General features: G+C 42.4%; 2 protein-coding genes across 2 annotated transcripts in view; both read left to right on the forward strand.

The window, feature by feature from the left end:
- The window catches only part of sap30l (sap30-like), a 15,389-nt gene extending 4,319 nt beyond the window's left edge, over positions 1-11,070 (forward strand). Inside the window, exons 2-4 of the mRNA XM_077225061.1 lie at positions 2,155-2,277; positions 8,285-8,383; positions 10,483-11,070. Of these exons, the coding sequence (XP_077081176.1) occupies positions 2,155-2,277; positions 8,285-8,383; positions 10,483-10,611 (351 nt within the window). The 3' untranslated portion in view covers positions 10,612-11,070. The remainder of the gene's footprint in view (positions 1-2,154; positions 2,278-8,284; positions 8,384-10,482) is intronic.
- A 14,184-nt stretch (positions 11,071-25,254) lies between these two features.
- larp1 (La ribonucleoprotein 1, translational regulator) lies at positions 25,255-60,602 on the forward strand. The gene is made up of 19 exons (XM_077224777.1): positions 25,255-25,820; positions 32,957-33,018; positions 34,766-34,831; positions 35,643-35,790; positions 36,155-36,289; positions 37,642-37,788; positions 39,076-39,238; positions 40,791-40,935; positions 42,192-42,366; positions 45,442-45,599; positions 48,413-48,781; positions 50,115-50,238; positions 51,428-51,633; positions 52,324-52,430; positions 52,535-52,692; positions 53,842-53,986; positions 56,505-56,614; positions 56,695-56,822; positions 58,615-60,602. The coding sequence occupies exons 1-19, from the start codon at positions 25,553-25,555 to the stop codon at positions 58,918-58,920; spliced, it is 3,120 nt and encodes a 1,039-aa protein (XP_077080892.1). The 5' UTR covers positions 25,255-25,552; the 3' UTR covers positions 58,921-60,602.
- The last annotated feature ends 860 nt before the right edge of the window (positions 60,603-61,462 follow it).

The raw sequence follows: 61,462 nt of genomic DNA on the forward strand, positions 1-61,462 counted from the left end.
TAACAACAGAGTAAACAGAGGTTTAGTAAATTAAAACAGACAACAAACTATTATTTCTTAAATAATGTTTAAATAAACTTTTATTATTGTTGTTGTTATAACTTTAAGTTGACTATTCTATTGTTCAATAGTAATTAATACATTTCAGTCATTATTTCAACTTTTATTTGGACAGGTTGTATTAAACTCCTATGAGTTTCAGTCAGAGTATTTGACGATGATTCTTGTAAATAAAATAATGAAATGCTCATTACGTTCTCTCTGTACGGTTACAACCCTCGCTGCCACTGACCCGGATTAACATTGGTTTCAGAATAAAACATGATAATATGAACTTTTAACGTTCAGTATAAATATGTTGTAGTTCTACTACACTATTATTCGCTAACATGCGTTATTTGTCCAATATAGTGCATTACGTTTCTTTTTAAATAAAATCACTGGTAAAAGTCACTGAGCCGCTTCGGTCAAACACTGAAACACTGAGCCGCTTCACTCAAACACTGAGCCGTTTCTGTCAAACACTCAAACACTGAGCCGCTTCGGTCAAACACTGAGCCGCTTCACTCAAACACTGAGCCGCTTCACTCAAACACTGAGCCGTTTCACTCAAACACTGAGCCGTTTCACTCAAACACTGAGCCGTTTCACTCAAACACTGAGCCGTTTCTGTCAAACACTGAAACACTGAGCCGCTTCGGTCAAACACTGAAACACTGAGCCGCTTCTGTCAAACACTCAAACACTGAGCCGCTTCACTCAAACACTGAGCCGTTTCTGTCAAACACTCAAACACTGAGCCGCTTCGGTCAAACACTGAAACACTGAGCCGCTTCACTCAAACACTGAAACACTGAGCCGCTTCGGTCAAACACTCAAACACTGAGCCGCTTCTGTCAAACACTCAAACACTGAGCCGCTTCGGTCAAACACTGAAACGCTTCGGTCAAACACTCAAACACTGAGCCGCTTCGGTCAAACACTGAAACGCTTCGGTCAAACACTGAAACGCTTCGGTCAAACACTCAAACACTGAGCCGCTTCGGTCAAACACTCAAACACTGAGCCGCTTCGGTCAAACACTGAAACGCTTCGGTCAAACACTGAAACACTGAGCCGCTTCGGTCAAACACTGAAACACTGAGCCGCTTCTGTCAAACACTCAAACACTGAGCCGCTTCGGTCAAACACTGAAACACTGAGCCGCTTCGGTCAAACACTGAAACACTGAGCCGCTTCTGTCAAACACTCAAACACTGAGCCGCTTCACTCAAACACTGAGCCGTTTCTGTCAAACACTCAAAACACCGAAACACTGAGCCGTTTTTTTCAAACACTGAAACACTGAGCCGTTTCTGTCAAACACTGAGCCGTTTCTGTCAAACACTGAGCCGTTTCTGTCAAACACTGAGCCGTTTCTGTCAAACACTGAGCCGTTTCTGTCAAACACTGAGCCGTTTCTGTCAAACACTGAGCCGTTTCTGTCAAACACTGAGCCGTTTCTGTCAAACACTGAGCCGTTTCTGTCAAACACTGAGCCGTTTCTGTCAAACACTGAGCCGTTTCTGTCAAACACTGAGCCGTTTCTGTCAAACACTGAGCCGTTTCTGTCAAACACTGAGCCGTTTCTGTCAAACACTGAGCCGCTTCTGTCAAACACTGAGCCGCTTCACTCAAACACTCAAACACTGAGCCGCTTCACTCAAACACTGAGCCGTTTCTGTCAAACACTCAAAACACCGAAACACTGAGCCGTTTTTGTCAAACACTGAAACACTGAGCCGTTTCTGTCAGACACTGAGCCGTTTTTCAACCACTTTTGTGCTTGTTTATTTGAGTATCGATACTTTCAATACCCACACCAGTAATGTTACTTATTGATACGCCACGCCTGGGTAATAATGCTACTAAACCCTGAACCCAACCTTATATTTCATGATCTGCCGTTCACTTCCAGGCGTCTTCATGATGCTCTTTAAATATAATATAGTTTTCTAAACTGCATTTTCAGTCTGTAAATGCAAACACTGACAGCCATGAACAAATGCAACCACTCACACACTTCCAGAGTGTGTGTTAAATGTCGTTTCATAATATGTGCTTGAGTCCAGTTTCCTGCATATTAAAGAGACCTAAACCTTGTTTTCCGTGTAGGTTCGGCATTTGTACATCTGTGACTTCCACAAGAACTTCATCCAGAGCGTTCGCAACAAACGCAAGAGGAAGACCAGCGATGACGGCGGAGAGTCACCTGATCATGATGTCGAAGTCCCCGAGGTAATATACCAGTGTTTCTGAACTCCTGAAACGCCTCAGTGTAGTCTTGAGTTTCTTCCGGGAACGAACACGTCACAATATTCCTCATTATTGGAATTTTGTGACGTGGCCTGGTTGAGTTAGTTAGTAGTGTGTTAAACTGGCGGTTATGGTAAGGGGCGGGACATTTCCCAAACACACTCGAAGCGCTCGACCAATCACAACACACTGATCCAGCCGACCAATCAGAGCACAGTGTGCTTTTCAGAAGGAGGAGCTTCATAGAGACAGGAAGTAAACAGAGCGTTACTGACAGACTGGGAAAAGAGGAGCCGCAACAATGGAGAATATGAGGAAAATAATCAACATTCAAGCAGGAAAACCTGTTCTAGTAGAGCCTGAAACAACAGCAAGACTTCAGTGTAAAAGGGCACAATATGGCCTCTTTAAAATCCTCTGTCCTTTCAGGGCTTTTTAGGTCTAGCGGCACACACTGCAAACGCATCATTCGTCTCGACTAAAAATGTAGATTTTTACACGGAGATTAGTGGGTTTATAATGAAATCTGTTGACTTTAGCAATCTTTGTTGCATTATATGTCAATGGTGTCAGTTCAAAAATGGGAAAAAGCACTTGTGTAATTTTCACCAAGTTTACATGCCTGTAACTCCAGAAGTATTAAACATATCTTAATATCCTTTTAGATTCTGGTTCTTAACAAACTTTTACTTTTGGTATCTTCATTTTAAAGGTCCTATATGGTTCAATCCCAGAGATATGGAAATCTTAATGCGGCTCCATGTGTAAATTGGTAAATTATATACACATTTTCAGTGGTCAAAACCAAATGTGGGTGACATTAGTGTTGTCAAAAGTACCAACTTCGGTACTGAAATTAAAAAAATGCGCTGTTGAGCGGAATCGTAAACGCCTCTGATTGGCCGTTGTGTTCACACGCTCATCATATATGTCTGTGATTGGCTACAAGGATCAGCGCTTCAAAAACATGTTGTAAATGTACATCAATGACGCTCTTCAGCGAGCGCTTACACAGACGCAATTACACAAATTGTTGAATTTGACCCATTTTCAGTGATCGAAAAACTTAAATGTAGGTAACTTTTTAAACCGCTGATAGTTATTGTTTAAAGTAGAATGTCTGAAGAACAAATAACACTGAATCTAGAAATGTATCTGGTTTCCCTCTATCAGAAGAAATGAATGCAAAACACTTCTCTGAGTGCCAAAAACAACACATTTTCTGAAGTTTACGTGTCTTAAAGTTTAATTCAAGAAGTGTTAAAGATATCTTAATGTCATTTTAGATTCTTGTTTTTATAAAACTTTTATTTGGGGATCTTCGTTCAATCTCATTGATATAGGGATGTCAATGCGGTTACATGTAGTTATGATACTGCAACTTCAGAAGCTGTTAAAACAAACAATCCTTTCTTTCAAATTCCCCTGAAACTGATTCAAATATAGATTCTTATAAATACACTTTTGAGGTCAAGTTAATGTGCCTCAACTTGACCATTTCCGTGTATTTTTGGCATCCAGAGGTGTGTTGTATAGAATTGTTTTGATAGAGGGAAACAAGATGCATTTTAAACATTGTGTTTAAAGAATAAAGTGTGCAATGTGACTCACATTTGGTTTTTGGCCAATGAAAATGTGTACTAATTTACTCATGGAGCCGCATTAAGATCTCCATATCTCTGGGATTAAACCATATAGGGCCTTTAAAATGAAGATACTAAAAGAAATGTTTGTTAAAAACCACAATCTAAAGGATATTGAGATAACTGTATTACTTGAGTTACAGGCATGCAAACTTGGGGAAAATAACACTGTGCTTTTCCCCATTTTTAAACTCACTGTTGGCATAATGAAACAAAGATAGACAGTCAACAGATAGTTCACTAATAGACCTGCCAAACTCTGTCTAAAAATATAATAATGATTCTGTAATTTTTGACCCTCTTCTACAAAACGAACAACAGGCACGAAAACAACTACATGTTCAGTAATGAAACCGAAACTAAACACTGTTAAAATGGAGGAAACAGAAGAGAATGTCAAAGGGTCCACATAACAGACATAAACTGGATAATAAGCTCGTTAGGCTATTTTTATATGTATAACAGTTAGTTCCTATCCTCGAATCTCACTTTACGAGAGGCTTTCTGCTGATGTCACCAGCATCGGCATTGCTCGTCTCTGCGTGTTCTGGCCAGGCTGTCACTCAGTCCAGTTACACCACTAGGTGGCGGTGAGGGACTGTCTTTGAGTTATTAAACCGTTCATTCAATGAAAATGACAAAAAATGCAGATTCATTCAAAGATTGACGTAATGAAACCAGGTGTTTAATATTTACTTTTAACTTTGAGCTCATCTTTTCAAAAGCTCAGCTGAGCAGCAATGCGTCGCGTGGCTAACGCTGAAGCTCGTGGCTAACGCTGAAGCTCGTGGCTAACGCTGAAGCTCGTGGCTAACGCTGAAGCTCGTGGCTAACGCTGAAGCTCGTGGCTAACGCTGAAGCTCGTGGCTAACGCAGAAGCTCGTGGCTAACGCTGAAGCTCGTGGCTAACGCAGAAGCTCGTGGCTAACGCTGAAGCTCGTGGCTAACGCAGAAGCTCGTGGCTAACGCAGAAGCTCGTGGCTAACGCAGAAGCTCGTGGGTAACGCAGAAGCTCGTGGTTAACGCAGAAGCTCGTGGCTAACGCTGAAGCTCGTGGCTAACGCAGAAGCTCGTGGCTAACGCAGAAGCTCGTGGCTAACGCTGAAGCTCGTGGCTAACGCAGAAGCTCGTGGCTAACGCTGAAGCTCGTGGCTAACGCTGAAGCTCGTGGCTAACGCTGAAGCTCGTGGCTAACGCTGAAGCTCGTGGCTAACGCAGAAGCTCGTGGCTAACGCAGAAGCTCGTGGCTAACGCAGAAGCTCGTGGCTAACGCAGAAGCTCGTGGCGAACGCAGAAGCTCGTGGCTAACGCTGAAGCTCGTGGCTAACGCTGAAGCTCGTGGCTAACGCAGAAGCTCGTGGCTAACGCAGAAGCTCGTGGCTAACGCAGAAGCTCGTGGCTAACGCAGAAGCTCGTGGCTAACGCTGAAGCTCGTGGCTAACGCTGAAGCTCGTGGCTAACGCAGAAGCTCGTGGCTAACGCAGAAGCTCGTGGCTAACGCTGAAGCTCGTGGCTAACGCTGAAGCTCGTGGCTAACGCTGAAGCTCGTGGCTAACGCTGAAGCTCGTGGCTAACGCAGAAGCTCGTGGCTAAAGCTAAGGCTGATGCGTCACCTCATAGAGACCAATGGCATTGATTCATTGTATTGACCAAATACTGGTCAGTAATGGTTTCCTCTCCAGTAGGGCTGTGCGATAAAGGTAAACAATATATCACGAGATAATGTTTCATATCGTTCAGTATCGGTAATTATTGACTTTTTTTAATAACCTTTTTTTTTTTTTTTAGACAAGTAGAAAAGTTTGAATTTAAATCACTGTTTTTTATTATTTATCCACATTATTAAGGCAAAAATAAAATGTAAACAAAAATACATTCTTTGTCTTATATTAAGATAAAAAAGTAAGTGCTTAAGAAACTCTTATTCTAATATAAAATGTTACTAAATGAGTGCAGTGTAAAAGTGTAAACTTTGAGGCAGATCAACATCTGTGATAAGTACGAGTGTAACGGTTCACAAAACAACGGTTCGATACGACACACTGGTGTCACGGCTCGGTGCGTTTTTGTTACAGCAAAAAGAAAGAAATACCAGAGAATTTTCCTTGATTTAAAAAAATATATATATTTATTAAAAGAGAATTGAAACTTTTAGTTTTATGAATGGGGGTAATCTTTGAAGGATGAACAAATAATGTTTTTGACATCACTTTAAATATGATGATATTTGAGTTTTGAAGTGCTGGAAAAAGATGTGTGATGTAGTTGAAAGCATTTTACTATTCCTGCCAATCTTCCATGGTTACAGTGAGTGTTACTACAGTAAATCATGGTGAATGTTGCTGATCCGTGGACTTAAAGCTGTAACTAGCTCATTCATGGATCATGTTTCTCCTGTTTCCACGTCAGCGCTGTTTGATCCGTTAATAACGGAGAAGTGTTAATGATTCTCACTGGATCTCCTAGCGCTGTGTAACAGTGTCGCTGGATCAGGATCGGCTCGCGCTGCACTGATGTTGACGGTCCGAACTGATAAACGATCCGTGAAACGCAAAATAATGAGTAGCGCAGTTTAGTTCCGCTTTCATTGCGTTTGCCATGTGATGTTGTGATGGTCGCGCCAGCTATTCGCGCATTTTAATGAAAATAACTAGCGCTATATCGAACATTTTTTATAGCGTTACAGGCAATGGTGAACAGTCCATAAATACGATAGCGTTTCGTCGCCTAGCCCTACTCTCCAGTCTCCACAGAGGATTCTGGGTCATAAGCCATAGAATTATGATTTACTTCTTAAAAGTTCAATTTTATATTGTTATTGCTGAACGCATAGACTCTTTCAGTAATCTTTCAGACCTAATCTTCATTCACAGACGCATTGGGCGGGTTTAGTCCCGCTGGCCGACTCGACATGTTGAATCTGTGAGCTACGAGGGTTAATTCAGTGGCCTGGGTTAGCTGAGCCTGTCAGCCCACATGATTCCATCATGTGATAACTGTTTAACAGGAGCATCGCTAGTGAAAAGGCTTGTCTTTTCGTCCAATTCTCAAATAGTGATTTGCTTTATATAAAATATTTCTGTACCCACTGGCACGGGAAGCATGGGCGAGCCCTGATGCAGCAGAGGCTGCTGGGATTGCTACAGTGATGTGTGTGTGTGTGTGACTATAACTGCACTGATGTGTGTGTGTGTGTGTGTGTGTGTGTGACTGTAACTGCACTGATGTGTGTGTGTGTGTGTGTGTGACTATAACTGCACTGATGTGTGTGTGTGTGTGTGTGAGACTGTAACTGTGTGTGTGTGTGTGTGTGTGTGTGTGTGTGTGTGTGTGTGTGTGTGTGTGTGTGTGTGTGTGTGTGTGTGTGTGTGTGTGTGTGACTGTAACTGCACTGATGTGTGTGTGACTGTAACTGCACTGATGTGTGTGTGTGTGACTGTAACTGCACTGATGTGTGTGTGTGTGTGACTGTAACTGCACTGATGTGTGTGTGTGTGTGTGTGTGTGTGTGTGTGTGTGTGTGTGTGTGTGTGTGTGTGTGTGTGTGTGTGTGTGTGACTGTAACTGCACTGATGTGTGTGTGTGTGTGTGTGTGTGACTGTAACTGCACTGATGTGTGTGTGTGTGTGTGTGTGTGACTGTAACTGCACTGATGTGTGTGTGTGTGTGTGTGACTGTAACTGCACTGATGTGTGTGTGTGTGACTGTAACTGCACTGATGTGTGTGTGTGACTGTAACTGCACTGATGTGTGTGTGTGTGTGTGTGTGTGTGTGTGTGTGTGTGTGTGTGTGTGTGTGTGTGTGTGTGTGTGTGTGTGTGTGTGTGTGTGTGTGTGACTGTAACTGCACTGATGTGTGTGTGTGACTGTAACTGCACTGATGTGTGTGTGTGACTGTAACTGCACTGATGTGTGTGTGTGACTGTAACTGCACTTGTGTGTGTGTGTGTGTGTGTGTGTGTGTGTGACTGTAACTGCACTGATGTGTGTGTGTGACTGTAACTGCACTGATGTGTGTGTGTGACTGTAACTGCACTGATGTGTGTGTGTGTGTGACTGTAACTGCACTGATGTGTGTGTGTGTGACTGTAACTGCACTGATGTGTGTGTGTGACTGTAACTGCACTGATGTGTGTGTGTGACTGTAACTGCACTGATGTGTGTGTGTGACTGTAACTGCACTGATGTGTGTGTGTGACCTGTAACTGCACTGATGTGTGTGTGTGACTGTAACTGCACTGATGTGTGTGTGTGACTGTAACTGCACTGATGTGTGTGTGTGACCTGTAACTGCACTGATGTGTGTGTGTGACTGTAACTGCACTGATGTGTGTGTTCTGGGTCAGGTGGATCTGTTCCAGCTGCAGGTCAACACACTGAGACGCTACAAGAGGCACTACAAAATCCAGACCAGACCTGGACTCAACAAAGCCCAGCTAGCAGAGGTACTGACCCAAACTCGATATAATCAATTTCAAAAACTAACACAAATCTACATTTCATACACCCCCCCCATTGCACATCCGGTTTATTAGCAACATTCACAGACTTTCAGCTGTTTACAATGAACAAATCAAACAAAAGTGATGTGAAACAGCTCAACACAACAAATGTCTCAAGTGGTTTCCACGAATAGAACTGAAAACGCAACTTTTAATGACTTCCTCAGTCTGAAAATGTTTCACCCCTTCATGGCAAGCATCTTTAGCTCTGCGTAGAGAACACTTTTGCTGCAAGTGAGATGTCGGCTATAATCAGACAGCAGCTCTGAGGGATCCGAGCCGTTCCTCATGAGCAATGGCCTCCCGTTCAGGAATACTCTTGGGTTTGCAACCGTCGCCTTCAAATCCCACCACAGATTGCCTCTGGGTTAAGGTCATGTGACTGTGCTGCCACTAACCCTAACCCTAAAATAAAATACTTTATTTTACTAATTTAAGACTGCTATTATGAGGACACTCGACAAAACGGACAGTTTGGCATAATGTGTGTGTTATGGTTTGTTCAAACTCGAAAGAGAACTCGATACTGACACGTTTGTGTGTGTGTACTTTAGAGGAACGAGTGCGTGCCACCTTCCACTTCTGATAGTCTGAGGAGCCACTCGTATTGCTACTACTCTCCGGCGCCGCCATCTTTGTTTTAGGTCTGACGAATCGACGCGCATACGTCGACGCGTTGTCCCAGCCCTAGTCAGTAGTGGTGTAGTCCTGGAGTTCTTGCATGTTTAGTACGAGCTTTACTGTGACCTCAGTGTCTGTGGCCACCAGATCTTCTGCAGTCACTCCAGGGTTTCTCTGATTCTGCTTTTCAGAAATCTGGTTCCAGACGTTGATATCTGCCTTTTTCTGCCCGTCCAGGTGTATCCACTGTTCCTTTAACTTCAAACTCGCCAACTATGCTTCCAGAGGTGTCTCGAGGAACATTTAGTGCCTTCTATCTTTTTGTATCCTGTTCCTTGTGAAGGGCGATAATATCTTCTTTTAACTTTTTGCATCATTCTTTTGATTTAGCCATATTTCTAACTTGCAGTCAAACCTCGCTAGTTCAGATATTTCATGTGTTCTAGCTCAAGCACACCTGGTGCAGCTAATGAAGCCCTTGATTAATTAGACAACACCCATTCTGCAGATTTGGGCTGTTGTGAGGGATTATATTCAGGGGGGTGAATAATTTTGAAACTGCAGAAGTCATTTTCAGTTTAATTTGGAGAAACCACTTGAAAATTTTGTTGTGTTGAGCGATTTCAATTACTTTAGTCTGATTTTTTCATTGCAAACAGCTGAAAGTCGGTGAATTTTGCCAATAAACCTGATTTGCAAAGTTTGGGACCGGTAAGATTTGTAATGTTTTTGAAAAGTCTCTTCTGCTCACCAAGGCTGCATTTATTTGATTAAAAATACAAAAAAAAAATTTGTTAAATATGACAATGTAAACCAGCTGTTTTCTATGTGAATATATAGTAAAGTGTAATTTATTCCTGTGATCAAAGCTGAATTTTCAGCATCATTACTCCAGTCTTCAGTGTCACATGATCCTTCAGAAATCACTATAATATGATGATTTGATGCTCAAGAAACATTTATGATTATCATCAATGTTGGAAATAGTTGTGTACCATTTTGTTTCAGGATTTTTTGATGAATAGAAAGTTCAGAAGAACAGCATTTATTTGAAATGGAATCTTTACACAATATTACTGTTGTATTTTTAATCAAATAAATGCAGCCTCGGTGAGCAGAAGAGACTTTTCAAAAACATAGATCTTCCCGATCCGAAACGCTCGAACGGCAGTGAAATTAAATCCACACAAGTCTAATCTACAGCTATAATTGTTTTACAGTGTATCTGCTTTCTCAAAACACTTCATAACTAGTGGAGTGAGCATAATAATGCAATTTCAGTGAAGTATTGTATAAGATTTCCTTGGCGACAGGAATACCCTTCATATCTGTCAGCCAATGAGAATCCAGCATTCAGCAGTGTACGCAGAATTCACTATATGCTTGTGTTAGTAATATTTGTGTGTTTTTTTCTTCTCCAGACTGTGAGCCGTCACTTCCGGAATATTCCAGTCAACGAGAAGGAAACGCTCACATACTTTATTTATATGGTGAAGAGCAGTAAAAGCCGGCTGGACCAGAAGTCAGAAGGAAGCAAACAAGTGGAATAAGATCTGGGATACACACGCGTGTCTCGACTCGTGCTAGCTGGCTTTACATCCCTGTTTGAATGCTTTCTGTACATGTGTCCAACATCAGGTGACGTGTGGGAGTCACTGCAGATCATGATGATGATGATGATGATGATGGGAAACTGCTTCAACTTCTGTGCCAAACACCAATAAAACCACCGCTGTTTGAGTGACGAACATCACAGAGAGGACCTGAATGAAACCATGAGAGACACTGAATGACTGCTAATGCCAAACCTCCCGAAGAGCCGGTGTCCTTCACATTGCCGTAGAGGGCGTTTCTGTTTCTGTTCTGTTGCTTTTGGCTCCGTGTCTCTGCTTTTATATGACTGCTGTATATCTGCTCTATATTGCATTTTTTGTAGATTGTAATGTTAGTTTTCTTCCTTTCTTTGTTTGAAATAAGCGGAGTAAATACAGTTCTTGTGGCACTACTAATATTTTTGTTTATTATTTTTAAATGCATTCCACCTGTGGCATCTCACATGATCGTGTGTGTATTAATGCTGTCAAACCGATTAATCGCGATTTATCAAATCTAACATAAAAGTTTGTTTATATTAAGTGTATGTATTTATATATTTTTTATACACGTATGTGTGTGTATATACACTTGCACACACGTTATATAAACAAACTTTTATGTTAGATGTGATTATTGTTTGACGACACTAATATATTAATACATATACATATATATATATATATATATATATATACACACACACACATACATATATACAGCATGTCCAGAGGTAAATTGTAATTTCAATCATTGGGGAATATGAGTGATTCACATTTCAAATAAATATGAACATAAATGAGTTGTTTATGGGTCAGTGACATAAGAAGTAAAAACATCACAAATGAACACCTTTTCACCTGACTGAACATACAGTGAGCGATGTCTGAGAAACAGACCAAACGCCACAACACACTTGAAGCCAATCAGCAGTAGGGGGCGTGTCCTGTCATGATGGGGAGGAGAGAGAGTAAGCCGACCAGCAGTAGGGGGCGTATCCTGTCATGATGGGGAGGAGAGTGAGCCAATCAGCAGTAGGGGGTGTATCCACTCATGATGGGGAGGAGAGTGAGCCAATCAGCAGTAGGGGGTGTATCCACTCATGATGGGGAGGAGAGTGAGCCAATCAGCAGTGGGGGGTGTATCCACTCATGATGGGGAGGAGAGTGAGCCAATCAGCAGTGGGGGGTGTATCCACTCATGATGGGGAGGAGAGTGAGCCAATCAGCAGTGGGGGGTGTATCCACTCATGATGGGAAGGAGAGTGAGCCAATCAGCAGTAGGGGGTGTATCCACTCATGATGGGGAGGAGAGTGAGCCAATCAGCAGTAGGGGGTGTATCCACTCATGATGGGGAGGAGAGTGAGCCAATCAGCAGTGGGGGGTGTATCCACTCATGATGGGGAGGAGAGTGAGCCAATCAGCAGTGGGGGGTGTATCCACTCATGATGGGGAGGAGAGTGAGCCAATCAGCAGTAGGGGGTGTATCCACTCATGATGGGGAGGAGAGTGAGCCAATCAGCAGTAGGGGGTGTATCCACTCATGATGGGGAGGAGAGTGAGCCAATCAGCAGTAGGGGGTGTATCCACTCATGATGGGGAGGAGAGTGAGCCAATCAGCAGTAGGGGGTGTATCCACTCATGATGGGGAGGAGAGTGAGCCAATCAGCAGTAGGGGGTGTATCCACTCATGATGGGGAGGAGAGTGAGCCAATCAGCAGTAGGGGGTGTATCCACTCATGATGGGGAGGAGAGTGAGCCAATCAGCAGTGGGGGGTGTATCCACTCATGATGGGGAGGAGAGTGAGCCAATCAGCAGTGGGGGGTGTATCCACTCATGATGGGGAGGAGAGTGAGCCAATCAGCAGTAGGGGGTGTATCCACTCATGATGGGGAGGAGAGTGAGCCAATCAGCAGTAGGGGGTGTATCCACTCATGATGGGGAGGAGAGTGAGCCAATCAGCAGTAGGGGGTGTATCCACTCATGATGGGGAGGAGAGTGAGCCAATCAGCAGTAGGGGGGGTATCCACTCATGATGGGGAGGAGAGTGAGCCAATCAGCAGTGGGGGGTGTATCCACTCATGATGGGGAGGAGAGTGAGCCAATCAGCAGTAGGGGGTGTATCCACTCATGATGGGGAGGAGAGTGAGCCAATCAGCAGTAGGGGGTGTATCCACTCATGATGGGGAGGAGAGTGAGCCAATCAGCAGTAGGGGCTGTATCCACTCATGATGGGGAGGAGAGTGAGCCAATCAGCAGTAGGGGGTGTATCCACTCATGATGGGGAGGAGAGTGAGCCAATCAGCAGTAGGGGGTGTATCCACTCATGATGGGGAGGAGAGTGAGCCAATCAGCAGTAGGGGGTGTATCCACTCATGATGGGGAGGAGAGTGAGCCAATCAGCAGTAGGGGGTGTATCCACTCATGATGGGGAGGAGAGTGAGCCAATCAACAGTAGGGTGCGTGCCCTCGTGATTGGGGAGGAGAGAGTGACGATAGGCTGATTTATTCTGTGCAGTCGATCTGATGACGACACAACTGTTCCACAATTGGGCGAATCCACCACATGACAACGATCACGCGTGTTTCGTGTTTATTCTCACGCCTTCAGTTCCACTAAAGCGCACAAATGTTTTTTCTAACAGTAAAATCTCTTTTCATGTAGTCGCGATGTTATGTTGTGTCATATTTATAAAAATAAAACTGATAAAAAAACGTAGACCCCACTTCATTGATAGTATAGGCTTATGTTGAATTTTATTCTTGAACAAACAGATGCTGTATTAAGCGGTACTAAAGTATTAAATGAAAAGTCTGTATTTGGCAATTATTGCATTTATTTCACTTCAGCTCAAAATCAAATCCCTTTAAATCATTTTATAGGGCCCTAAATATGTAATGTTGTTAAACATTTAATAAATTGTTAAAATATTTAGACATGCTTTTTGATAACTACAATTATGGAGTCCAGAATAAAACGGAATCCAGAAAAATTTAAACGGGAAAAACGTACTCGGTTACTATCGTAACCTCGGTTCCCTGAGAGTAGGGAACGAGTATTGCGTAGCTATACTCAGTGGGCAAACTCTTTTCCTCAGATTATTGAAGCTTTTATGTAAAACGCATTTCAGCTGCACAGTGAGAGGCTTACTGGGGTAACTGAACAATCCAATGGCGAAGGAGAGCCTATATAGAGAACCTTTATAGAGAGCCTATGGGAACCCAAATTCGCCATTATAGCAGGTTTAAATCGACTGAAGCGACAACTTGCCATTTTACTACAGTGCGGCAGGCTATGCAATACTTGTTCCCCACTCTCATGGAACCGAGGTTACGATAGTAACCGAGTATGTTCCCTTTCGAGAACGGTCACTTTGTATTGCGTTGCTATACGCATTGGGGACGCAATGTAAAACGCTGCACCATAAGTAACTGGCTGCAACTGAACCCCAGGACCCAGGGCTCACAGAAACAAGCCAGGATTCATATAATATATATATATACACTCACCTAAAGGAACACCATACTAATACTGTGTTTGACCCCCTTTCGCCTTCAGAACTGCCTTAATTCTACGTGGCATTGATTCAACAAGGTGCTGAAAGCATTCTTTAGAAATGTTGGCCCATATTGATAGGATAGCATCTTGCAGTTGATGGAGATTTGTGTGATGCACATCCAGGGCACGAAGCTCCCGTTCCACCACATCCCAAAGATGCTCTTGAGTTGAGATCTGGTGACTGTGGGGGCCATTTTAGTACAGTGAACTCATTGTCATGTTCAAGAAACCAATTTGAAATGATTCAAGCTTTTTGACATGGTGCATTATCCTGCTGGAAGTAGCCATCAGAGGATGGGTACATGGTGGCCATAAAGGGATGGACATGGTCAGAAACAATGCTCAGGTAGGCCGTGGCATTTAAACGATGCCCAATTGGCACTAAGGGGCCGAAAGTGTGCCAAGAAAACATCCCCCACACCATTACACCACCACCACCAGCCTGCACAGTGGTAACAAGGCATGATGGATCCATGTTCTCATTCTGTTTACGCCAAATTCTGACTCTACCATCTGAATGTCTCAACAGAAATCGAGACTCATCAGACCAGGCAACATTTTTCCAGTCTTCAACTGCCCAATTTTGGTGAGCTCTTGCAAATTGTAGCCTCTTTTTCCTATTTGTAGTGGAGATGAGTGGTACCCGGTGGGGTCTTCTGCTGTTGTAGCCCATCCGCCTCAAGGTTGTGCGTGTTGTGGCTTCACAAATGCTTTGCTGCATACCTCGGTTGTAACGAGTGGTTATTTCAGTCAAAGTTGCTCTTCTATCACCTTGAATCAGTCGGCCCATTCTCCTCTGACCTCTAGCATCAAAAAGGCATTTTCGCCCACAGGACTGCCGCATACTTGGATGTTTTTCCCTTTTCACACCATTCTTTGTAAACCCTAAAAATGGTTGTGCGTGAAAATCCCAGTAACTGAGCAGATTGTGAAATACTCAGACCGGCCCGTCTGGCACCAACAACCATGCCACGCTCAAAATTGCTTAAATCACCTTTCTTTCCCATTCTGACATTCAGTTTGGAGTTCAGGAGATTGTCTTGACCAGGACCACACCCCTAAATGCATTGAAGCAACTGCCATGTGATTGGTTGATTAGATAATTGCATTAATAACAAATTGAGTTGTTGTCTATTATGTAGTCATTGTTCATGGCCTGCACGTCCATTCACTGAGCTTGCGGCTGCTGCAACTTACTTACTTACTTCAGGACTCAACCTCCACGGACAGTTTTTAATGTTTTATCAGACAATAACTACTCAAGATTTTGCTTTAGTATAATTTTCGGGACAATCAGGGCCAGATTCGGGATTCGGGACAACAGCTTAGATTTTGGGACTGTCCCAAATTTTTCGGGACTTCTGGTCACCCTACTCGGGTCTGATTATACATATGGACAAAAAAACAGCCAAAGCTGGTTTATAGCAAGGGATAGTGTGCTTATGAACAGTGACCTAACACATAGATAAGAATGGACCCTGTCGAGTCTAATCATACAGAAAGGACCTTCGCCTGCAGGGAAGGGACCTCCATATTATAGAACCTCACAAATGTGAAGGGCGAGGACTAACCGGCCGCCGCACAAATGTCCTGAATAGGAAACCCAGAAGACCACGCCCATGACGAGGCCATTTCTCTAGTTGAATTGGCTCTAGTGCCTATAGGGCAAACCAAGCTCTAACAGGGCAAAGTAGATTAGCCTCCCCATCCCTATCGGAAGTGGGAAGAGCTAATAGTGTAATCACCTGTGCTTTAAACAGTGTTGAGAGCACCTTAGGGACATAGCCATGTCTGGGTTTGAAAGTAACTTTGGAGTCACCTATTCCGAACTCCAAACATGAGGGGGTCACAGAGAGCGCCTGCAGATCTCCCACTCGCTTGATAGATGCCAGTGCCAGCAGGAGAGCAGTCTTTAGCGAAAGTGGTCTAAGATTAATCGACTGAAGCGGTTCAAATGGAGGACCCCTCAGGGCCCCAGGACTGTGGAGTGGTCCCAAGATGGTACAGAAGGGTTCATTTTCCAGGCCCCCTTAAGGAACCGTATGTCCAAGTTATTTCTCCCTAGCGATTGGCCAGCCACCGGAGCATGATAAGCTGCTATGGCTGCCACATATACTTTGACCGTGGACGGGGAATGGCCCGCGTCTAACAACTTTTGTAGGAAGGAGAGAATCACTGATACCTCGCATGACTGGGGTTCAAAGTGTTTAACCGAGCACCAGTCGGAGAACACTGACCATTTCAGGGCATAGAGACGCCTGGGGCTCTAGCAATCGTGTTCATGACCTTCACAGGGAGGTCCCCGGGTACCCGTTGAGGGGCCACACATGTGGGGCCCCTAAGTCGGGACGAGGGTGCCAGATCATCCCTTCCGCCTGTGTGAGGAGATCTCTCCTCAGTGAGACAGGCCATGGGACTTCGTCCATCATCTGAACCAGCTCTGGAAACCATGGTCTGGACTTCCAGAGGGGGGCCACTAGGAGGACTGGGCATCCCAGTTCCCTGACCTGTTTGATGACCTGGGGAATCACGGAAACAGGGGGAAATGCATACAAGGGACGGCTGGGCCAGGGATGGGCCAGCGCGTCCCTGCTCTTCGAAAAGAACACTGCGTAGTGCGTGTTGTCTCTCGAGGCAAAAAGGTCGACCTCGGCCTTGTCGAAAACACTCCATATCAGAGAACCGTCGTTTAGAGACCACTCGCCTAAGGGAGTGTTGTATTGAGAAAGCATATCCGCACCCAGATTCTGAATGCCGGGGATATGCACTGCTCTCAGAGAGCTCAAGTTGGCTTGCGGTCAAAGAAGGAGGTCTCTCGCCAAGGAGTACAGGCTGCCTGAACCGAGACCGCCTTGGCGGTTGATATATGCCACCAACGAAATGTTGTTTGTGCGGACTAAAACGTGGTGTGCTTTGAGGCTCATCAGAAATGCTTTCAGGGCAGAACAAACTGCTTTCATTTCCAGACCGCTCGACCAGAGGCCGGAGACAGGCTTGCCCTCGTGCAGCGCTCCCCAACCCTGGTTGGAAGCGTCTGTGAAAACCACTTTCCTTCTGGAGGCCACACCCATGGCCACGTCCTTGTGGTACCAGTCCTTAGCCCGCCAGGGAATCAGGGTTCCTAAACAGCCAGGATTCACCATAATGCGAATGCTGGAAGATCACACTCTGACTGGGGATTTGTTTGCTCTTTGATAAGTTGATTTTGAGCCCCAGGCATTCCAAATGACCGAGGATCAAATCTCTGTGTTTCAATAGTTCGGCTCGCGACTGCGCCAGAACCAGCCAGTCGTCGAGATAATTCAGCACGTGCACTCCCTGACATCTCAGGGGAGAGAGCGCCGCGTCCATGCACTTCGTAAACGTGCGGGGTGCTAGGGACAGACTGAATGGTAGAACTGTGTATTGATAAGCCTGCCCCTCGAAGGCGAAGCTCCAGAATGGCCTGTGATGGGGGGCTATCTGGATGTGAAAGTATGCGTCTTTCAGATCCACAGTGAAAAACCAATCCTGTGGGCGAATTTGCGCGAGGATTTGTCTGACAGTTCTTTGGGACTAGAAAATAACAGCTGTTATTGGCGGCAAGGGCTCGCTTAACACTACATCCGTGCCTTCGGGCTGCCGCTGGCTGAGGCACTTCTTCCTCTTCGTTCGAAGTTGCACAGGAAAAGAAAGAGCGGGAGGAGCGGCGAGTCAGTGTTAGCCGTGTCCGCAGCACCGAGACAGGCATGCCCTCGCAGAGAGAGCAGCCGCAAGCAGAAAGTGCAGTTTCAGTGTGGGCAGGCCCCAGGCATGAAAGACACTCCGAATGCCCGTCGCCCTCGTGTATATGGGATCCGCACGTGGCGCCTGTTGAGCTCGGCCTTTGAAACAAAGCTTGCAGCTCTTACAGACTGTATAACGTAACAGTGAGTGAAAGGCTATATGGTTGATCGCCGGATGGCCACTGGAGAATGGCGACAGGAGAGTGAAGGCGCAGTCCGCTGTGTGACAGCTCCTTCTGGCAGAAAAAGGGTTGTTTCCACAGCGATAGCTTCAAATTTATCCAGAGGACACAGAGACAAAAGTTGTTGCTGAAGTAAAGAAAATCTGCTATAATGGTGAATTTGGGTTCCCTTTATAGGCTCTCGTGTGTCTACGCGCTGATAGATGATTGCCACACACGTCCGAGGCGCCTTCGCCATTGGATGTGCAGTTGCTGCAGCTGCAATGCATTTTACATAAAAGCTTCAATAATCTGAGGAAAAGAGTTGCCCCCGCTGCGTATAACTACGCAATACGAAGTGACTGTTCTCGAAAGGGAACTACATTTGGTAAAAAACAAAAACAAACAAAAAATTATTTATTCAACATGTTCGAATAACTCATCCTGTTATGTTATGATAACTAAAAATTGTTCAATTAGTGCAAACATACCATTTTACTTGTCAGTCTCTCGTAAAATTTGACAACACACGTCACGCCTCCTTTCAAAACTGAAAGGAGGGGGAGGGGAAGAAAAGTGTCGATTCCGAAAAAATCACTTTGTCGTTTCAAAGGCTTTTATAATTGAGAAACTACTCCAAACTGTTGAAGTCACTGTAAGCCAAGGCATGTTGTTCTGTGCTAGACATGATAATATTGGGAGAATTTCCTCGATTACTAAACTATTACCACAAGAACCACAACACTAACAGATTATGTTCAATTCTGTTCTCCAAGAAGATTCATTCACTGATTCATTCGGTGGCTCTTTCTGTAGATTACAGCATTACACCAGTAGGAGCAACCACTGAGTTTCTGAGTATTATGAGTGAATTCTAAGAATTAATTCAACAGATTCGTTGCAAACGCACATGGAACAAATTTACAGGATCATTTAAAATAAATATTAGGACGCTAATAATTACTTGACCGATCAGTGTTACTTGTGTTTTTAAACAACAAGGAATATGTGAACAGTGAACACAGGGGGGCGTGTAAAACACTAAATGAGATTACAAAGTTTATTCATTTTAAAATGCTTTCATAAAATAAACTAAAAGAGATTTTTATTTTTAATATGTCTAACAACCTTGAGATTTCCTATTAATAGTGTGAATGATTCACTGCATTGATTATTATAAAAGCCTAAACTTCACTTTTTTTCTTAAGAATCAATGTGGGGCCATGAGATTGATGGTGCAGAATCCTTTTATAATATAAATAATACAAATAATCTTTTTGCAATGAAAAGGTTTCATTGATGCTATAGGTTGTTCATGGGATTATATAGCCCAACAAAGAACCATTTAAGAGCCTTTATTTTAAAGAGTATAATACTGATCAGTCTGATGTGAAAATACAAGGTTTTGCCGGTCAGAGTTTGACTTCTTGTATCGTCAGCATCCGATTAGCTCAGTATGTTGATTTCTTTACTAAATCGTTTGTTCACTTGTACTATCTTATATTAGAGATTCCACTGACTTCATCAATAACATTTCCGTGTTACATGGTTTACCTGAAACTTCTTTATTATTAACTTCGGATCAGACAAGTCTATACTGACATCTCATGAGAAAGTGCTTAGGTATGTGATTTTACAGTAACTGTGGCTCGATCCTGTTAGTAAAAGCCCACTGACCACATCACTTATTTAACCATTGTAAACATAGTTTTACTGTGGTATTTGTAGTTTTAAACACAGTAACAACACCATGGTTTTACCACAAAAAAATGTTCAAAGAATGTTATATTGTGAGTAAAAATAAGGTTAAGTTTGTACCATTTAACATTCTAATCACGACAAGAGAACTGGACATTTTCATATTTTCTTTTTAGTCTTGTGGAAGCCATGTTTAAACATATAACCAATTTAAACTGTCTTTGATTCATCAGGGGAAAGTGATGTAGTTAAAACAAAAATGACAAGAAAATAATATGATAAGACTTCACCAACTAACAGTGAACGATCTCTTTAGTGTCCCTCAAAGTTATGAACAAACGTTATTATATATTTAATAACGTTCTCAAAAACATAAAAACATTATTTATACATCGTTCATGAAGCGTTTATTCTGAGATATTTTAGTTTAGCGTTAATTTGTTAAAATGTTTTTAAATGTTACTCCTTGTTTCAGAACGTTCAGAAAACATTAAAAGTAACATTCCCATAACGTTTGAAGATATGTTCCATTAACGTTCATATAACCAAGAAAAAATGTTTTGAACATTCAGGGAACACTCAGAAAAACTTCATATGAACTTTTGCAAACCGTTCTTACAATCTATTTTTGTTATGGTTTGTTTTGTCAGAGCTGGTAATGTTTGTGAGTTTCATGGACTTGAAGTGCCCTTGGTCTGAAATGCCCCAGCATGCACTGCTTATTGAGCAAATCCACGTTTTAAAGCTTTGGTCTGTGATTTGCTGACCAGCTGCTGAGTTGAGTTTTTATGCTGGGAGCCAGGGGCCGTTTCACCGCTGATAACACTATAAAGAGGAACAATACGCTCACGTGTCACTAATGCCTGCGCTCAGAGAATGGGACGTGAAGCACAGATGAGAAGCTGCTCTCGCTGTCATCACAGTCTCATTAATAACACTAGCGCTTTCATGCTTGGCCAACCATATATGCTATTTTTATCCATAATTCATTCTTAATAAAAGGTTCCAGACATTTATATAAGCTCCAGACATTTTTTACTGAGACTATATCACAGAATATCATTTGCTAGATCACTTATATTTCGAATAGGCTGCGTATTTTTACTTTTTGGATATATTATGATTTGTTATTTGCTGAATGTATGTTTTTAATAAAGTCTAGTGTGAGCGAACGCACCTTTCATCAGTTTTGCTGGAAAAGGTCTTTGCATGAGCTTGCGTTTCTAGTCTCAAGCGTTTGTATATATATTCCTTGAAGGGGACCTATTATTCAAAATTCACTTTTGAATGGTGTTTGAACATAAACGTGTGTCGGCAATGTGTGTGATAAAATGATAAATGATGATAAAAATCCTTTTTTTAATCATTAATCATAAGCAGTGTCGTTTGTAGACTGTAGCTTTTGTGACACAACTGCTGACGGACTCCACCCTATTAGCATAGGCCCCACCCACAACTGCTGACAGACTCCACCCTATTAGCATAGGCCCCACCCACAACTGCTGACAGACTCCCCTATTAGCATAGGCCCAACCCACGACTGCTGACGGACTCCACCCTATTAGCATAGGTCCCACCCACAACTGCTGACGGACTCCACCCTATTAGCATAGGCCCCACCCACAACTGATGACAGGCTCCACCCTATTAGCATAGGCCCCACCCACAACTGCTGACGGACTCCACCCTATTAGCATAGGCCCCACCCACAACTGCTGACAGACTCCACCCTATTAGCATAGGCCCCACCCACAACTGCTGACAGACTCCCCTATTAGCATAGGCCCAACCCACGACTGCTGACGGACTCCACCCTATTAGCATAGGCCCACCCACAACTGCTGACAGACTCCACCCTATTAGCATAGGCCCCACCCACAACTGCTGACAGACTCCCCTATTAGCATAGGCCCCGCACTCAACTGCTGACGGACTCCACCCTATTAGCATAGGCCCCACCCACAACTGCTGACAGACTCCACTCTATTAGTATAGGCCCCACCCACAACTGCTGACAGACTCCCCTATTAGCATAGGCCCAACCCACGACTGCTGACAGACTCCCCTATTAGCATAGGCCCCGCACTCAACTGCTGACGGACTCCACCCTATTAGCATAGGCCCCACCCACAACTGCTGACAGACTCCACTCTATTAGTATAGGCCCCACCCACAACTGCTGACAGACTCCCCTATTAGCATAGGCCCAACCCACGACTGCTGACGGACTCCACCCTATTAGCATAGGCCCCACCCACAACTGCTGACGGACTCCACCCTATTAGCATAGGCCCCACCCACAACTGCTGACAGGCTCCACCCTATTAGCATAGGCCCCACCCACAACTGCTGACGGACTCCACCCTATTAGCATAGGCCCCACCCACAACTGCTGACAGACTCCACCCTATTAGCATAGGCCCCACCCACAACTGCTGACAGACTCCACCCTATTAGCATAGGCCCCACCCACAACTGCTGACAGACTCCCCTATTAGCATAGGCCCAACCCACGACTGCTGACGGACTCCACCCTATTAGCATAGGCCCACCCACAACTGCTGACAGACTCCACCCTATTAGCATAGGCCCCACCCACAACTGCTGACAGACTCCCCTATTAGCATAGGCCCCGCACTCAACTGCTGACGGACTCCACCCTATTAGCATAGGCCCCACCCACAACTGCTGACAGACTCCACTCTATTAGTATAGGCCCCACCCACAACTGCTGACAGACTCCCCTATTAGCATAGGCCCAACCCACGACTGCTGACAGACTCCCCTATTAGCATAGGCCCCGCACTCAACTGCTGACGGACTCCACCCTATTAGCATAGGCCCCACCCACAACTGCTGACAGACTCCACTCTATTAGTATAGGCCCCACCCACAACTGCTGACAGACTCCCCTATTAGCATAGGCCCAACCCACGACTGCTGACGGACTCCACCCTATTAGCATAGGCCCCACCCACAACTGCTGACAGACTCCACCCTATTAGCATAGGCCCCGCCCACAACTGCTGACAGACTCCCCTATTAGCATAGGCCCAACCCACAACTGCTGACAGACTCCACCCTATTAGCATAGGCCCCACCCACAACTGCTGACAGACTCCACCATATTAGCATAGGCCCCGCCCACACCTCTGACAGACACCACCATATTAGCATAGGCCCCGCCCATGACTGCTGACAGACTCCACCCTAATAGCATAGGCGCTGCCCATGACTGCTGACAGACTCCACCCTATTAGCATAGGCCCAACCCACAACTGCTGACAGACTCCACCCTATTAGCATAGGCCCTGCCCACGACTGCTGACAGACTACAACCTGTTAGCATAGGCCCACCCACGACTTCTGACAGACTCCCCCCTATTAGCATAGGCCCACCCACGACTTCTGACAGACTCCACCCTATTAGCACAGGCCCCGACTGCTATGACTGCTAACAGCTGACCACATCTTCTGACAGACACCACCATATTAGCATAGGCCCCGCCCATGACTGCTGACCGACTCCACCCTATTAGCATAGGCCCCGCCCATGACTGCTGACAGACTCCACCCTATTAGCATAGGCCCCGCCCATGACTGCTGACAGACTCCACCCTATTAGCATAGGCCCAACCCACAACTGCTGAAAGACTCCACCCTATTAGCATAGGCCCCGCCCACAACTGCTGACAGACTCCAACCTGTTAGCATAGGCCCGCCCACGACTTCTGACAGACTCCCCCCTATTAGCATAGGCCCAACCCACAACTGATGACAGACTCCCCCCTATTAGCATAGGCCACGCCCATGACTGCTGACAGACTCCACCCTATTAGCACAGGCCCTCCTACAACTGCTGACAGACACCACCATATTAGCATAGGCCACACTCACAACTGCTGACAGACTCCAGCCTATTAGCATAGGCCCTCCCACGACTGCTGACGGACTCCACTCTATTAGCAAAGGCCCGCCCACTACTTCTGACAGACTCCACCCTATTAGCACAGGTTCTGCCCACAACTGCTGACAGACTCCACCCTATTAGCACAGGCCCGCCCACGACTGCTGACGGACTTGACTTTATTAGCACAGGCCCGCCCATGACTGCTGACAGACTCCACCCTATTAGCACAGGCTATTAGCACAGGCCCTCCCACAACTGCTGACGGACTCCACTCTATTAGCACAGGCCCGCCCACGACTTCTGACAGACTCCACCCTATTAGCACAGGCCCCGCCCATGACTGCTGACAGACTCCACCCTATTAGCATAGGCCCGCCCATGACTGCTGACAGACTCCACCCTATTAGCACAGGCCCGCCCACGACTTCTGACAGACTTCACCCTATTAGCACAGGCCCCGCCCACGACTGCTGACAGACTCCACCCTATTAGCATAGGCCCTCCCATGACTGCTGACGGACTCCACCCTATTAGCACATGCCCACCCATGACTTCTGACAGACTCCAACCTATTAGCATAGGCCCCGCCCACGACTGCTGACAGACTCCACCCTATTAGCATAGGCCCGCCCACGACTGCTGACGGACTCCATCCTATTAGCATAGGCGCTCCCACGACTGCTGACGGACTCCACCCTATTAGCATAGGCGCTCCCACGACTTCTGACAGACTCCACCCTATTAGCATAGGCCCCGCCCACGACTGCTGACGGACTCCACCCTATTAGCATAGGCCCGCCCACGACTGCTGACGGACTCCATCCTATTAGCATAGGCCCTCCCACGACTTGTGACGGACTCCACCCTATTAGCAGAGGCCCGCCCACGACTGCTGATGGACTCCACCCTATCAGCATAGGCCCCACCCACAACTGCTGACAGACTCCACCCTATTAGCACAGGCCCGCCCATGACTTCTGACAGACTCCAACCTATTAGCATAGGCCCCGCCCATGACTGCTGACGGACTCCGAAAGAAAACAATATTTTTCTTTTTACTATCCAATGAGAAGTTGTGAATGACAGTAATGACAGAGACACAACTGATGCAACATGGTGGATGTAGTAGGTATGGATTATTCATACTACACATATTCATATATAGAACATAAAAAATAACAAATAATTTTGATTTCATGGGTACTTTAAGGTAAAAAATAATCGTAGTCCTTATATTTAGGGGGTATTATCAGCATTATTAGAGTTTTTTTTATCTAAAGAAATGTGATTGCCAAGATGGATACACAGTAGCAAATAAAATGAATAATGCACATATACTTTCAGGTCAAATCAGATAACTGTCACCTTATTGTGTAAAAATTTGTTCTGAAAGAACAAAAAAAATGTAATATGAAACATAAGAGGAACGAGTTATTTTTTATTAAAATATGACGAATAAAAAAAAGCCTTAAATTTCAATTTTTATTCTACTGTCTTTTATATGCAGGACAGTCACGTGGTGTCGCGGCCTAGCGTTGCCACGCCCCGCTACGCGTGCGTACGTGCGCGCTCACGTACAACGCGTGGTTCTCTCACATTGCCGTAAGTAGGGAAGACTAGTCCGTCGTTTTAAAGGTTCCAGGGGTTCTTTTACATGTTTTAATTGAGATTAGCCACTCTGCGTCTTAGACTGAAGCCTGTTTGGTCTAGGGGTGGAGTGGAGAGTGCGAGAGGCTCCCGCTGGAAGCACACACATCGTTCGCTGATCATTGCGGTGGATTTGAGGGGTGTTTGTTAGAGGAGAAATGGCCACTGAGGTGGAGACTCTCCTGCCGAACAACTCGCTGCTCAAGCCGGAGGAGCTCGAGCACCAGGCCGGCGAAGGCGGAGGGTTTGTGGGGAAGGAGCAGAGCCTGAAACGGGCGAAGGACGAGAGCAACAGCCAGGCGAAGGAGAACCTGGAGCAGGAGAGCGAAGACGACGCGTGTAAGACGGAGTTTACCGAGGCTCCGCCGCCCAAGGTGAACCCGTGGACGAAGAAGATGAGCGGCGTCAACGGACAAGCGCTGCACGGTCTGTACCAGTGTGTGTGTGTGTGTGTGTGGTTTTTAACACAACAAACCGTTGGCAACGAGCGAGTTCATCATCATGAGGGGCATCTATGAGAGAACATGTTGAATAATAACGTTAACAGAACGTCCTGGGCTTTAATAATGCTCTCGAAACGTTAGCGTTTTTATACAACCTCATGTGACCGTTAAAAAAACGTTTCAGTTGGACTTATCTAACGTTTTTTTTAATGTTGCAGCTTGTTTCAGAACGTGAAAATGTAACATTCCCACAATTAAAAGTTCCTTCAAAACATTCAGAAATAACGTTTTCATTAGTTGATGGGAATGTGTTTTTGTCCGCAGGGATGTCAAATGATGTTTATCGAGTTTCTCACACACATGACAGCAGATTGTAAGCACTGCTAGGCCTCGAATCTGTTTCAGGACTCAAACATTCAACTCGTACACGAGTGTATTGATATGATGCCAAACAAACCTTATTTATCTAAACTATAGTCGCAGATGAGACGCAAAATGTCTTGTTGTTCTTCACCTTCATCGCTTATCCGAACAAATGGCTATCGGATTAGCATTAGCATTAGCGGCCTATGGGGATCGAGCTCGTCTGACAGGCCGGGGCTGATGCCGCTTTACTGTACATCAGCTGCAAATAAAATCACGTTTATTTATCGTTTTACGTGACGTTGTCATACTAGATGAGATGCATTTGTTTACGGTGTTATATTGCAATCGCCGAACGTGTGATTATCCGCTTTATGTTCTGGCACGACACGTGTGAGATCCACGTGTTTGTCACGAACTCGCTCGGATTCGCGTATAAGCGTTTTTAAACGCATATCTGGTTAAATGGTGTTTTTTATGAACGGCGCTCGTGACAGTTTGTCTCTCTCGCGGTGTTTAATGCACGTGCATGCGCCAGTCCTGCTGTTAGCCGTTAGCAGTTAGCTTCTGATCACTCCTCTTTTATTAATACTCATGTTCGATTGACACACGAATGGGATCGCGGGCATGGCATCGTCGCACTGCTTTATTTCACTTGCAGAAATGATGTAATGAATGGCTCGTGGAGCCGCTATCAATCCCAGAGTTCCCCTGGATGAAGGCAACGTGGTTTGTGCCATGTGATCACGTGCGGATAGATGCGAGTTACTGCTCTGCTTCCAGTGTTTACGGGCTTCCCAAGCTAACGCAAAGGATCATTAATTAGCGAAGGCCTGATCCATGTTGCTTTAGATTCCTCAGCCTTTTTGCCTTTGACTCGTGTATTTTGAAGTAGCCCCCCCTCTTCGGTTTGTTTTTTGTTGTTTTATGCTTGGTTAATACTTTTTGTATATTGACAACATTTGTATATGAGTTACACATGTGTATTTTCATTCTCCCACGAGATTTTTGTATGCTGCTGTTTTTTTTGTCAATTAAAAAAAAAAGTAGCTTTAAACACCGAGAGAATGAGTCGAGTGACGTCATGACAGCTGACGATTACTGTTTTCCGTCTAGAAAAGATCATTACCAGAGCCAGTGCTGCACATGCCGAGAGATTGTTGGGAGAATTTAGTAAATTGAGTTGATTAGAATGAATTGAACCCCCGAAATATATATATATATATGGGGTGTAACAATACCCTCATGTTACGATTCGATACATATCACGGTACTGAACTCACGATACGATATTACTGCGACGCTCCCAAGACACATGATGAAATATGTACTTTTGAATAAAATGCTAAATTTGATGTTACATTGTGTGTGTAAATGAATAGTCTTGGACTTGGGGTTAGTCCATAGAGACACCAGAATAACAATATTCATGATTCTGAAGCTGAAAATACGGAATTATTTTAATGAATATTCTTGCACTCTGACTAGATGTATTTAAAATAATGTAGAACACTTTTTACACAAATATTCCCCCCTTGCATTATGCATTATATTCAACATTATATAGGCTATATATATATATAAATAGTTTAATGTAGTACTGGCACAAAAACTCTCAAAACTTGAATTTTCTTCTCGCACAGTAATTTTTATTTTGGGTGAACTAACCACGATACACATTGTTGCATTTTTGTATTGCGATATTGTTACACCCCTAATATATATATGGACTGAATTATTATCTTTAACAGCAACATATTATTGTTAATTGTGTGTAAACGGAGCTGATTGTTCACAGATGAACACAGTGCCGCGCTTCACTCTGAAACACACAGCGCAACAGAATAGATTATTATTATTAAATAACAGCTTTTTACAGTTTGATCAGCGCACTCATCTTATAACAGTGCAATAATCTGTGTAACCGTGGTATACAGTGAGTTTAGAAGAGCTAAGGGCCGTTGTTGGACAGCGCAGGTTCGAGTTCACTGTAAACCACGGCTTATTGCTTTTATATATCGATTACCACACAATTCATTAAAGGCAAAATATATATTAATATGCAACTTTTTTTAAGCCAAATTATTGAATGCCGTCCTTCCCCTAGAAAATAGTCCCTGACTGAGACCGTAAACCGCATCTGAATGTTAAATAAAAACAGAGACTTTTCTCATGCGCTGGTATTTATTTGAGAGAATATATAGATTGTCCTGTTTCGGGATCGCTGGAATATTAATGACTCCGCTCATCGATTCCGATACTTATAATTCCCTTATTTCTATTCCTATAAGGGGAAAAAACAACAACCTTACATATCTTTCACATACTGCAAAACCTTTAATTGTATCTGAATATCATGAATAAAAATCAACAGCTAAAGAACACTTACACAAGGAACGTTTGCCTGTAGAAAAACATCTAGCCTAACTAATATACATTTCAGGCATTATTAAAGACAAGTAAACATTGCTAAAAAATTTGCAATCGCAACATAGATACAACTGAACAAAAGATATGATTGAAATAGTGTTTTAAGGTATTCAGGTACAGAAACTGTAATGAAATGTAAAATAACTGCACTTTATAAATATAATATACATTACATATATAGTTACTAAAGTTATTCAGTCAAGAACAGAGAGTTAATTCTCTTTGTCTTTAGTTGTGTGATTAGTGTTATTATAGAGATGCAGGAATATCAGTGCTGTCACTTTAAGAGCTGCACGGATCCAGTATACTGATACACACACACACACACACACACACACAGAACACAGCGCACGAGTCGTCTTGTGCTCGAATGCTTTAAAGTCAGTTAAAATGCTCAAAGGAATCGAAAATTTTATTTTATAACAAATATTCGATTCCAGAATTGTAATACGTTTGATTCCGAACCCGACTCTCTCAGCAAAGTATTAGTTTGACCGTGGGCGTCCGGCTCGAACACAACGTCAGCAGGGGTCACTCATACTTCATTACGCAAATACACATATTGTGCAAAACTCAATGCTAAAGACCTTTTGTGTTGTTCTGTGACGTGTACATTATGAAACCGGTGGACTGCCAGACTCCAGTTAATGAATGAGAAACACTGTATCAGTAAACCGTTCTCTAAGAGGACTGAGTTCAGAGCACGTGTGTGTGTGTGTGTGTGTGTGTGTGTGTGTGTGTCTGCTGACACACTCTTACAGCTGGAACAGACTCAAATCACACAAAGCAAGTTACCAGTAATCCTGTTCACACAGACAGCATATGACCCAAATGAACATTCTTGGCCAAAAATTATACTAGTATTTGTTTTAGAAAATGACTATCAGTTCTCTTAATGTCATAATCCTAGACACATCTTCATAAAGTTATTGAAGCTTGTTTCAGGTCTCTGACCGTATTTCAATGAGAGCTAGGCTACTTTTTAAAGATGTTATACAATACCTAAATCTCTCAAATAATGTAAACCGAATCAGAGAATACAATTCTTTATGGAAAACATTACTTTGCATATTATACTGTGGTTGTAACTATAGATGTTGTTATAGATCACGGTTATTACGGTTTTGTTAAAATGTGCTGGAAATGTTCATAAAGTACTGATACTACACACTGAAATACTTTCATCAAGTTTTAATATCGGAAGACAACAAACAGCAGTGCTTAGCACATTTACTCTTAACTGTTTTTCATCAAATGCAGTAAATACTGTAATATAGTGTGATCAAATGCAGTAAATACTGTAATATAGTGTGATCAACTGCAGTAAATACTGTAATATAGTGTGATCAAATGCTGTAAATACTGTAATATAGTGTGATCAAATGCAGTAAATACTGTAATTTAGTGTGATCAAATGCAGTAAATACTGTAATATAGTGTGATCAAATGCAGTAAATACTGTAATATAGTGTGATCAAATGCTGTAAATACTGTAATATAGTGTGATCAAATGCAGTAAATACTGTAATATAGTGTGATCAAATGCTGTAAATACTGTAATATAGTGTGATCAAATGCAGTAAATACTGTAATATAGTGTGATCAAATGCAGTAAATACTGTAATATAGTGTGATCAAATGCAGTAAATACTCTAATATAGTGTGATCAAATGCAGTAAATACTCTAATATAGTGTGATTAAATGCAGTAAATACTGTAATATAGTGTGATCAAATGCAGTAAATACTGTAATATAGTGTGATCAAATGCAGTAAATACTCTAATATAGTGTGATCAAATGCAGTAAATACCGTAATATAGTGTGATCAAATGCTGTAAATACTGTAATATAGTGTGATCAAATGCAGTAAATACTGTAATATAGTGTGATCAAATGCAGTAAATACTGTAATATAGTGTGATCAAATGCAGTAAATACTCTAATATAGTGTGATCAAATGCAGTAAATACTCTAATATAGTGTGATCAAATGCAGTAAATACTGTAATATAGTGTGATCAAATGCAGTAAATACTGTAATATAGTGTGATCAAATGCAGTAAATACTGTAATATAGTGTGATCAAATGCAGTAAATACTGTAATATAGTGTGATCAAATGCTGTAAATACTGTAATATAGTGTGATCAAATGCAGTAAATACTGTAATATAGTGTGATCAAATGCAGTAAATACTGTAATATAGTGTGATCAAATGCAGTAAATACTGTAATATAGTGTGATCAAATGCAGTAAATACTGTAATATAGTGTGATCAAATGCAGTAAATGCTGTAATATAGTGTGATCAAATGCAGTAAATACTGTAATATAGTGTGATCAAATGCAGTAAATACTGTAATATAGTGTGATCAAATGCAGTAAATACTGTAATATAGTGTGATCAAATGCAGTAAATACCGTAATATAGTGTGATCAAATGCAGTAAATACTGTAATATAGTGTGATCAAATGCAGTAAATACTGTAATATAGTGTGATCAAATGCTGTAAATACTATAATATAGTGTGATCAAATGCTGTAAATACTGTAATATAGTGTGATCAAATGCTGTAAATACTGTAATATAGTGTGATCAAATGCAGTAAATACTGTTATATAGTGTCATCTAATGCAGTAAATACTGTAATATAGTGTGATCAAATGCAGTAAATACTGTAATATAGTGTGATCAAATGCAGTAAATACTGTAATATAGTGTGATCAAATGCAGTAAATACTGTAATATAGTGTGATCAAATGCTGTAAATACTGTAATATAGTGTGATCAAATGCTGTAAATACTGTAATATAGTGTGATCAAATGCTGTAAATACTGTAATATAGTGTGATCAAATGCTGTAAATACTGTAATATAGTGTCATCTAATGCAGTAAATACTGTAATATAGTGTGATCAAATGCATTAAATACTGTAATATAGTGTGATCAAATGCAGTAAATACTGTAATATAGTGTGATCAAATGCAGTAAATACTGTAATATAGTGTGATCAAATGCAGTAAATACTATAATATAGTGTGATCAAATGCTGTAAATACTGTAATATAGTGTGATCAAATGCAGTAAATACTGTAATATAGTGTGATCAAATGCAGTAAATACTGTAATATAGTGTGATCAAATGCAGTAAATACTGTAATATAGTGTGATCAAATGCAGTAAATACTGTTATATAGTGTCATCTAATGCAGTAAATACTGTAATATAGTGTGATCAAATGCAGTAAATACTGTTATATAGTGTCATCTAATGCAGTAAATACTGTAATATAGTGTGATCAAATGCAGTAAATGCTGTAATATAGTGTGATCAAATGCAGTAAATACTGTTATATAGTGTGATCAAATGCAGTAAATACTGTAATATAGTGTGATCAAATGCTGTAAATACTGTAATATAGTGTGATCGCAGTGATTGTCTTGTGAAGAACCAGCATCTCGACTCTCACAAGTTCTTGAAGCACGAGTGAATGAGTTTTTTTTACAGTGACTCAACAAAAAGGCTGCATTATTTGGTTGTAATAGGTTGTACGTTTTCATCAGAGAATATTACGAGAAAATCATCTACTGAACGCGTGAGATTGAAACGGATCAGATGTCGTTAAGATTCTCTCGTTGTCTGTTTGTGCCAGGCCTTATTTATATAAATACACCTTTTAGATGTGTATTTTATCGCTTTTTCTCCACTCTTTCTAAAGTAGACAAGATGCATGTTTTGCTTGTCTGAAATTTTACTAGTGTCATTTGGTTTAGAATGAGACACACACACACACACACACACACACACACACACACACACACACACACACACACACACACACACACACACACACACACACACACACACACACACACACACACACACAGGCTTAAACCAGTTTGATGTGTGCAACTAGTAGTGCTGGGCAACGATTAATTGCATCCACAATAAAAGTTTATTTACATAATATGTGTGTGTGTACTGTGTTTAATTATTTTGTATAAATACACACACGCATGCATATATTTAAGAAAAATGTGTTGTTTACACATAAAATATTTACATTTATATATACATGCAAATATTCCTCAAAATATATACATGCATATGTGTATTTATATATACAAAATACTTATACACAGTACACACACATATTATGTAAACACACTTTTATTTTGGATGTGATTAATCGTTGCACAGCCCTAGCGTCTAGCCTAGTGTGGCATTGCATGTACATGTTTTTTAGGTTTAGTGGTAATATGAGCACCAAAAATGTAACTTATTTGACCCGTTTTTAATCGTCATGCTCTTTTTTTGCTTCTCTAGAGCATTCTGGTCCCACAAAGGTTGTGAAGGCAGGGAACTCGCGAGCGCGGCGCGGAGGAAAGGTGAGTGGCGTTCACTTGAGTCTCTCTACAGGAGCAGGACTGGTTTACAGGTTTGCAACATTACATTTATTGAAGAAAATGCCTTGTAAAGACTGAAGGTCCGTTCAGGCCAAGAGCGATAAGTCTATCAGCATCCACACCTGCGCTCTGCTATTAGAAGCACCGCAGTCTTTAGCGCTTCAGTCGTCTGACGCTTTAAAGCTGGAAGGATTCTGATTGGCTGTCATTTATCGTTCATCAGCTGGAAAAAAACAATTCTGAAAGCGATTCCAGCGATACGTGGCGTTAGTTGTGGTGTGGAATCTGCTATTCTTTTACATTAGAGTGATTTTAACTATATCGTTCTCCTTGGTTTGAATGGGCCTTAAGGCCTGTTTCTAGGGGTGCAACGGGTCGCAGTTGATCGTGATCTGCACGGATCAGCTTACCCCACGGTTCGACACACACGGGATTCGCGGATTTACTGCTGATTTCAACCATCGTAGAGTGAAAGTTTATCATTTGGACGTGTTTTGTCTTGCCAATTTACACATTAAAACAACTTTAAACGCGTAAGAAGAGGCGAAACCGGGACTCGCACGTTCAGACAGCGCTCGAACACAGATCTGAGTCCTATTTTTGCGTTTCCTTGCTCTTGAACGGACACATGCGCACTCAATACCGTCTAAATATCCGTCTCTGCAAGTATTCTCTCGGTTCTCATGAGTGAACAGTTGAGAAAGAAACCGGATGTTTGTCAGTTTATTCGGTCTTAAAGTGACGTCAGCCTGATATTCCTGCTGTTGTCTGTCAGTAATGTTAATAAAACAACAAAATACAGCTTTAACAAAGATGAAACTATTTAATTTCTACAGTGAACAAATAGTGTTATTTGACATTTAGACCTAATAATTTATGTGCCTGAATATTACTGTTAGACTTTGTAACTTTATTTAGTATTCATCTCTGCTTGTAATTTCTGTATTTCTTATTTTACTGTTCCCTTGTTTTTAATAATGTTTGAACTTTATCAGTTAGACTAGTAGTTTTTGCTGTGGTATTAAAGTGGTACTTTTTTTTTTTTTTTTTTTTTTTTGCTGATCCGAAAAACGATCTGTGGTTCACAACGTAACTGATCTGAATTGTGAGTTTTGCGATCCGTTGCACCTCTACCTGTTGCACACCGCATGTTAAAGTGTGTGTTTTTCAGATGCCCACAGCTATAAGAGTCGAGAATCGGCAGATCAGGGTCTTTTATTAACAGAGAAAATGTATATCGATACAGTAGTTTGATACAAGCATATCTGAAAACAGCGGAGGACGCAGTGTAAATATAACTAGTTTGTGCTTTTTTATTTTCATTTTTAGTTTAGTCTTTAGTCAATTTAAAACGAAAGCATTATTTTTGTTTTTAGATTGTAATGTTACAATGTAATGTGATTATAACCACCTTCTTGCACATAATATATTGCATAGCCTACATTACATTCCCTATATTTGTTTCCATATCCTTCAATTTCAACATTGTTTATAGGATATCATGGGGCAGGATGAGACACTTTAAAAATACTGAGATGATTATCGTTTATCGCCTTTTAACCAAAAATACCGAGATATGTCTGTTTTGCCATATCTCCCATCCCTAGTTTACGCTGCTGCGTTGTGTGTGTGTGTGTGTGTGTGTGTGTGTGTGTGTGTGTGTGTGTGTGTGTGTGTGTGTGTGTGTGTGCTGCTGTCAAACGGGCCTAACCCTCAAATGTCTTTAAAGGTGGGGGATTTCGGAGACACGAACAACTGGCCGACGCCGGGAGAGATTGCTACGAAAGAAGTTCAGGTAAGAGCGCTAGAAATCTGACTGGACCCACAGCGATGTGTGTTTCTGCATCTGAACCAGATCACAGCTCAATCCTGACCTGCGTCTCTGAAGTTACACACCACTGACAGGGTTCGTACAAGGTGCTTGAATTTGACTTTTGGAAATGTACTGTAAGTCCTGGAAAACCCTTGAAAACAGCCGTATTTATGAAGGGTGCTTGAGTTATTGAAAGACAATATATGGGAAATTTATTTCAAATTTTATTGATAAAACAATCTTTTTACACAAAATTAAAGCTGCAGTCCTGATATTGAGGTATTTTGCATGGCTATGAGTGTGATATTACTCATATAAATATCCAAGTATATGATACAGCTTTTATTCTTCAGGCCAATCATATTCATGGGTGAATAAGGAAAGCGATATCTTTGTCATACTATCATTTCAATGGTTAAAGTTTGCACAGTCATTGCTTCTGCTGCACTTTATTTGTACCATTTTGTTTTAAGCTTATTTTGATTATCTATTTACCTTTTTTTAATTTAAAAGATAATCAAAACAGATATTCTTTGATAAATTATATCTCTGATTGTAGTGCTTGGAAAAAACAAAAGTAGTGCTTAAAGTCCTTTGATTTTACAGTATCTGTACGAACCCTGAACTTAGTGCTTGTTTTACAACATGTGCAAAATATCGTCCTTTAGGAGGAAGGGTTAGATTCATCATTTAAAATATCCTTTTTATAAAGAGCACATCAAGTGTAAAGTCAGACAAGTTTGTGAAAATACCACAGTATGATTGATTTTATTTCTCTTGATGAACATGTCAGGTTGTGAAGAAGTCAGCGGTCAAACGAGACTCCAAGGGAAAGAGGGAAAATGAAGAGAGCAAAGAGAACCTCAAAGCTAAATCTGACGACTCTGGAGAGGAGAAAAACACAGACGAGGAGTCGCAGAAGAACGGACACAAAAAGAGAGGTGTTTAACGCCAGATCCTTTACTAGAGTGAGAGAGGGAAGAAGTGAACGCTCATGTTGTTTCTTGTATCGATTTTAAAGGAGTCGTTCACCTCAGAATTCAAATCTCCTGATTATTCACTCTCCTCACGTCATCCAAGATGTTCACGTCTTTCTTTCTCCATTGAAGTCACTATATGGATAAAATCCTGGAGTGTTTTCCTCAAAAACCTTCATTTCTTTCCCACTGAAGAAAGAAATACATGAACATCTTGGATGGAGGAGAGTGAATTATCAGGAGATTTTAATTCTGAAGTGAACGACTCCTTTAAGATGTGTTTTGAAATGAATGTGTGTAAAAACTAATGATGTTGATGGTGTTGTAGGAAATAAGCACAAGTGGGTTCCTCTGATGATCGAGGTGAAGTCTGAGGGTCCTCGCGAGCGCTCCGCCTCCCGGAACAACACGCGCCAGTTTGACGCCCATCGAATCCCTCCCGGCAGCAGGAACGACCTGAGAGGTATTCCCTCGCTTTTCACTGCGCTGGGTTACATCCTGGCCACATCTGATGCAGTGAGACACGAACAGCCATTACACAAGATAAAACACACCTTTATCTGTGTGAACAACTCCATTATAAATGTACACATTAAGTTTGTGTGCAACATGCATGTAGCGGAAACATGCATGCATATTAATGCATATAATACAAGACAAACTACAAAATGAAGATTAAAAATGTTTCGCACTCGTTTGATCTTGTCTGCTTACTTTAAAGTCAGCATGAAATAAAACCGCATCTATTCGTGAAAATCAAATTACAGATCTTATTTGAACAATTAATCTGTGCATGCGTGTCATTTTCGTAAAGTTTAATCAGCGTCAGTCTCTCCAGTGACGTGTTCTGGATCCTCCAATCATGCAGTCTGGTTTTAGCTCCGCCCCTGCAAGCGGGCGCTCATCTGCATACACTTATAAGAGCCACGCCCACATCCCAACATCCAAACCCTTCCCTACATTTATTCTTTCCGATAATCTGTTACATTCATATCTACGTCACAGTGCGGAAGAAAAGTTCTGAGGCTACTTCCTTTTCATTGCGACATTAATTTCACATTACATGATTGTTTTGCAACCACCCTTAATACCTTAGCAACTGCATAGCAACAGTTTAGCAACAACCCAGAATACCCTAGCAACCACCCTGAGTACCATAGCAACACCCTAGCAACAACCCAGAATAGCCTACCAACCAAATAGCAACCACCCTGAGTACCTTAGCAACTGAATAGCAACACCCTAGCAACCAGTCAAAGTAGCCCATTAGGACTAATTTAATCTTTGATCTATCTAATCTTTCTGATATCTATCCATCTAATATTTCTGATATCCATCTAATATTTCTGAGATCTATCTAATATTTCTGATATCTATCTAATATTTCTGATATCCATCTAATATTTCTGATATCTATCTATCTGACTTTTAAAACTGCTAAACTTAAACAGTTTCAAACTGAAAACCTTCAAACTTCAAGCCTTTAAAGCTACTTAAAACAAGTTTGTAGACAAACTAAGTTGGCTTGAAAAAGCCTAGCCAGAAAGTTTTATCTTGTATGATATGCATACCCACAGACTAGATGCTCACAAGTATATACTGTATTCCCAGCTGTGGAGAGCAGCTTCAGTCAGCCGGTTGTACTGTACGCTAAACGGTGTGAATGATCCCTTCATGGGGCATGTGAAAGAGAAACGGTCTTCAAAGACTAGGAAATAGCGATGATCACTACACAATCTAACTTCCTGTTCCTGCTTTTGTCACTGGTGTCAGGCACACCTACTGCTCTTTTGATGTGTGTGTGTGTGTTTGCAGATTGGCACAGTGGGAAGTACGATCAGGAGTTGAGGGATGACCATGACGAGGTGTCGAGTGTGAAGAGCGAGGGAGCGCCGTACAGAGCCGGTGGCCGGGGCCGAGGCCGGGGTCGGGGACGAGGAAGAGGGCGAGGAAGAGGGCGAGGTATGAACTCTACAAGTGACCTTCATTAACATTGATCGAGCAAACACTGAGTCCTGGCTCAAAGTCACGCTCTCAGAAGATTACACCACTAACCCAGCAATGATTCAGGCGCTCTGCCATTATGATTACGGTTGGGTATCATTTGAGTTTGAATGACTCCGATTCTGCTCATCGATTCCTAATTTCGATTCCAATAAGGTAAAACAACCTTAGATATTATTCACATTTAGTCTTATTACAAAACATTTAATTGTAGCTGAATGTCTTGACTTTCTTACTCAAGGAACGTTTGCCTGTAGAAAAACAACTAGCTTAACTAATATACATTTCAGGCATTATTAAAGACAGTTCAATCATTATTAAAGACAGGTAAACACTCAGTAATTAAAAAAGAGCAATCACAACAAATAGACACAACTGTGTATGTGTTTTTTTGATGGACGATGCTGATATCTTTGAGAGCAGGGAGACCGGTATATTATATTACATTATTTCATTTAAAGATAAAAACACCTGCAAACAATTGCTGAAATTAAATTTACATTAATCTTACATGCATATATTTACTAAAATAGAAATAAGTAAATGTGAAAATTAATTTGAAAAAATTTTAAATTAAAGAAATTGTTAGTGCTGTTTTAAAGGTCTGTAATGTTGTTTTGGCGTCTCCTACAACAGGTTCACATTCAACTTTATTTCCTCATATCCACTGCAGCTTCAGCTCTTTTCTCTGTGTCTCAAACGAATCAAGAATTCGGTCTCTAAACCCCGCCTCTCTGAGAGCTGCTCTGCAGTGATTGGTCTGAGGATCCGGACTGTTGTGATTAGTCAGAAAGCAAACGCTCATTATCATATCTGACTCGGCTCTTGATCCCAGTGATACGAACAGTAACGATGGCGTGGGTTTTACCGTATCAATCTCAGAAAACAGCGTCTTCTCGACACGAAAAAACACGAACCAAACTCTTCCAGTCTCAGGTACACTAGTGTTTGAGGGTGGGGCTAAGAGACGCTGTTCAGCCAATCAAGACCATAAAGTGGAATTATGCAAATTAGCCACAAACCTGCGCAGGTTCATCAGGAACTGATACTGAATTACTGACGACTCGTTTCAGGCAGTTCAGAATCGCTTCTTTTTTTGAGACAATAACTCCATTTATCTGCAGTTTGATCTGAAACTTTACAGACCTTTTACATTCACAAACAGCTCTATTACTCACTACATGGGGATCATTTCTCAAGAAGCATAATGAGGGCACTTACATCGTCTGTTTCTGCTTGACTCAGGTCATTATGACTACTACTACGGCTATAAAGGCTTTGATGGAAAGGATGGAGCCTGTGGTCAGAAGTTCAACAGCACAGTGACTTACTATTACGACAACATGAGCAGTAATGACTTGTACACTGTGGACCACGACCTGCTCAAGGACTACATCAAGAGACAGATGTGAGTAACACGCACGTTCCCTGAGAAATATATACATCTGCCTTTAATAATAATAATAACCTTTATTTTATAAAGCGCAAAAGCTGCTTCTGAAAGCGCTGTACACACAATAGACAATAGTCAAAAGCTAACACATCAACAGGTAAATGCAAGTTTAAAAAAGAATGTCTTAAAGGCCATGTTGCAGGTTGACCACCACTGTCGATTAATGGGTACATAAATCACTCAAGATATGTATATAATTTTTAAAATGTCTCAAAAATGGTCTTAAAGACCATTTTTTTACGTTTTTGGTAGTAACGGTTTTTTTTTACGCGATTCGGTGATGATGTCACGTTGGCGAGAAGTGGAGGAAAGGTAGCCTCAGTCTAGTATTATGGCGACTGACTGGGATGAGGAAGAGGTGGCAAGAGCCAACATGTATGATGGCCCGCAGCCGTATAATCTCGAACCTGCCAGACGTGAGAGGGCAAATGAGGAATTGCCAAGAACTGATGGCCGTTAAAGCCAATTATAAATGCATGGTCCCAGTAGAATGAGTGGAGAGTTGGTGAAGTGTCCTGGTGAGTTGCTATCATTTAGCAACGCAGCAATGAGCACTTGAGCTAGTCTACGAGCAGCCGTGCACAGTAACCACACATATTTTTTTTACTGTCATTGAATAGCACCGAGTGAAAACTGTCTTTTTATCTAGTGTAGGCTTGGGCGGTATCCAAATTTTGATACCGTCAAACCTCCTCCCTATTTTACCGGGGTATACGGTATTACCGTGACTAATTAAAAATTATGACATAAGGCTCAGAGAGCGTCACCAAACTGTTGGCTTGTGCCTACACCGTTCAGAAACTGAATACCAGAGCGGGCATAATAAAAATAAAAATCAAGGCCAACCCGTGCACGTTGTGTCTGATCCCGGCTGACGGCATTAAATGTAATATGAGCCGGAGCCATATTTAGACTCGACTGTTTTCAATACGTGGGCCGTTATAATATGGTGGCGCCAAATAATTTTTTAGCCCAGATGCTGAGGGGGTGGTAGATATAAATACTATTTATAAATGAGCAAAAATGGGACAATTCATAATATTTAATTATTTTAGTTATGACAATTGTATTCATTTTATTAATTAATTTAAATTAAATTAACAAGCAAGAAGTGCATTTGTAAATCCCCGGTGACACGCGTCCATTGATTTTTATTAATATAACTTTTCTGTCAGTGTTTCCTTCTGTCATTTTAATAAAGAGTTATAGTGAGTCTCTTATCGGTCTCTTAAACCAGCCCTACAATCTAATAAAATAATACGCATTATAGAGGCACTTCATGATGTATTAGATGATGGTATTTTTAAAATTGTGTTTAATAGAATACACCTTTAATAAAACATTTGCAATTGTTTTGTAAAAGTAGTTTTTAATGCATGTTTTTACACTGTTCTGACCAGCATTTTAAGCTCTTCGGAAGCAGTTGTTTCAGCTGGTTAATAGTTTGGCCAGGCTTCGCGTGTGCACTGCTGTCTCACTGGTGTTGATGCTCTGTGTGTTTCTGCAGTGAATACTACTTCAGTAGTGACAATCTGGAGAGGGACTTCTTCCTGCGCAGGAAGATGGATGAGGAGGGTTTCCTTCCGGTGTCTCTGATCGCCAGCTTCCACCGCGTGCAGGCGCTCACCACAGACGTCAGCCTCATACTGGAGGTGTGTGTCTCTCTCACACACACACACACACACACACACACACACACACACACACACACACACACCTGATCGCCAGCTTCCACCGCGTGCAGGCGCTCACCACAGACGTCAGCCTCATACTGGAGGTGTGTGTCTCTCTCTCTCACACACACACACACACACACACACACACACACACACACACACACACACACACACACACACACACACACACACACACACACACCTGATCGCCAGCTTCCACCGCGTGCAGGCGCTCACCACAGACGTCAGCCTCATACTGGAGGTGTGTGTCTCTCTCTCTCACACACACACACACACACACACACACCTGATCGCCAGCTTCCACCGCGTGCAGGCGCTCACCACAGACGTCAGCCTCATACTGGAGGTGTGTGTCTCTCTCACACACACACACACACACACACACACACACACACACACACACACACACACACACACACACACACACACCTGATCGCCAGCTTCCACCGCGTGCAGGCGCTCACCACAGACGTCAGCCTCATACTGGAGGTGTGTGTCTCTCTCTCTCACACACACACACACACACACACACACCTGATCGCCAGCTTCCACCGCGTGCAGGCGCTCACCACAGACGTCAGCCTCATACTGGAGGTGTGTGTCTCTCTCTCACACACACACACACACACACACACACACACACACACCTGATCGCCAGCTTCCACCGCGTGCAGGCGCTCACCACAGACGTCAGCCTCATACTGGAGGTGTGTGTCTCTCTCACACACACACACACACACACACACACACACACACACACACACACACACACCTGATCGCCAGCTTCCACCGCGTGCAGGCGCTCATCACAGACGTCAGCCTCATACTGGAGGTGTGTGTCTCTCTCTCACACACACACACACACACACACACACACACACCTGATCGCCAGCTTCCACCGCGTGCAGGCGCTCACCACAGACGTCAGCCTCATACTGTGGGTGTGTGTCACACACACACACACACACACACACACACACACCTGATCGCCAGCTTCCACCGCGTGCAGGCGCTCACCACAGACGTCAGCCTCATACTGGAGGGGTGTCTCACACACACACACACACACACCTGATCGCTAGCTTCCACCGTGTGCAGGCGCTCAGCACACACGTCAGCCTCATACTGGAGGGGTGTCTCACACACACACACACACACACGTACACACACACACAATGCTGTCTGTAAGTGATTGTTTGCTCTTCTTTCAGGCCCTGAAGGACAGTAAAATAGTGGATATCACGGATATGAAAATCCGCTGCAAAGACGAGCCGGAGAAATGGCCGCTGCCGGGCCTCGCCTTGCCGGACCAGTCGCAGACAGACTTCTCCCAGTTCATCAACTGCCCGGAGTTTGTTCCCAGGAACGTTGTGGACAAACACACAGGTGAGCGCTGGCCGTTCTGGGGCGTTTGCCAAAAGCATCTTTAGCCAAATATTTTAGCAAGTTCTGTCGTTATCAAAATAGTTCAACGAGTCGGTGTTTCCCGAAACCATCGTTCCAACTAACATTCGCAAACAGGGGCCTAAACCAGCCATGGTACCAGTACAAAAACAAAATCTGTAAAATATCTAATTATCATCAACAAAACTTTGAAAATATCGAGATATGTATTTGTCAATATTGCGCTCCCCTAATGTACGGTATTCATTTTGATTTCTTCAGGTCTTAAACAGCCTTAAAGATAAGTTGAACTGAAATTTGAAAAAATTTGATATAACAGATTTATTTGATTTATTCTCATTGGTACAATTATTAAAATGGCAGAATTTGTTACTGGCATGGTAGGCTACTCCGTTGCCAACCAACACTAGCAGAGCTAGCTTCTCTCTACCCCCTGGCCTAGTCAACAAAATTATTCTAGTCGTGATTTCTAGTCTTTAATCCTAGGTACGAGAGACAGATGTGTTGAAAACGTCAATGAGTACATGAAGCGTCTGACATCAAATGTTTTATTTAGCTACAAGTCCAACGCATACTAGAATCCTTGATATTCCGCTGAGGGGAGAAGATGTAACGTTAGTTCACTGCACAGGATGGGAACGAATCTTATTCCTCCTTCCCAAATGCCCCCTCGCCCAAAGAGTGAACTGCCGGTACGCTGTTAACCTTAACAGTTGGAGAAAAGGATATAAGTTAGCCTAGCCTAGCACAGTCGCCAATTCGTAAAATACACTGTTACATACCAGCTACTTTTGGGGCGCTCCAGCGTCTCAGCTCGGACATCCCTTGGAGATAGCATAGCCACCTCCAACACGTCTCTCTCACCGCACAGCATCCGAAATGAACGGTGCATGGTGATGCATTTTTGCCGATCAATAAATGTTCCAGGTAGGGATGGCTCGATACCACAATTTTGGCTTAGGTACGATACCAGAACCTAATACCTCGGTATAGATACCACAGGTTAAAAAAAAAAAAAAAGTCTCAATTTAAGTGACACTTAAAAAACACTGCTTGAAACTCTCCACTACCAAATGTGCTAAGAAAAGGTATCAAAATGTAAAATAAAATAATAATAATTCAGTCAGGGAACATACAGTAGGTTAAATTTTGATTTTGAAAAAAAACCCTGAAATTATACAATTAAAATAGGTTAATATCTATAATAATAGATTAACATAATAATAATAGAATAATGAAATGACATGTAAACCATTAGCTGTCATGGATCAACAGATAATTATCAACATTTATTGCATTTGTTCATCTTGGTTTGGTTACTGTTTGGGTTCATATTAGTTTTATACATTGCTAAACATGTATTAGTATATTTAATTTTCTAGGTCATTTAATTACTGATTGATATAGATTAATAAATGCTATAATACTGTTAGGTCTGGTTACCTAATGAATGTTGACAAATGCAGCTTAATTGTAATATTAGTAATATTCATATTACTACTATTACTCTCGGCTTATTCCTCTAGGGGTCGCCACAGCGGCACTAATATGCCATTCATTTTACTATCACTAATACTAAAATTAATATTATTCCAATTTTTATTCTTTATTCATTCAAATTCAATTAATATATGTTTGTTTAAAAATTCAAAAAATGATGAGACCTAGTATCATATATAATTGATAAGCTCTTACGTATGTGCGCTGTTCAGTGTTCAATAAAAGTCTAAATTAAATCAGTTGAATGATGGACTAACCTGTCGATCTCTGAACTCTTTGAACAAGTCAGGATGAGCAACGGATAAGTCAAGTGCTTAGGCAGATTTGGTGTGTTGCCTCCCCGTTTGCAGAGTGGTGCATGAGATCTGTTTCTTTACTTGTCTCATTACTTTTGTAGGCAAAGTAATGCCTTATTTCACTCATACTGCTCTCTATATTTATTAATTTCGGGCGTGTAGAAATTCGAATGAGCTTCGTTTGATCAATCGTGTTCCTCTGTTGTCACCGTTTGCTGGTTTCGCATGACCCGCGTCAGTTTAGGTAGCGCACTGCCGCCTAGCGGTGAACTTCGAAACAGCAGCGCATCAAATACCGAATTGAACAAAGTTAGGATATTGTACCGTTTGAAATATAATATATACCGGTATTTCTGCAGTACCGGTATACCGCGCATCCCTAGTTCCAGGGTGACCTCTCTGCAACAGATCGACTCCGGTGCAGTGTCCATGCTCCGGCAGCGCCCGCGCCCACACACTTCCCCCCAAACGAACCTGTACTGTATGTGTGGAGCCTGAAACTGGGCGTCCTCCATGTGGTGGTAGTCAGATACTACTGGCCTGTCCCTGACATGCTCAAATGCGTAACTCATGCCATTAAAATGACTAATTTTCTTGTGTGTATATACGACTTGCAGCTGTTGCCTATATACCTTCGCGGGTCCTACCAAGCCAGTGACGTCATCGAAATTGTCAGCGTAACAAACGCAATTTTTGTGCTGCTTAAAAGATATATTGATATTTTTAGTTAAAATGTTTAATGTAAATTACTTTTAATTGTCATAAACAACATGTTATCAACGTTGATTTTTTTCAGTTCATCTTTAAATTTGACTTTAAAAAGGGTGCAGCAACCCTGTAGAATACATACAAATGTAATTTACGTCTTTTAGTTTGTCAAGAGATTTAAAGTGTAGTTTTTGAAGAGTGCGCATGTGAACAAGCTCGAGTGCGTAAGAACGAGACTATGATTGAATCTGGAAATAAAGCAACATAACTGAGAAAAAAGAGATAGTCGTCAGATGCATGTCTATAACTTATAGCAAAACATCTCGCGTTAATTCGGTCTCAAACAGATTCATTAACAGTAGTTATTACTCCACCATGTGTGTGACATAATTAACCAACATGGTTAAACGAACAATTTGCGACAATATGGTTTCAGGAAACAGTCGTGATTAGCTAGTGGATTCTTCAATGATGCATCGCACTACAGTAGTGAAGCTGTGAGTTACAGCGCTGCACGGGAAACACACCCTGACTGAGCGCTTCACCCCCACAGGCTCCCCGAGGTCCTCCACACCTCAGCACCACAAGACTGATGACGTCAGCAACCTGAAGCTGATGCCGAAGGGCCTGTCCGCCAGTCTGCCGGATCTGGACTCGGAGTCGTGGATCGAGGTCAAGAAGAGGCCGAGGCCTTCACCCGCTCGACCCAAGGTAGGAGGAGCAGATTCTCAGAGGAGTAGCTCACTTCAGGATTACGGTTTACTCTCCTCACTTCATCGAATATGTTCATGTGTTTCTTTCTTCAGTGGGAAAGAAATGAAGGTTTTTGAGGAAAACACTCCAGGATTTTCTCCATATAGTGACTTCAATGGAGTCCAACGGGTCGAAGGTCCAAATGTGAGTTTCAGTGCAGCTTCAAAGTCTCGACACGATCCAGCCGAGGAATAAGAGTCTGATCTAGACAAACCAGCGACATTTATAACACAATAAACATTTATATACTTTGAAGCTGCACTGAAACTCACATTTGGACCTTCGACCCGTTGGACTCCATTGAAGTCACTATATGGAGAAAATCCTGGAGTGTTTTCCTCAACCTTCATTTCGATTCCTTCATGTGCTTGATTCCAAGAACCGACTCACTGATGTCGTTTTTTTGATTGGAAGAAATTGGAAGATTGATTATGGGATTCTGGATGAGTGAGATTGGCCTGTTTTGTTATTGCCAGAGTATCTGAAGCTTGTGTAAAGGCTCCGCCCTCTTCTGATCAAATTTGACAAATAATCTTTGGATAATTTTGATCTGAAATTTCACAGACCCATTTTGGGGACACCATATTACATCAGGTGTGCCCAACCCTGCTCCTGCCGATCGACCTGTCCTGCACAGGTAATCTCCAACCCTAATCAAACACACCTGAAGCAACCAATTAAGGTCTTCAGGATCACTTGAAAATTAAAGGCAGGTGTGTTTAATTAGGGTTGGAGATAAACTGTGCAGGACAGTCGATCGCCAGGAGCAGGGTTGGGCACACCTGTATTACATCTTGTGTAATGGGCATAATATGTCACCTCTAATGATTAGCTCTGTTGAACTGAAAGAGGCTCTTGAAGAGTCGATTTCCCTGGATTGAATCGATTCCAACTGTTGGAATCAACGCCTCAGAATCAAGGAATTGATTATATTTGTCTCTCCTAAACACATCTGGGTCATCTGTCCCACCACAATCAAAAGAAAAAGAGAAATTTGATTTATTTCCAGCAACAACTCTCGGTATGTTTTCAGTTGATGCAAAAATATTAAAGTTTTAACAGAGGGAATGAATAGCCGTCACTTCCCCGCGGGGACACACTCCCTCAGCCGGACTGAGTGGCAGAAGAGCTGCGGAGTGACTGGAGTTAATGGGGGAAACTGAGAAAACCAACGATTATGTTTAAACTAAAGCTTGGAATCGATATAGTGTTCTTTACAGCTGACCACAGATCCAGTGATCATGGGTATTGACTAGGGCTGGGTATTGATAGGAATTTCACAATTCGATTCAATTTCGATTCTTGAGGCTTCGATTCGATATTGATTTATTAGCTTCGATATCGATTCAATAATTAGTAAATACACAAGTAATTAAGTACCTGAGTGTATTCTTAAATAATGTGTGCAGTATTACCAATGTTTAAGAACAAATTGACCCCAGCATGTTTCCTGTAATGGTTTATTTAGAACAAACTGTACAATATTGTACATGTGTTGAATACAAACCCTAACTGTACAAACAGGTGCTTTATTCACACACCTCTAAAGTGCATGTAACTGTAATAGAAAGTATATTTCTTTCTTCCTATACATTCAAGTTATAAAAGAAATGTAAACAGAAACACAAAATGTGCATACTAAAAAAAGCGCTTTGTGAGGCACACGCGCGCACATTTGCACACACACGCAGGGACTCTCGCTCTCCCTCTCTGTCATGCGCGCGCTACAGGGTTTGGAGCTCGCGAACTCTAGATTTCGGGAGATTTGAACTAATTTGCGGACTTCAGGGAGCCGCTATCAATATGCGGGAGACTCCCGGAGACTTGTTGTTCTTATTATCATTTAGGGGGGCTTGGGAACATTTTGGGGTAGCTTCAGCCCCCCTAAAATAGGCCTAACGACGTCCCTGGTTGGCGGTGCAGGCTTGAACGGAGTGCAGCTGCTGTCCGTCATCTTGTTGTTTTGGTAAAGCGCGTCTTGTACAACGCTGAACGCTCTCTCTAGAGTGTTGCCCACAGCGCCGCCACTGGCCGGTGGCCTGAATCGATTCATAGGATCTGATGAATCGATATTGAATTGAGAAACAAATAATTGCAATGCATAGATGAATCGATATTTTTACCCAGCCCTAGTATTGACATGCAGGAATCCTGTTTCCTCACGTTTATATGAGCCTGATGTCGACGACGGAAAAACATAAAGCAAGTGTGCCTGTGAATGCATTATATAAATACAATATACAGTATCTAAACACAATATCTAAATCCATGTGATCACTTATCACTTATGATGATATATATCATATCATCCAGCCCTAAAACCTGTGTAGTTTTTTTTTGTCAGCGTTTATTTATTAAAAACACCCAATTATGCAGAATGTACGACAGTAAATATTTAATTGAGGTTGTCAATACAATATTTAAGGTATGATTTTACCCCTAAATTCAGCATATTGACAGCATATTGTGTTTCTGTGAATCATAGCGATCCATTTGCTGCTTTTCTGTAGCTTTCGGCAGTCTGTAAAAATATACCTCAGATTTCTTGTCAAATCTAGTTGTTCAGTCAATCTCAAGTCTTTCCTGTTTTAGATTGGTTTTGTGTTTTTGCAGCATTCACGCTGAAAACAAATGCTGCCACTCAGTGTGTGTGTGTGTGTGTAACCGCAGTCACTCCGGCCGACAGTGACGTCACACACACACCCTGTATTGTTCTTTGCTGGTGCCGGCATTATCATTAACCCTCTGGTGATGTTCGGGCTGTTTTGCAGAAAGCGGATGCGGTGCGTTCTCCCGCTCAGACCGTCCCGGCGTCCGGCGAGGAGCAGGACGAGCCCGAGGAGCTGGACTTCATGTTCGACGAGGAGATGGAGCAGATCGACGGCCGGCGCAACACGTTCACCGACTGGTCGGATGAGGATTCGGACTGTGAAATCGATGATCGAGACGTCAACAAGATCCTGATCGTGACTCAGACGCCGCCGTACCTGCGCAAGCACCCGGGAGGAGACCGCACGGGGAACCACACCTCGCGGTCCAAGCTGAGCAGCGAACTCGTGAAGGTCATCAACGACGGGCTGTACTACTACGAGCAGGACCTCTGGGACGACACGTACGAACCGGAGTATGCCACGATCAAGGTGAGCTGGTCCCTCAGTCTTGCATGACAGGGAGAAATGCATTCAAAACGTTTCTGTTCATTTGACTTGGTTTAATTTTGTGTTTTGGCATGTTTGAGCATTTCCAAATGATCAAAATCAGCAATAGAGAGAAAGCAGGATGACATCCTTCTGTAGTGCACTTAAACTTGTCATCAAAGGGGAGTTCCGCTGGTCTTTTCTGCTCTATTGTGTCGTATATCCGAGTGAAACGCTTCTGGAGCAAGAACAAATGTGGGCGGGGCTTGATTGTGTGTGTGGGGAATTGATTGGATGGTTGTGGTTTGCCATTGGTGGATCTCATGCGAGTGACAGGTAGCCCCGCCCTCATCATCAGAAAAGAGATGCTGCAAGTTATTCTGATTCAAGACTATTAAACAATCCATAAATAGTATTGTCAGTTTTGATTTCATGGGGACTTTAAAGCGTTTTTAGGTGGCGTGATGAAAGGGGCTTTTTTAGGCGGCTTCTATGAATATGCAAATGAGCCCCATCTCCACTCACTCAGAGATCCACTCGTTGACGACCACACGTTGATCTGATTGGTTACAAGGTAGTTTGTGACGTCAGAAACACCAGCGATTTCAAAGCGTGTTTTTGAGACTGTCTTTGGTTCACTGCAGTTTTAAGGAGAAAATACTCAGCAATGCTGTCGACTTATGAATTTACACATGGTTTGTCTTAGAGTATATTAGAAACACCACATAGACACATAACATTAAAAGCTGGATTTTCACCACAGGGTTTAAAGTTTATCAGTAGTGAATGGTCATGTGACCTGTCAGAATGTGCATTGATGTGTGTGAGCGGTGACAGCTGATCTGAGGTGGTGTGTTCGTTGTGTCGGCTGTCATGAGATGAGTTTAATTCTGTCAGATTCTGGGTGTGTGTCCATTCTCATGTGCTGCTTTTCTTCTCATGAGCGGTGAGTGTGTGTGTGCTTCAGCGCAGTGTTTCTGGACCTGGCGGGACAGAATGGTCTTCCACCAGAGTGTTTGTTGTGGTCTTTTGTGCTGCGCTCTTTGTGCCGCTCACGTGCGAGTCCTGTAAGGCCAGCAGAGCCGCTAGAAAAGCCAGATAGCGTTAGCTTGTTCAGTCTACTGCAGTTTGACTAGCAGCTCGGGGGTCATGGCTCTGTCCGGCGCACAGGTACGAGCGAGATGTTGTGTATCATCTTTTGCTGCTATTGTCAGTCAGTAGCATTAGTGTTTACTTGTTTCATATCCTGCTGGATTATACGGAGTGAGGATGACTGTGTGTGTGTTCTGGTTGTGTTTCAATGGCATGTTGTTGTAACTCTATGTTTTCGCAACAGCAAGAAGTGGAGAACTTCAAGAAAGTGCACCTGATCAGCAGAGAGGAGTTCGACTGTCTGACCCCGGAGCCGCCCATCGACCCCAACCAGGAGGTTCCCCCGGGCCCGCCCCGACCCCAGAACAGTGAGTCTCACTGCGCATCCATGGCCAGCACTCGGTCACGGTTTAAGCAAACAAACAAGTGTTCATTCATTTACATCCTAACGTTTCTAACAGTTACGTCTCTAAACGTTATTTGAATGTTTTTACAATACATGTAAATTTATGGGCGGTATAACCAATTGTAAATTGACACACAACATTATAAGCTTAATATCCGCATCGAACAATATGTGCATACTAGGGATGATCCAATATGAACATTTTGGCCTATTATGATAACTGATAATTCTTTATATTTGAAAGCCGATAAATCTAAATATGATTTTTTATAGAATTTTTGAGAGCTTGGTTACAAAAAAGTGTCACCGTTAAAAGCCATGTCCCAAACACACAATTATAATTATGTTCTCATGATAATTGTATGTAGCCGATATGACGGTCTGGCGCTGCACATGTTGCACTGACTGTATTTTCCTTTTTTTAAGTGATTCCGATCATATTTCAAGCAATTTAAAGCCATCGCATCACAACAGTGCGCAGGTGAAGGAAATAATCCATTATTTAATTTATTATATTAAAAATGAACCTATATCGTCTGAAATGGTGGCTGATATATCGTGCATCCCTAGTGAATATGTATACTAATAACATTTATTTTACCAGTTAGCCTACAAGTGTTTTATAGTGCTGCATGATTAATCAAATCACATTGCGATGTCAAGCCTATACGATTATATGACGCAAAATGCTGCGATTTTATGACAAAGGCATGTGTAGACATGATAACCCATTCTCTCTGAGAGCGGTTTGCACATCTTCTACACCACTAATAATAAGACCATCAGTTTGGGTTAGACAGTGGTGTGTGTGTGTGTGCGTATCCTCACGCTGTGAGTTTCTCCGGTGTGCAGCACGAGAACAGGAGATGATATGCCGAGCTCACGGACACTGCATAAAAAATGCCTTCATGGAGCTTTTATAAGGCAAATCTCACAGATCTAGAAAAAAAATATCTTGGGATCAGTTCTGAACTGTAGAAAGAGAATATTTTTTCTCGGGATGGTTTGTTGTTTGTTTCTTTTTTTGATTTTTTGCATGCTAAACTCATTCTCAAGACAAACCAAAAATGACTAGTCCTCGAAAGTGTCCTGTTTGACTTGGCGGTCTCGGAGCTGTGGTGTGTGCTTTAACCCAGTGTGTTCTCCTCTAGTCCCCACGGAAGCATTGGCCAACAAGCTGTTCGGCGCCCCAGAACCGTCAGCGATCGCTCGCTCTCTCCCGACGACAGTGCCTGACTCACCCAACTACCGCAGTGCCCGAACGCCCCGGACCCCCCGCACCCCCCGCCTGAAGGACCCCACGCAGACGCCGCGCTTCTACCCCGTGGTGAAGGACGGCCGGCCACTCGATGCCAAAGTGCGTATGAGCTCCGGTCCTGCTTACAGTAGCTCACTTCAGAATCAACATTTCCTGATTCACTCTCCTCCACGTCATGCAAGATGTTCATGCGTTTCTTTCTTCAGTGGGAAAGAAATGAAGGTTTTTGAGGAAAACACTCCAGGATTTTCTCCATATAGTGACTTCAATGGAGTCCAACGGGTCGAAGGTCCAAATGTGTGTTTCAGTGCAGCTTCAAAGTCTCGACACGATCCAGCCGAGGAATAAGAGTCTGATCTAGACAAACCAGCGCACATTTATAACTAAATACTCTACATTTATAAACCGGAACACGCGTGACCTTTCACCCTGATGACATAATGTGTGTCGCATCACAGCTCGTGCAAGACCAGCATTAGTGGTTAAAGTATATAAATGTTTATTGTGTTATAAATGTGCGCTGGTTTGTCTAGATCAGACTCTTATTCCTCGGCTGGATCGTGTCGAGACTTTGAAGCTGCACTGAAACTCACATTTGGACCTTCGACCCGTTGGACTCCATTGAAGTCACTATATGGAGAAAATCCTGGAGTGTTTTCCTCAAAAACCTTCATTTCTTTCCCACTGAAGAAAGAAAGACATGAACATCTTGGATGACGTGAGGAGAGTAAATTATCAGGAAATGTTAACTGAATTCCTGAGTCTCACTCTTCTTCTGTCCTCTTTCAGACCCCTCGCAAGAGGAAGACGCGACACAGCTCCAACCCGCCCATGGAGTATCATGTGGGCTGGGTGATGGACTCGCGAGAGCACCGCTCGCGCACCGCCTCCGTCAGGTGAGTGTGTGTGTGTTTCTGGGATCTCCTGTCGTCTTCTGTTGAATGTTCTGATACAGTCTGACCTGTAATGCTTCCTGAATCATGATCGTGTTGTTGTGTAGCTCGACGGCGAGCCCGTCAGAAGGCACCGCAGCGATGGGGAACTACGGCTGCACTCCGCAGTCTCTCCCCAAGTTCCAGCACCCGTCGCACGAGCTCCTGAAGGAGAACGGCTTCACACAGCACGTCTATCACAAGTACCGGCGACGCTGCCTCAACGGTGGGTCACCCAGCGCTGCACGGTTATGGCACATCATTATTGTCCATTATATCGTAATTAATACTCACAATTACAATTTACTTAGAATGATGTTTTGAGTAGCTTTATACCAGTGGTTCTCCACTCCTTTGGCCATGGGTCCCACATTTTCCCTGGTCATGAAGCCCTGACACACTTTGTTAGGAATATATACAGTACTCAACATTTGAAGTGGATCAAAAAAGTTTTTCAAAGTTGTCCTAAGACAAGAACGGGTATTGTTCAAAATTCATGTATAACTTTGAAAGGTTTTTATCCACTTCAAATGTTGACTACTGTGTATGTATATATCTGTGTGTGTAATATATATATATATGTGTGTGTGTGTGTGTATGTGTATATATAGGACTATTATAATAAATTTGTTTACACATAAATTGTAAAAATGACTAATACTGATAAATAAACAGTAGGCCTATGAGGTTAAGCTCTTAAATGGCGGTCCCAAACTAGTTTTTGTTAATTCAATGTTGGTATGAGCAACTTCAGTCATTTAAAAATATACAAAATAACCCAAAGTGAAAATAAAGTGGCATTTTGGGGTTATGGAAACAACAGTTACCAATGTGATGCACAATACTAACGAGAACTGTTAATGAAACATGGAAACTGCTCCTGATGAATAATGAACATCAGACCTGCATGCTAATACTCCTCAGCTCACACACGACGTACCAGTAACGAGATTTATTGGTATTTTACTTTTATTTCATGACTTACTAATTAACAATGTAACAAGGTTTCATGCTCGTAGTTTCTTTAGTGCTTTATATTTAGTGAAGCGATACACAGTGCTCAATTGTAGAGTGTGCGCTACTAGCGCAGTATAACGACTGACAGGACAGGAACATCTGAGGTGAGACTCTATTTAATCGTACACTTACGTCACTGGTTGTTCCTATTGTGCTGGTTCTCTGAAGTCATCGTGATTCGCCTCTCACAACGTAACATGCTCTAAACACACCTTAAGCACACAGAATAATGCAAGTGGACTTCTTTTGTAATCGTGGCTTTGAACGATTGCGTAATCATGGCGTCCGTAATCGCGATTAGAAATGTGATAAATTGCGCAGTCGCTCTGATGTAACCGGTCCTCTTCTCGTCCTGCAGAGCGCAAGCGTCTGGGCATCGGCCAGTCTCAGGAGATGAACACGCTGTTCCGCTTCTGGTCCTTCTTCCTGCGGGATCACTTCAACAGAAAGATGTACGAGGAATTCAGACAGCTGGTGGTGGAGGATGGAAAGGAAGGATACAGGTATGAAACTAATGCTTGAGGCTTTTTATGTGAACAGGAAGTTTTGCTCGAGAGAAGGGTGTAAAGTCTTTTCAGTGTTATCAGTGATTTTAATTGCTGTCTGAATAAAATTTTGGCATTTGGAAAGAATTACAGGCAGAATGACCTGTTTTTTTAGGCAAACTCAAAGATGTGGCAGTTCAGTTCTCAGCAAAATCAACATCTCTGTTTCAGGGTGGTCAACGTTAACGCATGCGATTAATGCATGGCATTTATTTAACGCAAATAAATGACTGAAGCATAAAAAAATTGCATCATTTACATAATTTACATCGGGCAGTTAGATAATCTAATGAAGTCTGAAACTCTTGTCTGAAATTTTCACACGTTAAAAAGTAAATACGATCTCACGTTGTGCCAGTCACACTTACACACTGCCTCCGAAACCTTCGTCCGTCATAAAAAAAAATCGTATCAGATTTGATTTTCTGCGTTTTCCGCATCCGTAGCAAGTGTTTTGAGAATGCGTTTTGACAATTCAGAACCATAATCCAGAACTGTTCAGGATCAATTGTTTCACAGAAATTGGATGACAACAAAATCATCTTTACTTCTTGAAGATTCAATTTTGTATTGATTTGCGGGTTATTTCCCGCAACTGATAAATTGATACGCGTCGGACTCAGTGTGCAAGGCTTCTGTGCATGACGAATTTTTAGGATGATGAACAACAAAAAACTCATATGATAATTTCTGACTCAGTGTGCAAGGACCCTAACCCTTTAACACGATTTCGCTTCTGTTTGCAATCAGATCATTTTAAGCCGCTAAACTCCAGGAAAGTTTTCAGTTTAATTATCTAGTACGCGAATTAATTCAAACAATCCATGACAGCGCTAATGTAAAGAAAACCAGGCTGATTACATCAGAGATGGCAGAGAAAATAGACACGTATCCAGATTTCAGTGAATTATTCATGTTATTCATATAATAATTCATTATTCATTCCAGTGTCTGTTTAGCTTTAAAACACGAGCTCTGTCATATTCTGTGATTGTTTCTGAAGAGCGCGAGCCCTTACGCATCGCGCTGTGTGAAATACAGACTGAACGGAACCGATCAGATGATACGCAAACTGCGTTTCTCTGCTGGATAAAGCAAACAGCGTCTCGCTAGTAAAGTTCTGAGGGATGTGGATTGCAGTGAAGGTAAAGACTATTGCGCTGACGTACAGGAGTCGGATAGTAGCACAAGTGAGTCCGTTATATTCATGTGCAAAACAGTGTATGTGCTCTCGACACACTGATCGCACATTGTATTTATAAACAGACACATTTCAGTACCTTCACGTTATTTCCACACATTCAGGATAATGTTTTGATTCGTCATGTTGCTACGTTTAGTAATTCTGAATGGATCCGTGTACTGTAGAATATGCAGTCAGATCAAGCCATGTGGTCCAGGGGTGTGTTTCCCGAAAGCAGCGTTAGCCAACTATGGTCGCAAGTTCTGTCGGTATCAGCAGTTCAAAGAGTCTGTTTCCCGAAACATCGTTCTAACGAACATTCCCAAACAGCATCGCAGAGTTGTGTGTGTGAGCGACAGATCTCGAGCTGCGGTTAGAAGAGTTTCTTGTTTTCATGACATGTGGACTCAATAAATCCTGATCTTGAGCAAAATAAGCAAGCTGACATTCAGTGCAATCTGTGTCTTATTTAGAATACATACAGATGTAATTTAATCTCTTGACAAACTAAAAGACGTAAAAGTGTAGTTTTTGAAGAGTGCGCATGTGTGAACGAGCTCTGGTGTGTAAGAACGAGACTATGATTAAATCTATAAATAAAGCGAAATAACTGAGAAAAATTAGAGTTCTCGGATGCATGTCTGTAACTTATAGCAAAACATCTCGCGTTAATTCGATCTCAAACAGTTTTATTAAAGAAAGTTATTACTTCACCACCTGTGTGACATCATTAACCAACGTGGTTGAACGACCAGTTTGCAACAATATGGTTTCAGGAAACAGTCGTGATTAGCTAGTGGATTCTTCAATGATGCATCGCACTATAGTAGTGAAGCCGTGAGTTACAGCGATGTACGGGAAACACACCCTGTTCGGTATCGCAACTTCACTTTTTTTTCTTTTTTATCCAAGTGTCCTTTTTTGGAAATAGACAAATTTACGTAAAAAAAAGCTTTGTGAGAAAAATTAGTTTTGTGAGAATCACCCTTCAATCTGATAGTTTACTGGATATAGCAAATGACGACAAAATGAACGTTAAACAAGATAAATGATGCTTAATTTCACAATAAAAATACGATTAATCGAAATTTTAAAAATGTAATCTATTGAAAACCCCTACTTTTTACAAGCAGCAAATGATATGAAAAATAGATTTGTTTTTATTATTAAAAGTGGATAATTTAACTTCAGAATTGTGAGACCTCAGGATGGTGTTTGACTGCATTTCCAATGTGATATTGTTTTTAAACGGTCAGTGATGTTCTGAATTGACAGCGTAGTGTTGTTTCTCAGGTACGGTCTGGAGTGTCTCTTCAGGTTTTATAGCTATGGACTCGAGAGGAAGTTCAGGCCGGACATATTTAAAGATTTTCAAGAGGAGACCACTAAAGACTATGAAGCAGGTCTGTCTTTGCAAACAACAGATGCATTTGTGAAGTGTGTGTGGAGCTCTTGTTTATTTCTTCCTCATACGCCCTGACAGGCCAGCTGTATGGACTCGAGAAGTTTTGGGCTTTTCTTAAATACTCGAAAACAAAGAACATGGAGATTGACCCCAAGCTGCAGGTGCATTTAAGCAAGTTCAAGCGTCTAGAAGACTTCAGAGTGGACGTAAGTCGGGCATTTATCGTCATTTTCAAGCATGGAAGCAACATGGTTAATTTCATAATGCACATTGATTGCATTTTTCTAAATGAATTTTTTTTGGGGGGATTTTTATCATGTTAGAAGTCACTTTGTCAAACTTTTTTCCTTCTTGGTTGACGTCACATGGGTCCTGTTTACAGCTGGTATTAAGATATGTTTTGGTGGATCGGATCACAAGTAGACGACACATTCCCGTTTACTCCTGCTGTTTTAATCCGTCTCTTTTGTCCACTTTAAACCACTTCTGTCCTGATTTCTTCAGGGGAGGGTCTATGAGCGGGTAAATGTGTGGCCTTTTTCAGATCTTTCGATCTAATGGACGAAATAATTTCATGCAATTTACATATGAACACGCAAGAAAAACATACGGAGAGCATCAGCTTTATTTTCTGCTGTGACAGCCGCAAGACCAGCCGAATGCTGTGAGTGTGTGTTAGAAATCAGGAACAGTGAGAGAACATGGAGCTTGGTTCATCTTCAAACCTAACTTGGGTCTCCAGCCGATGAAGTTTAAAGCCGTCTGGCTCAAGCTCTTTCCGTAATGTTCCCGCATTCGGTCAGTAGGCGGAGAGAAGACGGTCTTTAGTGGCTGTTTGAACGCATTCGACCACATGAGCGTTTACACTACAAAAGCAATCCGGTCAAATGTGTTTTCAACTCCCTCTGGAAGAAGTGAAAAGTGGACAAGCTCAAAGCGTTATAGAGCCCAATTCTATTCTCTCCGGTGTCTAAAACGTTTGAGCTCGTCCACTTTCCACTTCTTCCAGAGGGAGTTGAAAACACATTCGTCCGGATTGCTTTGGTGTAAACGCACATGTGATCAAATGTGGTTTTTAGAGTCTAGTAATAGTTTACACCTGTATTTATTAGGGGTGTAACGATACCCTCATGTCACGATTCGATACATATCGCGATGCTGATCGCCCTCGCGATACTGAGCGCCCCTCGTGATACTGAGCGCCCTCGCGATACTGAGCGCCCTCGCGATACTGAGCGCCCCTCGTGATACTGAGCGCCCTCGTGATACTGAGCGCCCCTCGTGATACTGAGCGCCCTCGTGATACTGAGCGCCCCTCGTGATACTGAGCGCCCTCGCGATACTGAGCGCCCTCGCGATACTGAGCGCCCTCGCGATAATGAGCGCTCTCGCGATACATATTGTTGCATTTTTGTATAGCGATGTATAGTGACACGATATATTGTTACACCCATTATAAGAGAATTCAACCAGGCGCTCAGGTGAAGTATATCCGTGATAGGTGCTCTTGGGATAGGGAAGGGTCCAATGAAATAAGATGCAGGTCCCAGGCACTCAAAAAATGGATAAGGAGGAGAAGGTAAAAAAGCCTTTATTTAAATATGGCTTATTTCATAATAAAAAAGTCACAAGCCAACATGTTTCGACCCACAAATGGTCTTCTTCAGGGCAAAGTAACATGTTACTTTATATATGTTACTCTGCCCTGAAGAAGACCATTTGTGGGTCGAAACATGTTGGCTTGTGACTTTTTTATTATGAAATGAGCCATATTTAAATAAAGGCTTTTTTACCTTCTCCTCCTTATCCATTTTTTGAGTGCTTGGGACCTGCATCTTATTTCATATTGTTACACCCCTAGAGTGTCGTCCACTTGTGATCCGATCGACCAAAAAGCATCTTAACACCAGCTGTAAACAGGGCCTGAGAGATGCTTCAGTTTCAAGTGTTGAAAGGTTATGCTCAAGTACCAAACCATGTGTTATTTCTTGCATTCAGCCGCCCATGGAGGAAGGTGGACGTAAGAGACACTCTTCCAGTGGAGATGGCCGTCGCCGTCACCCTTCCCAGCAGGCCAACCGAACCCAGAACCGAACCCAGAACCAGGTCACTTCAGGCTCCGCCCCCCCGGCTGGAGCTCCTCCCACTAGAGATACTGCTTCAGGCTCCGCCCCCCTGGCTGGAGCTCCTCCCACCAGAGATGCTGCTTCAGGCTCCGCCCCCCCTGCTGGAGCTCCTCCCACCAGAGATGATGCCAACACCCTGAGCCAGCGAAGCGCTTCAGATGGCAAGCCCCCGAAGTGAGCGTCTCCGGGCCGCGGGTCCGACCGACCGAACACAAGCATGACACAACGGCTCGCTAACGAACGGCTCACGATTGTCCAATCTAGGCTCTTCCATCTTCCCCTCGTTCACAGCATTTGTGCATCAGAAACGGACAGCAGAGGGCATGAGAAATACTTCCATTCTTCATTTTATTAAAGACTTTGAAGTTTTATTCCTGTTGTATCATTGGGGTACAAAAAGGCTTTTGTTGAATCTTTCTGCTTTATAATCCTCAGTGGACTCACTGTTTTATTTGGCTGAACGACGCGTGATTCCACCGTGACTTTTTTTTTTTTCTTGTTTAGAGATTGTGTTGAACGATGATAAGATTGCTCTTGACTAGACTAGGTACTGGATGAGGCAAACGCGTAACACAGAAAATAATGCAAATACTATAGATCTGCAGTTGTTTGAGCGAGATGATTTTGTTACCTGTTGTTTTTTTCGGGGGTGGACGCTAAATTCTATAGCTAATAACTTTTAGCGTACCGTAAGCTTGGCCATCACTGTGACACTAACGTCCCGCCTGCCAAATCCTCTCGCTTGCTTCCAAGTGTCACGGTCTGTTACAGAAGACGACGACTCCACCTTCACATGGACGAGTCCTTCCTCCGCTCATCATCAGTGTCGAGGTGAAGCCGAGCTCGTCACGGACAGATACTCGTTCACCGGCAGAATCACACCATCTCCTGCCAGCGGGAGTCATTACTAGAGTGTTGGTCCTAGTGTACATATGAATTCATGAAATTAAGAGACATTACACCACCTTGGCTGTATGTGTCATTTATTGTTTATAGAGATATATTTGCCTTACGTGTTCACCTTTTTTATGCTCGCCCTAATGCGTTTTGAGTTATTATGGGTATGTTTTAGTATCACTTCTTGCTTTTCTTCATACAAACAGCATGTCGGTCTGAGTAAAGGGAAACTGACCTCAGGGTTTCAACTGGAATCATGTGAAGAAAGGCAAACCTTTATGATTATGATGATTATTTGAGATGCATTTGAAAACTTTGCCCGACTGCCTTTGGATCATAAGCAATATTCTAATTTATGGGATTTCACTTTTGAATTTGGCTGCCATATGAACGTCTATACATGTGTTTGCTGAAGTTTTTTCGGTCATGCTCTCTCTGGTAATATTTGGACATAAATTTGATTTCAAATTTATGTCCAACATCTCTCGGCAAACATTTAGCAGTTCCCTTTCCCCGTTTTCCCTCGGTGGGCTTCTTCATTCAAAGTAGCTGTGGTCAAATCTTGATGAGAAAATTCTTGTGATCACTGATATAATTAAAAGGCTTTTATTCAACTAAATGGTCTTTCCCATTGTGCGAGTTCATGACGGTGTTGATCTTTCTTCAGAGGTCAACGGCCCGGATTAGTGGGAACAGACAATATAATTCATAAAGCCATATAAATAACTGTATGTGATCCATTAAAACTGTTCATACTTCATTACCATGACTCGTATATACATTCGGCTTATTGAGAAAAGAAAAATGGAAACTGAAAAAATACTTGAACCAAATCTTGTATCATAACACTTCATCTGAATTATAGGCAGATGTGATTTGCTATTAGTGTGTATTTTTTTTAATTTGTAATTTTGCTTTTAATAAACAGAAAAAAAATCTTTAAAATGGTCAAAAACCTTAAAATCAGCTGTTGAACTTTTCTTATAAACCATTCTAAACCCAAATCATTTTCACAGGTGTTGGAATAGGCACTCATTCCCACTCAATTCAGTTGAGTCCAGCAATTCTTCACACTGTTCTTTCTTCAGGTGAAGCAACTTCCTCTTGATATGGTTGTTGCTGGATGAACATGTTTAAGGTCCTCCACGGAAATCTCTTCATTTCGCAGAGTAGGTTTGACTTCAATTATTATTCTGTCATCCCTACTGAAAAATCCAGCATTGCCGGTCACCAACATGAGGAATGTTTTGTATGCTGGGACAGCTTGGGATGCTGGTTCCTGGTTTGCTGGTCTTCAGAATGGGAATGCTGGTGGATCAGCTCAGTTTATCTGAAGAACACCATGATTCTGCTGGTCTGCCAGCTACGCCAACACTATACCAGCTCTGACCAGCATAAACCAGAACTAACCATACTAACATGGAATTCATGCTGGGTTTTTCAGCAGAGATCAGACCGGCCTATATAATGTGTGTCAGGTTTCTGTAAATGAAGAATTGAACTTCAGGATCCATTCAGTAGCCCTTTCAAGTGTTCAACGAGTTTGACACGATTGAAGCCATAGCCTCCGTCTTTATACAGTCATCACTCAATATTTTCTTTTTTTCCTCAGGAAAGCAGGGCCAATTTAATTCAGAGAGTTATGGACTGTTCAACCATCTCTCTGAACCAAAGATACAACAAGTTGCATGTTTTGCACTTTATTGTTGATGTATGTTTTGAATGGTGTTATGTCATTTCCAGAGTGAGATCAAGTGTTCTCTTGATCATCCTGCACAGACAGCCAGCTCAGCATTCGTTTGGAGTCTTTCTGGGCTTAAAGT

Source organism: Siphateles boraxobius, unplaced genomic scaffold (assembly GCF_051911475.1).
Source record: "Siphateles boraxobius isolate OS27281-9 unplaced genomic scaffold, OSU_SipBor_1 125, whole genome shotgun sequence".
Taxonomy (NCBI): domain Eukaryota; kingdom Metazoa; phylum Chordata; class Actinopteri; order Cypriniformes; family Leuciscidae; genus Siphateles; species Siphateles boraxobius.

What these genes read in the sequence shown, in the direction of transcription:
- larp1 (XM_077224777.1), top strand. Translation starts at nt 25,553, where the DNA reads ATGGCCACTGAGGTGGAGACTCTCCTGCCGAACAACTCGCTGCTCAAG. An exon ending in GACTACATCAAGAGACAGAT is followed by an intron (nt 39,239 to 40,790) that starts GTGAGTAACACG and finishes GTGTTTCTGCAG; the next exon opens with TGAATACTACTTCAGTAGTG. An exon ending in TCGCGCACCGCCTCCGTCAG is followed by an intron (nt 52,431 to 52,534) that starts GTGAGTGTGTGT and finishes GTTGTTGTGTAG; the next exon opens with CTCGACGGCGAGCCCGTCAG.